The sequence below is a fragment of the Argentina anserina genome, chromosome 1, assembly GCF_933775445.1.
Source record: "Argentina anserina chromosome 1, drPotAnse1.1, whole genome shotgun sequence".
Classification (NCBI taxonomy): Eukaryota; Viridiplantae; Streptophyta; class Magnoliopsida; order Rosales; family Rosaceae; genus Argentina; species Argentina anserina.
In genome coordinates, this window is record NC_065872.1 from 9,653,420 (window position 1) to 9,725,508 (window position 72,089).

General features: G+C 37.1%; 3 long non-coding RNA genes and 1 pseudogene across 4 annotated transcripts; 3 read left to right on the forward strand and 1 right to left on the reverse strand.

The window, feature by feature from the left end:
- Nucleotides 1-4,876: 4,876 nt before the first annotated feature.
- Nucleotides 4,877-7,081, reverse strand: LOC126784019 (uncharacterized). Its single transcript, XR_007670905.1, has 3 exons — nt 6,931-7,081; nt 6,131-6,219; nt 4,877-5,330 (listed from the first exon to the last, which is right to left on the reverse strand). It is a non-coding gene; the product is annotated as an uncharacterized LOC126784019 (long non-coding RNA).
- Nucleotides 7,082-32,686: 25,605 nt separating this feature from the next.
- On the forward strand, nt 32,687-39,095 carry LOC126783962 (auxin-binding protein ABP19a-like; annotated as a pseudogene).
- A 1,895-nt stretch (nt 39,096-40,990) lies between these two features.
- LOC126784025 (uncharacterized) lies at nt 40,991-48,256 on the forward strand. Of its 2 annotated transcripts, XR_007670907.1 has the most exons (5): nt 40,991-41,270; nt 41,437-41,547; nt 46,929-46,992; nt 47,479-47,540; nt 47,964-48,256. It is a non-coding gene; the product is annotated as an uncharacterized LOC126784025 (long non-coding RNA). The 2 variants fall into 2 exon arrangements; XR_007670906.1 differs by having other exon boundaries at nt 46,929-47,540.
- An 8,829-nt stretch (nt 48,257-57,085) lies between these two features.
- On the forward strand, nt 57,086-57,883 carry LOC126784014 (uncharacterized). The gene is made up of 2 exons (XR_007670904.1): nt 57,086-57,297; nt 57,467-57,883. It is a non-coding gene; the product is annotated as an uncharacterized LOC126784014 (long non-coding RNA).
- Nucleotides 57,884-72,089: the final 14,206 nt, after the last annotated feature.

The following is a 72,089-nucleotide window of genomic DNA, read 5'->3' on the forward strand; positions in this document are numbered from 1 at the left end:
TATATGTATCGTATTTACCATTTTATACACATACACGACCCACTATATTATATACATGTCATAGTTCAATCTTTTAAGAAAATGTAAATATGAGTCGCCGCTAAGGGTAGACTCGTCATAGTGAAATTTACTCACTTTATTGCCTGAGTGCAATTTCTACAAAACCGAGAGCGATTCCCTCACTCGTTTCATCAGTCACCTATTAGCATGATAAAGCGTTTAGAAATGATACGTAAAACCTCAGGTGCCGATTCAACATGACTGATTACTGTTCATAAATTAATGTTTTATGCAATCACTATTTACAATTTACAGTTCAGAAATTATTGTTTACAAAATTACTGTTCAGAAGCCACTTCAGTCCCCGCGCGTGGCTTGCCCACGCGCCACCGAAACTCACTCCAATCTTCACTTGATCACTTCCACGGCCTAACGTCGTCTCTCCACCACCCCCATTCCTCCCACGCGCCGCCCTAGGCAGCGACACGCGCGCCAACTCCTCCTCCTCAGAACATCATCAAAACACAATACATTCAACACCAAAAATGTAGATCACATGGAGAGAGACATTTTCGTATCTAAATCGGACCCTAAAACCGCCGGGAAGTTGCCGGAGAAGCTCAAGATGCCGATGGTGGTCAAATTTGTGGAGGACGAAATGGCGGCGCGATGTGAGCCCCAAATTGTTTGCATGTGGAACCAGAGGTGAGGATCGGCTAAGGTAAGCTGGCCCCGTGCTCTGGTGTCGCCCGAGATGGAGCTTGGACGGCGGCGAAATCTGTAGAATCTTTGAATCGCCGATCGAGCTTCAAGACAGCGAGAGGCGGCGTGTCGCGTCCAAGGGTCGGAGCTGCAGTCCGTGCGGTGGCTTTGGGACCGACAGTGAGGGCCACGGTGGCCGGAGATGCGAGATTGTCGGTGGTGAATTCGGTGAGGGAGGGTTGGTTCGAGGGGAGGGAGAGAGAGCTGCCGAGAGAGAGAGAGAGAGAGAGAGAGAGAGAGAGAGAGAGAGGTTGTTTCCTTTTTTGGAAATTAGGGTTCACCAAATATTTCCTTTTATACATTTTCCAAATTCGAAAACCAACTTCTATCAATAATAACTTTCACATACGACGTCCGATTAAGGTGCGTGATGTGTCCACGAACTCATATCGACGAGCTCTACAACTTACGTGAAGGAAGTTTTCAAAGACGAGCGACGAAATGAAAGTCGACTCTCGAGCCACAGAAAATGTAATGTTTTTCAATTTAAATTTCTGAAATCGGTTTCGTTTCGTTTGACATCGACGAGAAAACGAAAAATGCGATTTTATTCAATTTCCAAGTTTAATAACCTACAAGAATTTATACGAAGCAAACCCGAAAATTCGGGGTATATATATATATATATATATATATATATATATATATATATATATATATATATATATATATATATATATATATATAGGTGTCTATTAACAATGTATAGGCGTGAAGTTTTCACGTACTTGTGGCTAATCAATCATACCATTTCCAAACGAATTGACAATCATTCATGGACTCGTAATTTTCTAATGTGAGATTCAATTCAGATAATCGATCAACAAGTAATTAGGGTAAAAATATACTCACATTGTTGGAAGAGGAACGAAACGAGAATAATAACAACGTAATGGAACAAAACGTAACCGTTTAATTATTGATAATGGGGCCTATATATGGGCATTACATAACCACAATCCTGTAGAATTCGGAGTTCTAATCTATTACAGAGATGCGAATCTATCTCTAACATGAAACCTAATAAAGCTAAAACACACACAATGGTAGAATAGTAATTCTCTTAGAACACACATTTATTTTTAATTTTCAATGTATTTATTTATATTTATCTAATATATTTTAACATACCATATCATGTAAAATAATAAATATAAAAATCAATAACATGTTTCGAAAAAAAAATATTTTCAAAAGTGTTTATCTTAAGTAATTTTATTAATTTATTTCATTATTAAATATGAATAAATATATAATAACAATATTGCCCCTCAAATGCATGACATGTGACTTAAAATTGGATAAAAAAAATTAAATTTAACATATAGGGTGCAAATTGGTAATGTTTACCAAGTTTAGGAGGTAAATTGACTCAAATGCAAGTTCATGGTGCAAATTGACAATTATGACCAAGTTTGGGGTGCAAATCAGCCTTTTTGCCTTATTTTTATGGTATTTATATTTGTTCTCAGCCAAATTTTTCCTAATTATACTCATTCTACACCTCTGACATTTGTTATTTCCCACAACCCTCCCTTCTTGACGCAGTTCACATCGTGTTCGTTATTGAACGTGAAGAGAAAGTGATATTTCCAGCGCGCCGTTTTGGTTTTATTATGTCTTCTAGTTTCTGATTCATATATATATTGTAAAATAATTTTTTTTTCTTCTTAAATAATCAAAATTTCTTAAGTAAAAATTCTTTTAATTATCTTCCCTCTATCTATTGATTTTGAAATTGTAAGTACGAGTTATTGAGGTTCAATCTAATCAATTTAAAAAGAAAAAATTTGTGCGCTTTCTAATGTCTTTTATTTTCATAATATTCTTTTATTTGCATTCACACCCATTTTTAATTTAAAAACTCATTAACATTTACAGTTTACATGATTGTAGCGGTAAAAATGTTTTTGCCTTCAACCAAACTTAAAGCCCACCCATGTCCAAATCCTGGATCCGCCACGTATGCTACTGATAAGAGTCGTCCTTCCCTAAAAGCAATATCATTAGCAACATCATGTACAAGATCCGCATGCTACTGATAAGAGTCGTCCTTCCCTAGAAGCAATATCATTAGCAACATCATGTACAAGATCATGCTTTCTGACAAATTCGTCGTCATCATGTTCTAGCAATAGAGAAAAACCTTTCAGCTTTATTACCAAAGAGAGTAATGAATTCCAAGCTTCACCCATGGTAGCAACGTCTTTAAGCAAACCCAATTGATTCAGTGTTTTAAGACATCTCACAATTAAATATGTAAAATGTCAACGTTAGTATAAAATAAGCAGGAATCGTTCAGTCCGGAGAATTGAAACGAACTCTAAACTTTAAATGTTAACAAATAAGGGGGGTTTGATATTGATTATTAACTACTAAAATAAAACATAAAGTACTATTTACATGATCGACTTCTCTTTACCAAACTAGACCAAATTCACCAATGCACCACATAATTACAAGTTTGGTTCTATCATGCATTCTAATTCATCTGATTACATACTTTTAGACACCAATACAATTAAAGTCTTAGGTGAACATCTAATAATGCAAGATTTTTATTGAAATTTAGGTTGACTTAGGGCCTTACCCTAAATTGCATGCAATTAAATTTAAGTGTTAATAACACTTAGGGTAGAAATCAAACAAGATTACATTTAAGCACCAAATCTTTGTTAGAGACATGCTTCACGGTGGTGTCACTCACCATAGGATACATGTAAATTTCCAGAATTTCCAACTTTAATTAACACAAACCGAACATACTTAGGGCATGATTCGATTTGTGTCAATATGGATGATGGAGATAGCACTCAAATACAATCTTAAGGACTAAATTCGTATGCACATATCTACAAATTATCTAAGAGTAAATAAAAGAAGAGTAGAACACAAAAATAAAAATGCAAACTTCAATAATTATAAGAACATAGATTCGGCATAGTCTCAAAAACATATCAAATACAATCTGAAAATTCTAAAACAAATACAAAACCAATACTTCCACATAAACAACAACTTACAATCTTCATAGACAAAGAATTATAGATTAACACAAATAAACGAAGTCATAAATATGACTTGCAAGAATCACATGTTGTAGGAACCTTAGTGGTACGGCTGCAAGAGGTGAAACTCGGTGAATGATGATGGTTTTGGGGTGGATGGTTTGGCTGATTTGTGAGGGAAGTTTATAGTGGTGTTTTGGTAGAGTTTTGGTCTTGAATGCTAGGGAGAAGTGATGATTTTTCTTTGTGAATGATGTGTTATTTATAGAAGAGTTTTGTCTCTTTGAATATTATAACTTTTACTTTTTCTCCTCAATTTCTTTCACTTATTTTTTTTCATTGGTGGGTGTCAGCTCCTTTGATAAATTCATTTTTTCTACTTTTTAGCTGTCTCATTCTTTCTCTCTTGCATTATCTCTTTTTACTCTCTTCATTTTCGTTTCTCCTCAATTTTTTCACTTATTTTTGTCATTTATGGGTGCAATCTCTTTTGATAAACTCCTTCTTTTTCTCTTTTTTAGGTGTCTTATTCTTTCTCTCTTACATTATCTTTTTTTATTCTCTTCCTTTTTCTTTCTCTCTTGTTCTTTCACTTATTTTTGTTATTGGTGGGTGCAATCTTCTTTGATCAATTCCTTCTACTTCCTCTTTTTAGGTGTCTCATTTTTTCTTTATTTTCCTTCTTTACTTGACTTTTCCTCTATTTTTTTCGCTCATTGTAGATACACAATCTCATCTTTTAAAATATGAAAATAATAAAAGACAAGATAATTCATATAAAAAGACCAAGTAAGTTACTAGAATAGGAGAGTAAAATTATGAAAGTTACGGAATAAGCGTTTCAATTCAAGTATGACTTTCCTAAATAGTACGTTTCCTAGTCTAAAAAGGACTCCTAATACAAATAGGATTCTCAAATTATCACAAATGTTATAGAAATGTCAATTAATGAAGACTCCTAATTTAACTAGGTTTCCTTGTTACACAAGGAATCTTACTCTAAATAGGACTCAACAATTTCTGTGTTTTTCAACCTGTTTTAGCACCAAAATGCAACTAACCATAAACTCCTAACTCGACTAAATGACTCAATACTACAACAAAAAGTGCTCATTTCACCAATCCCTTTGTAGATTTGAACAAGTCATCGAGGGAGATGGAGTTCTTCCATGCAATAACTCCACATAGCGAGAACAACGGCTTAAGCTCCTCATCATCCAATCGATCATAAGTCCATTGCAGAGCCAGGAATGCTTGTTCAGCCAATCCTTTCTTCTCAAACTTTTTTCTTGCGTTTCAGGGCATTTTTCCACTCTGGAAGAGTTCCTTTTTTCAATGCACTTGCAACTGTGACAACAAAAATTGGCAAACCGGCACATCTATTGGCTACTTCTGTTGCTACAGTTCTTATGTTGGGATCTCTAACGATTTCACTCGCCTTGCTTTCAAATAAACTCTAACTCTCTCTTTCGTCTAAGGCCGCAAGCTGAAATTCTCTATGTGTACTCATCTCTCTGGACAATAATCCTGATGTCATCAGTATTTTACAAGTTACCACATCTGGAAGACCAATAGCTTTTCAGTCGAAGGAACTCCAAAGATCATCCAAGGACAAAATAATACAAGAAAAGTAGGGTATGCCCAATTCAAAAATGTAGAGGACCTTGTCTCCCGCTACGTCAAATTCAGGACTTTGAATTTTGGTTGATTAGGTACTGTACTAATATCTACGTACTAAAACAGAACTAAGGCCAAATGTGAAACTATTGTTACATATCCATTTGGCATGGAGTGTTGTTACATGGATTGAATTATGAGCCAACGAGAGGTTTGGACTGGCGTCCTAGCTGATACTCTAGTAGGCATATAACAGAGTTTTTTTTTTTGATTGTAAAGGCATATAACAGAGTTGGGTTCTGTATTTTCATTCAACTATTTGTATTACGTAAGTAACATAACTACTTAAAGGGTTACTCTAATGGATCAAAAGTATGAACCTATGCTCCGAGTTCTGCGCTCTGCTGTGTGATATTGAGAAAATAATATAATTCTACGTGTTGAGATCATGGATTTAAATTACTCGTCATTTTTACAGGTAAATCAGATCTTAATATGCTCATTGTGTTCGCTACAAAATTCATCAGGGTGTTTGGGATATATGGAACTCCCCTGCTCTGGCATCTAGGATGGAAAGCCCTATGAACGAACATACTCAACATAGTATATTTTAGTTTGTCTTAAATCCAAGTCAGATACTTGCTATTTAGGAAACAGTGCGCAGAGCAACAGAAAAAGCTTTAAAGGGTATACAGCTTCGAAATTGTTTTACTGAGAAATAGAGGTCCATGAACTACGCATACCTCCTTTTCACTTGGTTGGCTTATTGATGCAATCAATGTAACCCACAACAAGAGTTGATGACGAACAAACTGCAAATCTCAGGACTGATCTGAATCACACAAAACTCGCACAAAATAAGTAAGCAAAATGATGCAAGTTACTCTTGAACTGGAACAGTATTAAACATATATGACCATTGAAAAATATATTTGAGATCCACTATCAAATAGACATATAAGAGAATTCTGGAAGCACATGACATATCTCAGATATCCCAACTTAGTGTTAGACTGTTAGTAAGTTACTACCTATCACTACTACACTATTAATACCAGAGCCAATTTATATAAAAGTATAAAACATAGATCAGTTTCCGTAAGAGGTCATAATTTCAACAAAATTCCTCAAAGAGCCAACTCTTACAACAAGCTGATTGACATACTTAACACAACAAAAATCAACAACAAAGTGCAGAACAACAGACCCTAGCCAAAACAAGCTTTCAAAGGGAACGTTTTGGCCACTAAGACAAACAATCAATCTCCCCCAGCATCAAGTGAACCAAAGCATAGTAGTTAAGTTCATGCACCGAAATTGGTTTCGGATCCTATATATTACGGGTAATTACATACTGGGAAGAAAATGCATGATACTTATGTTTGAAGGGCAGAATGCATGATACTTAAACCAGCTGACTTAAATCAAAAGAAGAAACTTTAGAGATTGAACCCAACTACATATCAAAATTTTCAGATTGAAATCAAATAATGTGTAGAAAAAGAGGAAGGAAACGAATTAGAAGAAAGCAGAGAGGATGTACCTTGCTAGCTATAGCTTGTGCCGGATCCACAGGTCAGGGCACATAAACTATGCGAAGAGGAAAGTGAACTCAGTGAGCGACTGCTATCTCAATTCCTTTCAGAAATGAGAAATAAGCAGAAGACTATGAAGAAGATAAGCAAAATGTGAGAGACTGCATACAAGTGTCGAGCTTTGGATGGTATATAGATCACCATATGGCATATATATGGTGAGAGAACAGACGAAGTGTGCCAAGTTTTTCTTTTCTTTTCTTTTCTTTTATCTTTTAGAAAGCAAACTATTTCTTTTATTATGGAGTGAAGAATCATCATCTTGCGCGTTCTACAGATGCTTTTCGATAATGAATCGAGTTTTATACTTTTGCAAATGAGCATTTTCCCCTGTAGGATTATCAATTATCCGCATAAGCTAGAACCGTCTTTTTCTCAAACTCTCAAAGGACCAAGCAATCCTTCCAGAGTGGAAAAAAGATTACATGACATTTGTCTTCTAATTCCATACAAGACCACACACAAAACCAAAGGTTGGACTAATTGTTTATGTCTTGTGGAATTACGTCAATGATGAGTTCCAATGTAAGCGACCTTCGGAACAACCTAAGGTGATATCTTTGCCTGATCAATATGGTGCTTTGCAACCATTCAACAAATAAATAAACAATATGGTGTTTTAAGCATGTACTAAGTGATGACGACTTGTAGAGCATTTTTATACATTATGATCGGTTTAATATCGAGTTTACCGAAGCTTCATAGATTAAGTAGACGAAGCATGCATATTGGTCCTAAAGAAGGGATTTAGTTATTGTGCATCATTTTAGTAATATAGCCCCCGATGTAAAATTGGACCAAAGAGCTAAACCTGTCGACGAAGGTTTAACATTTTGCGAATTTGTAATCAATGCGTATTGGGGAAGCATAGTGATTCTTTCGATCCTTAAATTGTTTGATAGGCATAGTATAGCTTCTAAACTGTGGGTGCCAAAAGTTAACTAATGGTGTTCGGATTCTAGCGTTCCTCAAGTTACTCGGTTTCTCCATGTCAAAGCAGTCCCTTCTCTTGATTCTTATTTCACTCATTTTGATCAGTTTCTTCCGGATCAAATTAAAGTATGTATGTGTTTAGGTCCCCTTGATGGTATCACCGTACTCTTACCACCAGAAACTTCTTTCACCATCATCACCCCCTCATGGATAAGTACCATCCACTTCGTTCTGACTCAATGGATTCAAAGAGTTGCACCACCAGTTTGTGCTATTGCGGAGGCTTACTGGTTGAGGTTGAGCCCAAGGCCACAAACAGTAATACTGCTTCAGAAAACATTACTACTATCTGTCTATATAGCATGGATACGGGAAAAATTGGGTATGTCCGTATCGTATCTGTATCGGATACGGGTACGGTCTGGATGTGTCATATACATATATTCTTGGATAAAAAAAAGTATCCTAACTATGTAATACAAAGTCAACCCAGCAGATACGGTCCGGATACGATTTAGATACATTTTAGGATACAATTGTCATTTTAACGTTGATAAAACCATGACAAATGTACAAGCCGCACATTCTCCTTCGAAAAGGAGACTGAGCCTGAGGGAGGTGAACCCAGACAAATCATCTGCAATCATCTATACCTTATCTCGTCGATCTTGGATTCCGAGCAAACCCCATACTCTCTCTGTCTCTCTCTGTCTCTCTCTCTCTCTTCCCGTCATCGGAAAAAGGTACGACTCATATCTTCAGTAGTTTGATTGAGTTTCCTTTGATTAGTGTGCTCTGCTTTGTTTTGTATTCAATCTCACTTATTTTTGCGATGTTCTGTATTTAGTTTGGCATTGATGAATTGGTTAAGAACTAGCAAGAATTACCCAATTAGGGACTTACTGATCGTATTGGGTTGTCCCCCTTTTCATTGTTTTAGACTGTTGATTTGAATCTAGTTATTTGGATTTGTTTTTGGTGATATTTTTGATCGAGTAATGACAGTTGTACGAATTTAGTTATGTGGATTTCCTCCCTCTCCTGTTTCCATTCAGATTCCATTCCTCACTACTACGTTGTTTGCAAAACCCAATTCCTTTTGTATCTTTCTCTCCTCATGTTTTCTCATCAGAAACCTCCAACTCAATCACATTGACATACAAACCTTCCTCTTGTTCTTGTTGTCTCTACAATGAAGACTTCTTGTTGGGTTCTGCTTGTTTCCTTAATAATGAGCTTCTGCACATCTGGACTTCCTCGATTGACAATTACCACCAAGCGTGAGTGTCTTTTTGATTGCCCCTCTGTTCTTGATTCCCTGCATTTGTTTTTGTTTTTGTTTTTGCTTAAAGAATTGAGTGTCAATGGCCCAAGGAGTTCCACTATTGTGTTTGGTTACAATTTGTCTGTCTGTGAACTTCCAATCTTGTTGAGTTGTCTAAAAATGTCATTTTAGGATTATGTAAGTGTATTTGTTATATTGTTCTCAATGTCTAGAGTTTAGTATGTAACAAGAAGCTTAATATGGACTTATGTTTATTGTAAAATTGATGGGATTTAGGTGTTCTAAATTTCTAATTGCTAGTTTTTAATCCAATTCTAGAATTTATTTATATATAAACATATATTAACTATTAATTTACAAAACGTATCCAAAACGCTACATATTAGAAAAAAACGTATCCCCGTATTATGCCGTACTCGTATCCGTGTCCCGTACCCGTACTCGTATCCGTGTCCCGTACCCGTACTGTGCATCATAGCTACCTGTGGAACGACTGTTCTAATGTGCAGAAAGCTCGACGATTTGGGAGGGTGCCTTGTCGATAACGTGATGGCTGCTTTCTTTGGGTCTATGCAGCGCTGCTTTTGCATCCACATCGACACTAAAGAGGACCCCGATCACGATCCCATGTACGTGCCTCTCAGTACTGCCAACAATGAAGAAGATACCGACACTGAGATCCCAATTGCTACTACTAGCTAGAATGTGAAAATATTCAATATGTTTTATGCTCGCCAGTAATCCATGACATAAAACATATACACTAAAATGCATCTATTCATCGACCTTAATTTCTGTCACAATTTAGTGAGTGCAAATTCAAGCACCAAATATGTATCTAATAATTATGAGCCGAGGACCGATCATCAGTTGAGTGCTAGTTTTGTTTTCTCTCCCAATTAATTTTTACTTCCTTTCATGATCTATAGTTTTATGTATTTATGAACCAATTGATCAGTTAAAAGACGTGATGTTTTAATTTTATTATTTATCTTTCTATTTCTTAATCATTAAATAGAGTTTTAGATTGATATATAATGAAATGACTAATACGTAATTTCACAAGGGGTTTGATAATTAAAGGCATTTAAAGACCCAAAATATTAATTAAAACCCTCAGTTTGGGTTTCTGATAAACATGGACTAGTGCAAAAAACTTCTACCCTTTAAAATTCGAATTTTTATAAGAGTGCCACTATACTAGTTGTTGCTTTTACACACGTTATATTGAGTGATTACTCCTTTTCCAGATTAAAACATCTCCCTCTCTTAGAGCAAGTAATTATTCCTCTTCCTGATCGAAACTTCTCTATCTCTTTCTCTAACCCAGCCACCATCTATGCCGTCATCTATGAGGATCACACATGATGGAAGAGTCAACCACACCTCATCGACGTCGCTATTGTCATGGTTTGTTTGTTTCACTTCTTTGTCAAACCAGAGACTGCGTCAAATTGATCAAGGCCTTAAGGTTTAGCGCACGGCTTCCGTCAACAAATTGATCAAGGTGTTTACAATTGTGATTCAAATGAAAACCAACTATGAGGCTTGGCTTTGACGATACATCTGATTCAAGTTCCTTTAATCCAACACATAAGGTTGTTTCTGGTTTTACTTTGTCTCTTATTTTATTGCTTATCTATGAACAAGGTTCTAAAAAACGCTAGGCGTTAATCGGGCGGACAGCTAAAAACCAGCGCCTAGAGGATTAATCGGGGATTAATCGGCCCAAAATTGAGGCGGCCAAGGGTCTCCGGGCGCCTAGGCGGTCCTAGGTCCTAGGCGGGGATTTTTAGAACATTGTCTATGAATATGGATATGCGTATTGATTTGATTGCTCAAGGCCTCTAGTTCAATTGGTATTGTTCTATGTGTTAATGATTATTTGAGTATCTGAAGAAAGTCACGAAACTTGTTTCATTGCATTAGAGTATTCATGGTAAAATTCATAGATCCAATGGTAGTATGATATCTGTTTGCTTTGATTTAATGTATGAACATGAAGTTATATTCTTCTGTGAATGATTCTAGAACAAGTACTATAATTGGTATGCAACTACCCTTGTAACTATGATAGCATAAGTCTTGTATTAGTAATCGTCTATGTAACTATATTGGTAACTGTGTTTCTATTAAGTAACTATTTGATAACTGTGTAACTACTACTTTTGTGTACGTGCGATATTGAGAGAAGTAACTGAGTGAAAGAAATGCCGTGAGTTTAACCAAGGCAACCATTTAGCAATTTTGGATTGGGAAAGAGAGGCCAATGTTGGAGGTAACTGCTGATGTAACCACAATAGCTTAACATGAAGAACAAGTAAGTGTCATTAAAGCAATTTTTGACGCAGCTGCCTTGGTAACTGTGCTGGCATAGCTACAAGTACAGTTATACAACCAAACATTAAAGGGAAAATAGACCAAATAATGTCTCAACTTTTCTTCATTCTAAATTTCAATATCTCAAGTTTTTAAATTTTCATATTGGTATCTCACATCTTTACCCTGAATAAACTTTGGTATCTAGAGGGCTAGAGGCGTTACTTCCGTTAAAACATCTTAACAGATAATAAATTTGAAGGGTATTCTCACCCTTTCACTCGTTATAATAAATTTTCCTTAATTTTTCTCTCCCCTCTCCCCGTCTCTCAAACTGGGAAGGATAGAAATCATGATGAATGAGAAAAAAAAATCAGATCACCTCTTCCGATATACTCCATGCCGGCTGGGCACAACTGAATATTTTGGCTATTCTTTTCCTGCCTTCAGTAAGTTCAATTTGCAGTGTCGGGCTCTTAATTCTAATTATCTCATATCTCAAGTCCGAATGAAGGAGGACACTGAACAATGATCACATGCTGAGCTAGTGCATGTGAAATCCTATTTGCAAAGACAATGAACAGATTTGAGGGAAACCATGTGTATGATTCAGTTCGTGTAGTGGGAAAACTTAATTATTAGATAGTGCTCAAAGTTGGAGGAAAATTCCATAGCAGGGCCGCAAGACAAGTTTGGGGTGTTCTTGATTGAAACTTCGATTATAACTTGGAATCGGAAGTTGAATCCTTGATTAAATATGCAGGTACTTGTTTGTATAATAATCGATAGAAAACCTTAATCCATGTTTAATCATTGTCCATAATTTCTATAATACTCTCAACACTTCTGCAATCTTGCATCCATCGCTGCAATATTGATCGTGAGAGAATGAAATTGTCAACCACGAAGAACACCCATATCGTTTGATAAATTATCCCTGCGCTCACAAATTTGTATTTTGTTTATGGAAAAGAAAAAACTGAAAAAGGGTATCTTGGTCAATTTATGTTCAAACTTGCCACATGAAAAGCTCCGTTAAGGAGTTAACAACCCCGGTACTGATATTTGATCGGAGTAAGAAGGTGAGATACCGTTTTGAAATTTTAAAAACTTGAGATACTCAAAGTTGGAATGAGAAAAAGTTGAGACACTCTTTCGTCAATTTTTCCAACATTAAAATGATAATCACATGATAGTTATAATGATAGTGAGATTGTTGATGTAACTATCTCCTATATCTTTTGAGTTGAAGTTGTTTGTGTTTTTCATTTTAGCTTTTCATACAAGCATTGAGTAACTGTGTTTGTAACCACTTTTGTAACTGTGAGTTGGCAAATTGTGTTACAATTGAGTAAATGTTTGGTAAATATGTTTGTAACTATATTGATATTAAGTAATTGTTTATGTAACTATGTTGGTGACTGTGTTTCTATAAAGTAACTATTTGGTAGCTATGAGGATATTGTTTTTGTATAGGTGCGATGTCGGGAGATACGCTAGAGAGGAGAAAATGACGTCAATATGCACAGGGCAACCATTTCACAATGATTTCCTCAAAGAAAACTCAACTTAAAGTATTGAGATCCAACAATTACATGTGTATATGTTGTAATGTTAGGTTTCGTAATGTTACTTCAAGTGACTAGTTTGCAAGTTACATGGAAGCTATATGGCAATTAATCATGTAACTGCCCATGTAACTACACAACTGGTTTAGTAACTATTTATGTAACTAGGCTGTTGTAGCATAACTTATCATGTAACTACTCAATTGACTACTAAGAATGTAATTAGTCTTGTAACTGTAAAATTATTGATCAGGTAACTAATATTTGTAGGATATTTTAGTTTTCCAATTACCCAAGCACCGCAACAATAGTGTGTCTAAACCAAGTTAATAAGCCTTGTAACTAACCAAGTAACTATATATATCTAACAATATAACTACTCAAATACTATCTATGTAACTACCTAACTATTTGGTCAAGTAACTACTCATGTAACTTATTATTCGCAAGTAACTTGTCATGTAATTGATGATATAACTAGTTCAAGTAACTATTAATGTAATTATATTACTTAAGTAACTTCTCATGCAACTACTCACATAATTGGGCAATACTTCTATACTGGTCTTGTAACTATTGAAAACTGATTATTTTCAGGGTATAACAAATCATGTAATTAGTCACTCATTGCAACAATAGTGTAGACCATTTACATAGGCATCAAATGGACCATGTCAGTTACTCAATATCAGCAAAGTTACTAACACAATTACCTATATAGTTACATAGAAAGTTATCAAGACAATTATTGAATATCAATACAGGTATCGAGACCATTATTTAATGTCAATATAGTTACCGGAGTAATAATCATGTAACTACGTAATTGATCATGACTAGTTTGAGACAGTTTCTTAATGACCATATAACTATCAGGAAAATTTCTTAATGTCAACACAATATAGTTACATAAAAAGTTACCAAGAGAATTAATGAATGTCAATACAGGTACCGAGACTGTTAGTTAATGTCAATATAGTTACTGGAGTAATAATCACGTAACTACTCAGATAACTAATCATAACTAGTTTGAGACAGTTTTGTAATGCCCATACAGTTATCAGAACAATTACTTAATTTTAATATATTATTTAAGTAACTATTATGTTACTACTCGAGTAACTGATCATGTAACTACGTAAGTAACTAATTATGTAATCGACCATGTAACTACTCAAGTAACTCACAACTGACAACGTCTGAAAGATAAGAACAACTACCGAGACTATCATATAACTATTAAAGTAACTGGTCTAGCGACTACTCAAACTAATTAAGTAACTACGTAAGTAAACAATCATGTAATCGACCATGTAACATTTTCAAGTATGGTAACCACCAAAAAACTATTCAAGTATGGTAACTACTTAAGTAACTCGCAATGTGACTAATCAAGTAGCTCACTTGATAATGTAACTAGCCACATAACTAGACTTGTAACATTATTGGTAACTGTACGTACATACAATTGTATTAGTAACAGTTTGATAGCTATGATACTAACTTTGTTGGTATTGAGTAACTGACTTGTATACTGACATTGAGTAACTATCTATGTAACTTTATTTACCTGTTAATATTCACCATTATTTTCTACTTTGCTCCACCAAATATGATCGATTTCTAATCGAGAAACAGAAATAACCACAAGTATTAAACATATACGCGAATTAGAATTGTAAATTTGTCATTGAAATCTTCAAGCTCGGTGAGTAAGAATCATTGACATTACATAGCTATCTATGTGATTGCCTCCATATACATACAAAGTTTAAGGCTTCAAATCTCGTCTAGTAACTCATTTTGACTAGGTGACAGTTACTTGGGTAATTACCTGTGCAGTTACTGATGATATCATGTAACTGTCGCGATAATTGTATAATAACTCTCTGATAGTATTGAGTAACTATATCAGTAACTACCTAAATTTCTATTTAACACTGCTATACAATCATTGAAAAAGTGGAATGTTGCTGAAAATGTAGCTATAGCAGTAAGTACCAAGCTACTGGCCATGCTGTTGGTTCTGAAGATGTAACTGTAGTGATAACTACCATGCTATTGTCATGTTGTTGGTTCTGGAAATGTCTTCAATTGCCCATAAGGTAACTAACTGATAACTGTAGGTTTGTGCCTTTAATCAGAACTTTAGTTTGAGAATAATAGGCTTTTCTACATTCACAACCTCATTGAGTACTTTTATCAAATACCTCATATGCATTATTTTTATGTGTTAAGAACAATAACAATCGAGCAAGGTCAATGTCGAACCAAAGAGCTGTGATTGAATTACAACCATCAAATCATCATACATATTCAAATTCATAAATAACAATCAAATTTGAGATAAACAAAAATTATAGACAACCTTACTTTGAACATGGCTGCAAATCAAAAGAATTTGATGGTTGATGTGTCGTTGAAGCCACGTCTCACCTATATTGTCACCGATTTTGAGGGGATAACTCTGGAGGAGTCAAGATCGATGCCATGCTTCTAATCAGTGCTTAGAGATCTAGAACTCTGAGTCGTCGTTGTCGTTGTCGACCTCCGAGTCATCGTTCTCGAAAACTTAGACCTTCACCTAACCTCCTCCTCCTTTTGTTTCATCGCAAGCAGAGCCATTGGAGTTGGTGATGGATCCATACATCACGAGGAAGGGAAATGTGCTAGTGGGGATTCCGACAAGGATGAGAGATGAGATAGGTCAGAGGATATCTCGTCGGCCAATTCAGTGACTCTGGTGGTAATGATCTGGTCTTCAGGTTCATGCTTTATGGAGAGAGAGAGAATGAAGCATGAAAAAGAAGAAGAAATGGTATAAATGTCAAATAAAAAATTACAAATTACCATATTTTATCATTTTATAAAAAGAAATGGACATTTTTATCATTAATACCCTTTAGTAAATGATCTTTTTATCAAGTGATAAACAAGGACTTTTTTTATATATTTTGACTTTAAAATAGCATTTTTCAATAATATTTTCAATTTCACAAGAGTTTTGGTTGACAATATTACTTCTCTTTGTAATAGTATAGATAACTAGTGATTTGACGTCCAATGAGTCAAGGACCAAGCAGTCTCTGAAGATACTGGAAGCGTAAAAGTTATTATTTTTAACTTTGTATGTGCCCTTATATTTTTTTAATGCACTTAATTGTTTCATCAGTTAAAAAAACAAACAAACAAACTTAGAAGCGTGAAAAGCTTACCACATCACAGCACCGAAGCACTACCATCGTTATCATTCTTGTTGTTACCGTGACCATGATTGTTGTCACCGACATCATCGTCATCATCAACAGAAGCATCCTCAACGTCTGTGCCGTACTAAATGTAACATAATTCGCCTGGGGTTTCAACGTGGAGAAAAGCTATTTTAGCCTTTTAGGCTCTTGCGAATTAAACGTTGGAGGGAACAAGAATTGCAACTTCCGGAGCAAAGTCCTCTGAGAGTCTGAGACATGGTAGATTATCGAGGTTCGACTGTTCCAACCAGCTAAAAAGATGTCATGATTTACCGCATTATCATCATCTTCCTCACACCTCATATATTATTGTATTGATTAGTTCTTTGTTTTATGTCAAGTAGTGGCTGTATTGGTGAAAGTCGACTCTAAAATCTTATTTAAAAGGCAAAGAAATTAGGCAACAAGTCGAGGCCATCTACAGCGGATCTCGATCAGTATGGTTACCGATTACGATTTGTCGGAGTGAATCACGGAGTAAATTATGTTAGATTAGGCTATATAATTATTGAATCTGTGTATGAATGTCATTAAGCAATAATCAATCTTCTTCAACTTGGTATCAGAGCCTTCGTGCTCTGTTTTTTCTGGAATTTTTCCTGTTTTTTCCGGCCGGTTACCGCCTTTGAGCTCACCCGCTGCCTTACTGGTTTTCCGGCTCCCTTCCTGCTGCCCTCCGGCGCTCCGACCTGCGCCCTCCGACGCTCCGACCTGCCTCCTCCCGTCCGACTCCCTCACTGGTCTCCCTGCTCCTCCGACGCCGGGCAAACCCGACGACCTCCTGTCCACACTCGACCCGAAGTGGTCTCAGTCGCAGCTCCTCGCCGCCCCTCGCCGCTCCTCGCCGGACGTCCTCAGTCGCCGCTCCTCGCCGAAGCGTTTCTCAGATCGGCCTCTCTGCACCGACCCGGTTACAGTTCACCCCGGCCCAGCCCAAAATCCGCCCCTGCCCAAATTTCGACCCAGCACAGCCCAGCCCAGATTAGGTGTAACCCGACCCGGCCCGCTGACCCGACCTGACCCGGTCCGGCAAGAATCAGTCGTTTTTTTCCTATCTGTACATCCTCACCGTCAGTGGTATGGCTTTCAATATTTCTCACTCTGTTAGTTCTGATACATGGATTATTGATTCTAGTGCATCTGATCATATGACTTATGAAAAATCTTATTTTACCGTATTATCCCCTCCACCCGTACCCTATGTTACCAATGCTAATGGTCGGGGGTATCTGAGGGGCCGGTTGTTTCATCTGGATCTGACATACGCAGGGGAAAAACCAGGGGGAGAGTCTCATACCGCTTTACTCTCCACTTCTGACCAGTTAAGTGAAATTTGGTTATGGCATCGTCGCTTAGGGCATCCATCTTTTAGTGTTATGAAAAAATCCATGCCTACTTTGTTTATTAGTGTGGACGGGTCTTGTTTATGTTGTGAGACATGTGTTTTGGGCAAGAGTCATCGATCTACTTATTTCCCTAGTATTTATACTAAAAGTTTTCTTCCTTTTAAATTAATTCATTATGATGTTTGGGGACCCTTTAAAGAGTCTACTGTGTCAGGAATGCGTTATTTTGTGTCATTCATTGATGATTGCACACGTCTTTCATGGATTATTCTTCTTAAAAATAAAGATAAGGTTTTTCCAGCTTTTCGTGCCTTCCATGCCTCTGTCCAAACACAATATAATGCCACCATTCGAGTTCTTCGTTCTGATAATGGGGGGAATATGTGAATCATGTCTTTCAGGAGTTCTTTAACACACACGGAATTGTTCATCAAACAACGTGTCCTTACACACCTGAGCCAAATGGGGTTTCTGAAAGAAAAAATCATCATTTACTTGATATGGCTCGATGTATTCTTTTTAGTGCCCACATGCCTAAATACCTTTAGGGTGATGCTGTCATTACTTCCGCCCACCTCATTAATCGTCTTCTATCTCGTGTTCTTCAGGGGAAAGTTCCATATGAGGTGCTTGCATCTCATGTCTCATTACCCTTTTTTCATAATCTTCATGCCCTTGTTTTCAGTTGTGTTGCTTTTGTTCATCTTCCACAACATCAGCGTTCTAAATTGGATGCCTGGGCAGTTAAATGTGTGTTTGTTGGGTACAGAGGACATCAGAAAGGGTACCGGTGCTATCATCCCCCTACCCGGAAGTACTATGTCACTATGGATGTTACCTTTTTTAAGGACATGAGTTATTTTTCCTCTTCTGATACTGCTCTTCAGGGGGAGAATTCCTATTTTGAAGAGCTGTATCATGGAGAGGGGGAGACAAGTGAGCCAGTCAATATGGTAACAGGTTCCGTTGAGATTACCAAGGTATCAGCCACCGGAGGTCGTCACTCAAGAGATTGAGGCACCAGAAGCTGACAACATAACTGCCCCTCTTGTCTCCCGTACAACTGTTTATACCCCTGACCAATGCTCTCATGGTACAGAAGATCACTCATCTGAGGTTAGTTATTCTATTAGGGATAATAGTAGACAATATGTTTTGCCAAATAGATCTACTCGGGGTCAACCAACAAAAAAATATGAACCTACCCTTCAGACTAAAGCCAAGTATCATGTGGCAAATTTTATATCTACCAAAAGATTATCTAAGTCATATGAGTCATTTGTGAATCAAATATCTACTGTATCAGTACCTAACAAAGTGCATGATGCATTGGGAGATCCAAAATTGAGGAAAGCAATGGAGGAAGAGATGGAAGCATTACAAAAGAACAATACTTGGGAACTTGTACCTCCACCATATGGCAAGAAGACTGTAGGATGTCGTTGGGTGTTTACAGTGAAGCATAATCCAGATGGGTCAGTAAGCCAGTATAAAGCACGCCTAGTAGCGAAGGGGTTCACCCAGACATATGGCATAGACTATGATGAGACATTTGCACCTGTTGCAAAGATAAACATTATTCGGGTATTGCTCTCTGTTGCTGCTAACTTGAACTGGCCACTTAGGCAGTTTAATGTTAAGAATGCATTCCTTCATGGAGAACTAACAGAGGAAGTATACATGGATCTTCCGCCTGGATATGTGGCCGCTTCTCCAAGTAACTCCGTATGCAGATTGAGAAAGTCTTTGTATGGTCTTAAACAGTCACCTCGTGCTTGGTTTGGAAGATTGTCACAATTCATGAGGAAAATTGGCTACATGCAGAGTAATTCAGACCACATTATTTCTCAAACACCAAAAAGGGAAGGTAACAACCCTAATCATATATGTTGACGATATGGTAGTTATTGGTAATGATACTATTGAAGTGGACAGATTATAAAAGCAGCTAGCCACAGAGTTTGAAATGAAGGACCTAGGTACACTCAAGTATTTCTTGAGAATTGAGATAGCCTGGGGAAGTGATGGTATCTATATGTGTCAGAGGAAGTACATCCTTGATCTACTAATGGAGATAGGTATGTTAGATTGCACTCCAATTGATACTCCTATTGAGCAGAACCATCGGTTAGCAGAGTACCCAGATCAAGTGCCCACTGACAAAACTCGTTATCAGAGGCTAGTTGGACGCCTGATTTATTTGTCACACATCAAGCGAGATGTTACGTATGCAGTAAGTGTAGTGAGTCAGTTTATGCAGAATCCGAGTGTGGATCACATGGATGCTGTTGTGAGGATTTTGAGGTACTTGAAGTCAGCTCCAGGGAGAGGAGTAATGTTTTCTAATCACAACAATATCCTTTTTGTTTCTATAGAAGAGCAACTTGCCGATATGCTCACAAAAGGAGTGTCTAAAAGGGCTTTTTATGATTCACTTAGCAAGTTGGGCATAGTTGATATGTATGCACCAACTTGAGGGGGAGTGTCGGCGTGAATCCGGCGTAAAACACGGGCCGTGATTCACGGAGTAAATTATGTTAGATTAGGCTATATAATTGTTGAATCTGTGTATGAATGTTATTAAGCAATAATCAATCTTCTTCAACTGGATTAAATAGTTATAGAATATGATAGTTTCTTCTTCTATACAAAATTTTATAGTCCTCTATATATAAGTCTTGTATAGCTAGCTAGGCCATGTTGATCGACATGAACATATAGTTTCGTGTCATCGATATGCTTCTCAGAACCGACATTTCTAAATTTGAAGAGTTGTCTGAAAAATAATTTAATAATTTAATGACGTTTGTATGAAAAGTCGTAGATATTGCTTTTGGATTTTATACTAGTAGATCATTTTTTTCCCAAGTGCACATTGTCTTCTTTCTTGTTGATTTATACTACTTCTTTTCAAATTTTATTTTTACTTGTTTGTTAATTATAACACATTTCTACACCAACCTCACGGATAGAAGTCATAAAACTTGAAGTTTGGTATTCCAATTAGTATGTGTCTACGCTAGATCGATCATCAAATCTATATTTGACAGATCTTTCATGATAATCAAATATAAAAACACTGTTCCAAATCGATAGGAAAGATTGTACTTACTGATGGTTAGAGACTTTAAGAGTAGGTTTCAAACCTACCACTCTACCAGTAGAGTTTCAATATAGATATGCATCTCTAGTTACTTGTTCTACAAGTCAAATACAATTAGATGAATTTCTCATATATTATTCTTCCCACATTAGTAAGTACAATTGACCTACGTCTCTATTCTACAATTGGTAAGTATTAAACTACAATCTTTACATTCATAATACTATATCATGACTCACGCTAACACTCTCTCTCAAGTTGGCGCATACACATCAACCATGTCCAACTTGTTAAGTGAGTCATAAAATGTCTTGTTAAATACTCTTTTTTGTGAGTATATCCGCAAGTTTCTCTTATGTAGGAACAATATGAAAGCTAATGATCTTAGGCTGCGTTTGATGCGGCTTTGGGCAGCTTCGCTTATAAGAGAAGTCGAACAAAGTGTTTGGTAACATAGAAAGTGACCAGCTTCGCTTATAATCACATATGTTTTCATAGGATAAGCAGAAGTTGGCCGAACCCTCCTTTTAGAAGCGGCTTCCGCGCTTATACAGTGTCGATGTTTAATGAAAATAGCAATGGGTACCCTCCTCAACTTCAAGAAATTACATGATCGCCCTACCCTAATAAGCCTCTCTTTTCTTCTTCGTCAACTTTCATCTTCTTCCTCAACACTCTTCGAGTCTCTGTGATAATCAAATGGGGATGTCTCCTTCGTTTTACCCAGCAGCCACCTCGATTTCAATATGGATTTTTCTTCTTCTTTGCAAAGGTTTAGGTCTCAAGGTATTACCAATAAAGAATTCGTTCAATTTCTCTTTGATAATGATTTGGTGTATTTGTAGTGGTAGTTGCTGGAAATTAAGTTTGGGTTTTGATGTTTTTGGTCAGGTTATTAATAATATATCATCTCCAATTAAGTTATTGAGGCTTGTATCAAACCTACCTGATAACTGATAAGCTTTTGGTTTCCTTCGTTTTTGAAGCCATGTATGATGGGAGGTGAACAATTTGGGTTCTTTGTGGATTGTTTAGTTGGTTTCATGTCTCCACATTTGCTATTCTTGAATCAAGTATAAGTTAGATGATCTTGCTTATTCTCCAATTAAGTTTGTTTGTTATTCTCTATCTTTGGTTCAAATTCTATCGATTTGCAGGCATCAAATTGATTTATGATGGTCTTGCTTTAGTCTTTCATATATATAGTTCTTGACAAGTCTCTCAATAGCTTAAGGTTCATCAAGAACAGGTCTTGGTAATAAGGTAATATGTGTTTCAAATGGTTGTGCATATAGTTCTTCCAGAGGTAGAATATTTGCCTATGTGCCAATCATATATAGTTTATTCAGGGCAATCTCAATAACAGATGAACTAACCAAAAGAGTGCAGCTTGAAGGGATATGCCATGTTATAGTTGAAGAAAAGTGGTAGTACAATAATAAGAAATGAGATGATTCTATTTTTTTACATATATTCAAGCATATGTATTGAAAATTGTAACCTTAAAGCTTGAATCATCCACCTTATGGTCTGACACATAAAGCTGAAAGAGGACATGGATGTTACTTTGTTATGGATGGAGATTTGAAGTTATGAACTTGTTTATGGATTGAGATTTGAAGATAATAATCTTAAATCATGTATGTTGTGGATATGATTAATGCAACTTATGAACTTTTTTTTAAACAAAAATTTAAGAACTAGAGCAAGGGAATTACATTATATTATCAAATAGTTGATAATCAAATAATTAAGACAAGGATTATTTCATGTCTAAAAAGGTCATTGGCAAATTAAAAGCACAAGTAAGTTTGTGTTTACCAAACACTTTGTCACTTCTTCTGGCAACAGCTATTTATAAAAGTCAGTTTTACTAAACACTCAGGTATTTTGCTTATCAGCCACTTATTCTCATAAACAAATAAAAACAAACTTCCCTTAAAAGCTCACCTGCACCAAACACACCCTTAGCATCTAGTTTTTCTTTTATAAAATACGATCAACTTCCACATATTTAGTACGATCATGCTGCACAGGATTTTATGAAATATCAAGAGTCGCCTTGTTGTTATAGTACTTAGGTTTAACACTCAAATATTGTAGCAAATTTTTAGCCACAACAACTATCACACTCCATGAGTCATACCTTTATATTCTGCTTCAGCACTAGAGTGACCTACCACCTTTTATTTTTTACTCTTCCATGTAACTAGTTTACCTTATACAAAGGTAAAGTACCATGATGTAGACCTTTGATCTGTAATATTTTCAGCACACTCTACATCAGGCCACAAACCTCAAGAATATTGTTGTGATTAGAAAACATTACTCATCTCCCTGGAGCTTACTCATCTCCCTGGAGCTGACTTCAAGTACCTCAAAATCCTCACAACAGCATTCATGTGATCCACACTTGGATTATGCATGAACTGACTCACTACACTTACTGCCTACACAACATTTGGTCTAATATGTGCCAAATAAATTAAGCATTCAACTAACCTCTGATAACGAGTCTTGTTGGTAGGCAGTTGATCTGGATACTTTGTTAATCAATGATTCTGCTCAATAGGAGTAGTGTTAATTGGAGTGCAATCCAACATAAATGTCTCTGCTGGTAGATCAAAGATGTACTTCCTCTGACACATATAGATTCCCTCACTTCCCCTGGCTACCTTAATGCTCAAGAACTACTTGAGTGTACCCAGATCCTCATATCAAACTTTGTGGCTAGCTGCTTCTGTAATCTATCAATCTCAACAGTATCACTATTAATTACTAACATATCATTAACATATAGAATTAGGGTTGTTACCTTCCCTTGTTGGTATTTGAGAAACATGTGTGGTTTGAATTACTCTGTTTGTAGCCAATCTTCCTCATGAATTGTGAAAACTTTTCAAATCAACCACGAGGTGATTGTTTAAGATGATACAAAGATTTTCTCAATCTGCATACAAAGTTACATAGAGAAGCAGCTACATATTCAGGCGGAAGATCCATATACACTTCCTCTGTAAGTTCTCCATGAAGAAATGCATTTTTGACATCAAACTGTCTAAGTGGCCAGTTTAAGCTAGCAATAAAAGAAAGCAATACCTGAATAATGTTCATCTTCGCAACAGGTGCAACTATCTCATCATAGTCTATGTTATATGTCTGAGTGAATCTCTTTGCTACTAAGCGTGCTTTATACCGACTCACTGACCCATCTGGATTATGCTTTACTGTAAACACCTAGCGGCATCTCACATCATTCTTGCCATGTGGTGGAGATACAAGCTCCCAAGTATTATTCTTCAGTAATATTTCCATCTCTTCCTCCATTTTAGATCTCCTAATGCATCTTGCACTTTTTTAGGTACTGATACAATAGATATTTTATTCACAAATGATTCATAGACTTAGACAATCTTTTGGTGGACATAAAATTCGCAACATGATACTTATCTTTGGCCTAAATGGTAGGTTCATATTTTTTTTATTGGCTGACCTCGAGTAGACCTATTTAGTAATACATATTGTCCACTATTAGCCTCACTAGTATTAACCCAAAAAGAATGACTACCCTCATATGAGTGATCTTTTGTACTAGGGATACATGAGTCAAGGGTATACAGAGCAGCATGGGAAGCATAAGGGGCAGTTGCGCTGTCAACTTCTGGTACCTGATTCATCTGGTGGTGCCTGTGGAGTTGATGCATCAGTGATGTCAACTGAAACTGTCACCATATCTCCTGTCGGACCTGCTCAATGATCTCAACTGAGCTTATCACCATATCTCCTATCTGACATGTCTTACCCTCTCCATGATACAACTCTTCAAAATATGAATGTTCTACCTGAAGAGCAGTAATAGAAGAAGTAAATTAACTTATGTCCTCAAAGAAAGTAACATCTATAATGACATAGTACTTCTTGGTAATGTACCATTTCTGACATCATCCATAACCAACAAACACACATTTAAGTGCCCAGACATCTAACTTTGACCTTTGACCTTTTGGAATATGTAAAAAGGCAACACAATCAAAAACACGAGTAGGGAGATTATGAAATGAAGGTAAAGGGAAGACAACGAGTCATATCAAGTAAATGACAATTTTTTCATTCCAAACCCCCATTATGCTCAAATGTGTAAGGACACATTGTTTGATGAATAATCCCATGCGTTTTAAAGAACTCTTGAAAGACACGGTTCACATATTCTCCCCCCCCCCCCCCAATTATCAGAACGAAAAATTTTATTTGCGGCAATGTACTGTGTTTGGACATTGGTATAAAACGCTTGAAAAATCGGAAAAACTTCATCCCTGGTTTTAAGCAGAACACATTAGACTATACAATTAGAAATGACACATAGTACCTCATACCCAACACAATAGTCTTTTTCGAAGGTCCCAAACATCAAAATTAATTAATTTAAAACGAACAACACTTTTATTAGAAATACTAGGAGAATAAGTAGTTCGATGATTTTTGCCCAAACATATGTTCACAACGTAAAACTGACTCATCCATATCAATAAACAAAGTAGGCATGGATATTTTTCATAATACTAAAAGATGGATGCCATAAGCGACAGTACCATAACTAAACTTCACTTAGCTTGTAAGAAGTAGAGATAAAGTGGTCCGGGACTGTGCCCCTGGTTTCTCCCCTACGTATGTCTAATCTAGATGAAACAACATGCCCTTCATATTCCCCGACCAATTAACTTCTCGGTGAGAAGATCCTAAAATATCACATACATGGGGAAAATGGTCACATAGCATTTAGGTTCAGTATTCAACTGTGGGACAGATATCAAATAATGAGATAAAGTAGGTACGTATAGCACATTTTGAAGCTCTATTGTGAGAGTAATACGAACTGACTATTTTCCTAACAAAAAGAATGTCTCACCATTAGCATTAGTAACATAGGGTACTGATGGAGAGGACAATACATTAATATAAGATTTGTCATAAGTCATATGATCTGAAGCATCAGAATTGATAATCCATGATCAGAACTAACAAATATAGAAATATTTAAAGCCATACCAATCTTACCACGACCAGCTATTGATGTTGTGTGTGTTTCTCCTCCTGTTGTATGATGATCATGTCCGACCACACCATAGATATCTGATTTTTGGACCAACTAAATAGCTGCATTCGCTTTCGGACAATAATTATGCCTCTTAGGCCTAAGATGTGGATACAACTTTCAACACGTCTCACGAGTATGGCGAGTATCATTATAATAAGAGCAAGAAGGACAAGGTTGATTCACAAAAGCTTAGTGGTGGTCCTTGCTTATGAAGTGAAACTGAATTTGATTGCTAAAGGAGTGGTGCTGGAGATCTTGCATGAATAGTAAGGCTAGAAACTTCAACTTGTGCTTGATTAAGACTTTCATGTTAAGACTCATCCTTACAGATATATGTGAAAGCTGTAGTCAGGCTAGGGGGTTCTGTCATTCTGAGTAGCTCTCATTTGACACTGTTATGCTTTGCATTAAGACCTCTCAAGAAATGGTGAACTCGCTCAAGCTCATTTTCCATTCAGTACCAAAAAATATCCTCGTGATTTTTGTTCTTGTAAGGACGTTTCATATCAATCTCAACTCAAATATTCTTCAGTTTGGTGACATACTATGCTACCGGCTGCCCATTTTGTTGCATTGTAGAAGCTGTGCACATTAACTCATGAACATGTATAAAATCAGACTTATTAGTGTATCGATCTTCCAATGTCTTCCAGATTGTCTGCGCAATATCACATTACTCAACAAGGTCTTCTATATCCTCATTCTTGCATTTGTACAAGACTGACTAGGCCTCATCATTTAGCCCGCGAACCCGAAAAGCCCGCGGAGGCCCGCAAGCCCGATGGGCTTTTACCCGGCCCGGCCCGCGAGAAAGCCCGCCAAAGCCCGCTTCCGTAGGTAGCGGGCCGGGCTTAAATTAGAGGTGTGAAACCCGGCCCGGCCCGTAAAAGCCCGCCAAATAATAAAATATTATACGTACATATTTTATTAGGTTTAGAATAAAACTATTGCATTATGAAGCAACTATATTAAGGAAACTTCTTGGGATCGATCGACACCAGTGGATATGATCGGTATATATATTTAGTGACCCTGTAAAACTTTCATCCAATTCGGAACTCGTTTGACCGTCGGAATTTCCGGTAAACCGAAAACAACACTAATATGTCATAAGGGAAGACCCATTACCAAAATGCGAACACCAAAAGTCGTTTGCATATCTGAAATCACCTAAATTTTGTCACCGATTGTGTGTGGTCGCACCAAGGAAACCAATTTGGCAAAGCCCCAGTCAAAGAGGATTTTAATATGTCAAAACGCCTTTTTCTTTGTTAACCGTAAGTACGGACGGTCAAACAATATCCAAAACGAACGAAATTTTTACGGGTTCTCTAAATATATATACCGATCACATCTACTGGTGTCGATCGACCATATTTTGAACTAGAGTTATTGATCGCCGAAGCGTCAACTAATGTATCATACCCTTTATATTAGGTTTATATTAAAACTAACGCATTATGAAGCGACTATATGAAAGAAACTTGTCGGGATCGATCGACACCAAGCGATGTGATTGGTATATATATTTAGTGACCCTGTAAAAATTTCATCCAATTCGGACTTCGTTTGACCGTCCGAATTTTTGGTAAATCGAAAACACCACTATTATGCCCTAAGGGAGGACTTATTACAAATATGTGAATGCTGAAAGCCGTTTGCATATATTAAATCACCTAATTTTTTTACCTATCGTGTGCGGTCGAACTGAATAAATCTATTTGGCAAAGCCCCGGTCAATGAGGTTTAAATATGTCAAAACGCCTCTTTTTTAGTTGACCGTTGGTACGAACGGTCAAACCATGTCCAAAACGGACGAAATTTTTACAGGTTCCCTAAATATATATACCGATCACATCTACTGGTGTCGATCTCCCATATTTTGAATTTAAGTTGTCGATCACCGAAGTGTCCACTAATGTATTATAACCTTATATTAGGTTTATAATAAAACTATCACATTATGAAGCGACTATATGAAGGAAACTTCTCGGAATCGATCGACACCATCCGATGTGATCAATATATATATTTAATGATCATTTTAAAATTTCATGCAATTCGGACCTCGTTTAACCGTCAGAATTTCCGGTAAACCAAAAACAACACTAATATGCCCTAAGGGGGGGACCAATTACCAAGATGCGAATGTGGAAATTTGTTTACATATTTAAAATCACCTAATTTTTGTTACCTATCATGCGCAGTCGAACTGAAGAAATCTATTTGGCAAGGCCCTGGTCAATGAGGTTTAAATATGTCAAAACACATCTTTTTTAGTTGACCGTTGGTACGAACGGTCAAACCACGTCCAAAACGGACGAAATTTTTACGGGTTCCCTAAATATATATACCGATCACATCTACTGGTGTCGATCGACCATATTTTGAATTTGAGTTGTCGATCGCCGAAGTGTCCACTAAAGTATTATAACCTTATATTAGGTTTATAATAAAACTATCACATTATGAAGGCACTATATGAAGAAAAATTCTCGGAATCGATCGACACCATCCGATGTGATTAATATATATATATATATATAATGATCATTTTAAAATTTCATCCAATTTGGACCTCGTTTAACCGTCGAAATTTCCGGTAAACCAAAAACAACACTAATATGCCATAAGGGGGGGGGGGACCAATTACCAAGATGCGAATGTGGAAATTTGTTTACATATTTGAAATCACCTAATTTTTGTTACCTATCGTGCGCGGTCGAACTGAAGAAATCTATTTGGCAAAGCCCCGGTCAATGAGGTTTAAATATGTCAAAACACTTCTTTTTTAGTTGACCGTTGGTACGAACGGTCAAACAATGTCTAAAACGGACGAAATTTTTACGGGTTCCCTAAATATATATACCGATCACATCTACTGGTGTCGATCGACCATATTTTGAATTTGAGTTGTCGATCGCCGAAGTGTCCACTAATGTATTATAATCTTATATTAGGTTTATAATAAAACTATCACATTATGAAGCAACTATATGAAGAAAACTTCTCGGAATCGATCGACACCATACGATGTGATCAATATATATATTTAATGATCATTTTAAAATTTCATCCAATTCAGAACTCGTTTAACCGTCGAAATTTCCGGTAAACCAAAAACAACACTAATATGCCCTAAGGGGGGACCAATTACCAAGATGCGAATGTAGAAATTTGTTTACATATTTGAAATCACTTAATTTTTGTTACCTATCATGTACGGTCGAACTGAAGAAATCTATTTGGCAAAGCCCCGGTCAATGAGGTTTAAATATGTCAAAACACTTCTTTTTTAGTTGACCGTTGGTACGAACGGTCAAACCATGTCCAAAACGGATGAAATTTTTTCGTGTTCCTTAAATATATATACCGATCACATCTACTGGTGTTGATCGACCATATTTTTAATTTGAGTTGTCCATCGCCGAAGTGTCCACTAATGTATTATAACCTTATATTAGGTTTATAATAAAACTATCACATTATGAAGCGATTATATGAAGGAAAGGTAAAATCTCCAATTGTTTCAACACCCCATTTTTCTTTAACACTTGACTTGCACCTATTTCTCTTGCTTCAAACTTTTTGTCTCCTTCAGAACTAACTTCACAACTTGTGGCCATTGAAGTGACCTTCGGTTGTTTTGTCTCAAAACGCCCTCGTCCATTCTCCTCTCGTCGTGGAGTTGATTTCTTCTGACTTGGTCGGGCAATTGGTGAATTTGACATCATATCTTTGCGAGTTCTTCTTCGGGTAACCAATATTCATCCTTCGTCATCGGCATTAGAGGCAACTTGGAGGACATGTGTGGAAGCAAGACATTCTTTAACTTCTTTGGTCTTCTTATGTACATGTGCCTCATTTGTGAAACAGAACGGTGCTTTCATCGGGTGAAAAGGGAATGGAACTGGCTCGAACGACCCGAATGTTACGGTAGTGCAATTGACTTCATCAACGTCATCAACGTCCAGCTCAATTTTTCCTTGCTTGGCGAGGTTCATTATTAAATCCTTGAGAACAAAGCATTTCTCTATAGGGTGACTAACGAGGTGATGATATTTTAAATACTTCAGATCGTTGACTCGATGCATTTCTTTTGGACGTTTGCACTCCGGAAGCTCTATTATCTTGTTTTCGAGCAGATCCTCTAACATGCCCGCCACATCAGAGTCTGGGAACAGGTACGTCTTTCGCTCTATCTCCTTTAACGTGTGTTTACTCCTATCATAGGTTTGAGGAGGTTCCACCTTATTTAACTCTTTTTTATCCCGTGTAGAGATCTTAACCGGCGCAGTATTGATGACCATTGATTCTTTGGAAGGCTTCTTCACACAACCTTGTCAAATCTGCTTCTGAAGACATTGTCTTTTCGTTGGTCGACCAGGGTTTCATTCTTATCCTTATGACTTGCCAAGCTTAACTCCATGTCGTGGGCTCGAGTAGCCAACTCTTTGAAAGAACGAGGCTTGATTCCTTGCAAGATGTATAGCAAATCAAAGTGCATGCCTTGGATGAACATTTCAACGGCTGACACCTCTGACAATCGGTCCTTGGAATCAAGGCTAAGTGAGCGCCATCTATTGATGTAGCCGATCGCGGGTTCATCATTTCGTTGCTTCGTGTTAGTTAGCTCCATCATGCTCATTGTCCGCCTTGTACTATAGAATCGATTAAAGAACTCGCGCTCCATTTGGTCCCAACTGTCAACATACTTCGGCTGTAAGTCTGTATACCACTCGAAGGCATTACCCTTCAACGAGCAAACAAACTGCTTGACAAGGTGATCACCTTCTGTCCCGGCGTTACTACAAGTCTCCACAAAGTGGGCGACGTGTTGCTTTGGGTTCCCTTTACCTTCAAATTGTTGGAAATTTGGTGGCTGATACCCCCGCGGCATCCTTAAGCTGTCAATCCTCTTAGTGTAAGGTTTGGAGTAAGTGAGGGAGTCATGAGAAGGACCTCCATATTGAGCCCGAATTGAGTTGGTGATGATGTCTTGCACTTGCTGGAGTGATAAGGAACCAAGCGATGTGTCATTGTTCTTGGACGTTTCTCCCTTTTCGTTTACTTTGCTCCTGTTAGGCGACCCCTTGGTGGAGTTCTCATCATCGTGATCTCCCAACTTGCTATAAAGCTCAGCGATTTGCACGTCCTTTTCTTCAAACGTTCGGGTGAGCTTTTCAACCATCTCCAACACATTGGAGAGTTGCTCCTCGATTGTGGATGTCCCCGTCACCAAGACATGCACATTGTCAGAAGAGGACTCATGCGTCATAGAATGGAAGTTATCGTCATCTTCTTTGGGGCTTCCATGGTATGACACCGTGCTTGATCATCATAAGAGAAAACGTCTTCCAGGATAGGGCCATCACCATGATCGGGTAGAAGAGATTGCTCATTTGACTCATTCTCCTTTGACACTTGCTTCTTCCTACTTTGAGAGGCATGCTTTGTTGCTCCCAACCTCTCTAAGGTGATGACTGGTTGACGAGGCTTACTAGGAAGTGCCATAAATGTCGTGGGTTGAGCTCTAGCCACGCTCCGTGTGACAAGGGCAATCGGTTCACTCTTTGATTTGAAGGATGTTTGTTTGGACTTCTTGACCGGCTCGGCCTTTCTGCTTGACCTCGCGGTTGTGGACTTGGATTTCTTCGTTAGGACGGCTTGGTTGTTCTTGGAAACCATTGCACCAACGGATTTGAATATTTCTTCGGAGAAGGAGATGAGAGGCCAAAAATGTCCCACTGGGCGTGCCAATTTGTAGAACAGGTATCTTAAAACAAACAAGAATGCAAACACGCGTACAAATAAAATGTAATTTATTGATAACCAAGCGTGGGGTTACAATCTTTGTGAACTCCTCTGATTCTATCTCCGTGTGTAACTTGGCTCAAGGGTGACGTGCACTAGATCTTGAAAATTTGAGTTTGATTTGGATTTGGATTTGATGAAGAACGAGCGATTTGGTAGCTTGATGATTCTTCGTGGACTTGAGTTTGGATTTGAATTTGATGAAGAACGAGCGATTTGGCCGCTTGATGATTCTTCGTGGACTTGAGTTTGGATTTGGATTTGATGAAGAACGAGCGATTTAGTAGCTTGATGATTCTTCGTGGATTTGGGAGACTTCGGGATTTCTCGAGAGTGATATTGCTCTCTTCTTCCCCAATGTCGAAAATCCCCCTCTCTTCATGTTGAAATGGGTATTTATAGTGTTAAGAATATTCTATTTTATATAATATTTTAATGACACTAAAATAATAATATTTCTTTAGTTGTATAATTCAATCAATAAGTATTTTCTGATTAATTTAAATAATCAAGATTCAAATAATTGATTTAATTATAACCGTAAAGAAATTTATTAATTTAATTAAATGCCCGATTACCATTTCGATCGTCAATGACATTTAATTTCCAATTAAAGTCGGAATCACGTAACTTTGATTACGATCATCCGTTTGTGTGCTGACGCGAATTTTATTCGGGTCCGTACTGACTTTGTTGACTTTTAGGCCACGTGTGCAATTTTGTCGGGTTCTTTGTCAATTTAATCATTTAATAAAAATGATTTACTTCATTAAATTTCTTATGTCTACTTAACATCTTCTCAATTCTCGCGTCTAGCTAAAGTTCTTTTGTAATTCATATACGTGTTCGATTATCTACCAAATTAGAAATACTCTATAGTCTCATCTGTCTGATAGGAAACCGCCCCTATTATATATTAGTCTCTCATACGATTTAGAGTTATAAATAGCAGATCACCAACTCTACCTTTACGTGCATATCATATCCATCATGATGATTTCCCCTATTTGCTTTTCTTCATATTTTCTCTTGTTCTCTCATCTTCCTACGCTGCTGTACAAGACTTCTGTGTTGCAGACTACACAGCTCCTCAAAGGCCTTGCAGGGTACTCTTGCAAGGACCCCGCAAAGGTGAATGCAGATGATTTCGTCTACTCTGGCTTAAGAATTTCTGGCAACACCTCCAATATTCACAAGTTTGGATTCGTACCTGCAGTAGTTACTCAATTTCCTGGTATCAATGGCCTCGGCGTTTCGGTGGCTCGCACCGACTTGGGTGTGGGTGGAGTTATCCCATTCCACACTCACCGTGGAGCTACAGAAATTCTAATCGTCGCGGAAGCAAGTTCGGTACTTGGAGCGTTCGTCCACTCGAATAACAAAGTTTACATGAAATCTATGAGCAAGGGTGATTGTATGGTTTTCCCTCGAGGTTTATTACATTTCGCAGTGAACCAAGGCGATACTCCGGCCCTCATGTATGCTAGCTTAATGTCACATCCCGCCAACTTAAGCCAAATTTTACCTTGAGCATTCTAGATGGATCCGGAACATGGCGGAACACTTTGGAAGATCATAGAAGATCCTACAAGGCGTTAGAAGTCTCAAGAAGCCTTGGGACATTTCCGGATATCTCTAGAATCTTGGAGAGGCTAGGTGAACTAGACCACTCAAGAATTCTCTAGAACACTCAAGGTTCTTCTTAGAGTTATGTAGAATTGTATAGAACTCTCTAGAGTCATCTACATTGTACATAGTCCTAGAAGTCTCTAGAACTAGCCAAGTAGGATGAGGAGGCCTATAAATAGCAAGGGACCCCTGTCATTTGCTCAATCAAGTAAGAAGCAAGCTATCAAGCATACTTGTAAGTTCTCTGTTGTTCAATATAAGTTCTCTTTCAAGATATTCTTCTTTGCCTTTCAATTGTTCTAGCAGGGCGTTTGCGAGTTTAAGGTTGACTTAGCATAAGGGAGTTGCTAATACCGCACGAGTTGCATAGCGAAAGAGTAAGCTCGTGACATTTGGTATCAGAGCCGAAGTTCGATCAAGAGGCTAGCTCGACACAATGGCATAGAATGGCAATCCTGTTGGTAGTGTTTCCGACAACACGCAAGAGAAGGGTCATGAAGAACTTGTCAACCCAACGGTTCCAAAGAAGGAACGAGTGAAGAACATGTTAGCTGCAATCGACTCACGACTAGTTCAAGTGGAAGAGAGCGTGAGTGGCATGGGAGCCCAGGTGGAAGACTTGGAGGTGGAGGACGCCGCAATCCACACTGCGATCAAGGGCATGATGCTCAAGCTAGAGGAGTTCTTATGGGGCGAGATAGACAAGGTTCGCGAGGAGTTCATGGGGGAACTCGCCCGGATGTGTGAAGTTCAAGAAAGGGAGCACAATAGCATGCTTGCACACATGGAGGAGATGCAGGCAGATTCTGCACGCATGGAGGCAATGCAGGCAGATCTTGCCCTATGCAAGCGCGCACTAGCTGCGGGGGCTAACACTAGCAGCAGCGTAGAGGCCAAATAGATCGAGGTGTCAAAGCCAAAGAGCTTCGGAGGCATGCGCAACAGTCGAGAGGTAGACAACTTCTTATGGGGGCTAGACCAATACTTTGGGGCCGTAGGCATCATGGAGGAGGATGCCAAGATAAAGACCGTGACTCTTTATCTCACCGACACCGCCATGTTATGGTGGAGGAGAAGGCGAGGAGAAGGCGAGGAGATGTCGAAAGAGGTATGTGCACCATCTCTACCTTTGATGACTTTGTGAAAGAACTTAAGAAGCAATTTTATCCCAAGAATGCCGAGGATGAGGCAAGAGCTCGCTTGCGAAGGCTCAAGCACACCGGGCCAATTTGTGATTATGTTAGAGAATTCACTAACTTGGTGCTTGAGATTCCTGACCTATCCGACAAGGATGCTCTCTTCAATTTCATGGATGGTCTCCAATCATGGGCCAAGACAGAGCTTAGGCGACGTGGAGTGCAAGACCTTGCTACCGCCATAGCCGTGGCCGAAGGCTTGGTTGATTTCTCAAGTCCAAGAGAGTCCACCAAGCCAAAGGAGAAGAAGAGCAACTATGCCAAAGGTGGGGGAGACAAAATCCAACGCAAGGAGGAACCCCGCCGTGAGAGCTACTCGGCAAAGTTCAAGGGACATGCGGAGCTTGGACAAGCCAAACGACAACAAGTGCTTCCTATGCGATGGTCCGCATTGGGCTAGGCATTGCCCACAAAGGAGAGCACTAAGCGCGCTCTTAGGAAGTCATCAAGGCGAGAGTGAAGCCGAGGGTGGCAACAGAGGTGCACACTTGGGGTCTTTGCAGGTGCTTAATGCAATCCGCTCTACACCCAAGGTCCAAGCCAAAGGTTTACTCTTCACGGACATCACCATAGGTGGGAAGCCAACAACGGCAATGCTCGACACAGGGGCAATCCACAACTTCATTTCCATTGAGGAGGCACGCAGGCTAGGACTAAAGGCAAGCAATGGAGGGGGCTCCATCAAGGCGGTTAACTCACATGCCCGCCCCATACAAGGAGTAGCTCGAGGAGTCAAGACAAGCGTGGGAGCTTGGTGTGGGAGCCTAGACTTCTCGATAGTACCGATGGATGACTACAAGGTAGTCTTGGGGTTGGAGTTCCATGATCAAGTCAAGGCATTCCCGGTGCCATTCGCCAATAGCTTATGCATTATGGATGGCGAGAGGTTGTGTGTGGTGCCAACAACCCGAGAATCAAAGCAAGTCATCAAGGTCTTGTCGGCATTGCAATTCAAGAAAGGCATCAAGAGGGAAGAGGAAAGCTACTTGGCCATCCTTAGTGAGTTCGATGACGAGGAGCTAAGGCCACAAGATGACATGCCCAAGGAGGTAGCTGCAGTTCTTGAGGAATTCAAGGATGTATCACCCACGGAGCTGCCCAAGAGACTACCCCCAAGGAGAGAGATCGACCATGAGATAGAATTGGAACCAGGGACCAAACCACCCGCCATGGGTGCATACCGCATGGCGCCGCCGGAGTTAGCGGAGCTAAGGAGGCAATTGAAGGAGCTTTTGGACGCGGGGTTCATTAGATCTTTGAAAGCCCCGTTCGGTGCCCCGGTGTTGTTCCAAAAGAAGAAAGACGGATCTCTACGCATGTGCATCGACTATAGGGCACTCAACAAGATCACGGTAAAGAACAAGTATCCTATTCCTCTCATTGCCGATCTCTTTGTTCAATTGGGCCATGCACGATATTTTTCCAAGTTAGACCTTCGTTCGGGGTACTACCAAGTGCGCATTGCGGAAGGAGATGAGCCAAAGACCGCATGCACACAAGGTACAGTTCTTATGAATTCTTGGTCATGCCCTTCGGTCTAACTAGTGCACCGGCAACCTTTTGCACCTTGATGAACAAGTTATTCCACCCCTACTTGGATCGGTTTGTAGTCGTCTACTTGGACGACATAGTGGTGTATAGCAAGACCATGCGGGAGCATGTGGAGCATTTGCGGGAAGTCCTTAAGGTTTTGCGGGAAACGCAGCTATACATCAAGATGGAGAAATGCTCATTCGCGAAGCCGGAGGTGTCGTTCTTGGGGCACAAGATCAAGGACGGCAAGCTTATGATGGAGGATTGCAAGGTGGATTCCATCTAAGAATGGGAGCCACCCACCAAGGTACATGACTTAAATCTTTCCTTGGGCTAGTTAACTATTATCGCCGCTTTATCAAGGGATACTCGGTGAGGGTTGTACCATTAACCGACCTTCTCAAGAAGAACAAGGCGTGGGAGTGGACAACAAAGTGTCAAGAAGCCTTTGAAGACTTGAAAAAGACAATATGCGAGGAGCCCGTACTTAGCCTACCGGATCACTCCAAGCCATACGAAGTGCACACCGATGCTTCCGACTTTGCCATCGGTGGAGTTCTCATGCAAGAGGGAATCCAATTGCTTATGAGAGTCGGAAGCTCAATGACACGGAGCGGCGCTACACCGTCCAAGAGAAGGAGATGACTGCCATCATCCATTGCCTTCGAGTGTGGCGACATTACTTGCTTAGGACCAAGTTCCTTATCATGACCGACAATGTAGCAACAAGCTATTTCCAAACTCAAAAGAAGCTGGGTCCAAAGCAAGCAAGGTGGCAAGACTTCTTGGCGGAGTTTGACTACACCATGGAGTACAAGCCCGGGAAGGCGAACGTGGTAGCGGATGCACTAAGCCGCAAGGCAGAGTTTGCAAGCATCTTTCAAGTCACTAGCCCATTGCTAAGAAAGATCAAGGAGGGACTAAGGGTAGACCCTCAAGCACAAAGTCTCATTAACTTAGTAAAGGAAGGCAAAACTCGGAGATTTTGGCTAGACGACGACCTTCTCTACACGAGAGGCCGCCGCATCTACGTACCGAAGTGGGGCAGCTTACGAAGGGAGCTAACCAAGGAATGCCATGATTCCAAATGGGCCGGGCACCCGGGTATGAAACGCACACTTGTCTTGTTAAAGTCCATGTATTATTGGCCTAGGATGCGAGACGGGGTCGAAGAGTATGTGCGGACATGTCTAGTTTGCCAACAAGACAAAGTAGTCCAGTAGCAGCCGGGGGGCTTGCTTGACCCCTTACCCATACCGGAGAGACCATGGGAGAGTGTCTCTATGGACTTCATCACTTGCCTGCCGAAGTCCGAGCAATTTGGGAGCATCATAGTGGTAGTGGACAGATTCAGCAAGTATGCAACCTTCATGGCCGCATCAGCCGACTGCACTGCGGAGGAGACAGCAAGGCTATTCCTACGCAATGTAGTCAAGCTTTGGGGAGTTCCAAAGAACATTGTCAGCGACAAACACCCGCGCTTCATGGGGAGATTTTGGATGGAGCTGTTCAAGATGTTGGGGTCAGACTTTAACTTTTCAACAAGCTTTCATCCACAAAGTGATGGTCAAACGGAGCGCGTCAATGCTCTCTTGGAGCTATACTTACGGCACTACGTGAGTGCCAATCAAAAGGATTGGGCCAAGCTTCTAGATGTGGCGCAGTTTTCCTACAACCTGCAGCAAAGTGAGGCCACCAACAAGAGTCCTTTTGAGATCGTTTTGGGACAGCAGCTTACTACCCCTCTATCCCTTGCCACTCACTATGAAGGGAAGAGTCCAGCCGCATTCAAGTTCGCCAAGTCATGGCATGAGCAAGCGGAGTTAGCTCGAGCGGCGTTGCACAAGGCTGCCAAGAGGATGAAGAAGTGGGCGGACAAGAAGAGGAGGCATGTCGAGTTCAAGGAAGGCGACCTTGTACTTGTGAAACTCTTGCCGCAGCAATTCAAGGCCTTTAGAAAGGTGCACAAGGGCTTGATCCGTAGATATGAAGGGCCGGTTAAAGTTATTAAGCGCATAGGCAAAGTTTCATACAAGCTCAACCTCCCGCCCAGGTTAAAGATACATCTGGTCTTCCACATGAGTATGTTAAAGCCCTACAATGAGGACGAGGAAGACCCATCGAGAGGAATATCGCATCGGGCACCTACGGCAGTAATCACCAACTTTGACAAGGAAGTCGATGAAGTACTCGCAGATCGGGTCATTCGACTGCGTGCCAAGTTACAAAGAGTACCTCATCAAGTGGAGAGGTCTGCCCGATACGGAAGCAAGCTGGGAGTCCGAGGATACGCTTTGGCAGTTCAAGGACAAGATCCAGCAATACAGCGAGGCGCGATGAGGGCATCGCGGGATTTGGTGGGGGAGAATGTCACATCCCGCCAACTTAAGCCAAATTTTACCTTGAGCATTCTAGATGGATCCGGAACATGGCGGAACACTTTGGAAGATCATAGAAGATCATACAAGGCGTTAGAAGTCTCAAGAAGCCTTGGGACATTTCCAGATATCTCTAGAATCTTGGAGAGGCTAGGTGAACTAGACCACTCAAGAATTCTCTAGAACACTCAAGGTTCCTCTTAGAGTTATGTAGAATTGTATAGAACTCTCTAGAGTCATCTACATTGTACATAGTCCTAGAAGTCTCTAGAACTAGCCAAGTAAGATGAGGAGGTCTATAAATAGCAAGGCACCCCTCTCATTTGCTCTATCAAGTAAGAAGCAAGCTATCAAGCATACTTGTAAGTTCTCTCTTGTTCAATATAAGTTCTCTTTTAAGATATTCTTGTTTGCCTTTCAATTGTTCTAGCAGGGCGTTTGCGAGTTTAAGGCTGACTTAGCATAAAGGAGTTGCTAAGGCCGCACGAGTTGCATAGCGAAAAGAGTAAGCTCGTGACATTACGCAGTGAAAACCCAGGTCTGGATGCGTTGGAAACTCAACTGTTTAAAAATGATTTAGCTACTGACCTGATACATAAGACTACTTTATTGGACAAATCTCAGATCAGGAAGCTGAAGCGTCTTCTTGGTGGTACTAATTGATGTCTGTTAATCGATGTAGCCAAATGCAGTAGTCATTTTTTTTACTTCATAACACATATGTACGTAGTCAATATTGCGTTGTTGATCATGTGTGTGATCGTCTTTGACGAGCTCCATGTATGCGTCAACCACCTTCCAAAAAAATAATCTTTGCACAATAATATTTTTTCAATATTTTGCGGTTCGATATTCTCAATATCAAAATCCAAGTCTCATGCATCGCTGAATTATTTTTAAAATTGAAACGTCCAACTAAATTGTATTTCAACAAGTAGAATTAAGATAACACGTCCGAAGGCCGACAATAAAAGCTATCTAATCTGACAAAATTAACTAACTATCCCTAAATAATACTAGCCAACAATTAACTATTCATACGTAGAATTAGCTAACAAATCCAAGATTCACCCACTTTTTCATGGTCATGAAGCATAAAAACTAACAGAGTTCAATTGATGTAGAAGACAAAACTAAATGTTTCATAACCACACCGTTGCAAGACTGTGATACGATTCAATTTATGTTTGATCAGCAGAAGGAGCACATTCATGCTCTCCTGAAACACCCATTGGAAGAACCACCACATGTTCTCCATCCTTCGTCACCATTTGAACCTCCATAGTCCGAGATTGAGACTTCTTCTCACTAGATGGTGATGAAGATACCACCTTGGTTTTTCTTCTTCTTTGCAGCTAGCTTCTTGTTGTATACTTTGGTCTCAGCTTTCTCTACATCCATAACCAACTCTCTAGCAGCTTTAGGTCGATTTGTGCTTCCTTTTCGACAACCTGGTTTGTGTTTAGCTTTAGGAGAAACCTAAAGCTTCCTATTCTTATGTTTCACCACAATCGACATGTTCTCCTCAACAGAAACAACATTAGATTGCATATACCTCTTCCATAGACGGCGCAACTCAGTACTAGCAAGACGCTTAAAATGGTTCATCGGGGGAGGTACCGGCGCCACCGAAGTAAAATCTATGGCCCCCACCGCATCCAAATGATTTGAGAATCCCGAAAGGGCTTGGGGTCCACCACCTTGTTCACCATCGAAGGCAAAAAATCCTTCAGCACTGGACCTAAAGGAAGAGACAAGTCCAACACGTTAGCTATAGGTTCACTCACAACCAACTCATCAGAAACTCCTGTCTCCATGTCATTCGAGGCCACCACACCAGAACCGGTGCCAAACCTACCTCCTAAATACTAGTCACTGTCGTACCTAGCTTCGTCGGAAAGGACCCTGAACCCAAGGAGAGACCGGCCAAATCTAGCGACCCAACCCTGCAATAGCTCAGTGCGTTCATGAATCAAGAACTCATCACACCCAGAGGCTGCATGTTGAAACAACCCACATGCTTTGCAAAAGCACTTAATCTTTTCGAAGACGAGAGTTAATTCTGGCTTCAACGAACCTGAAGCCTCAAATTAATTTAGGGTATCAACAAAAACAAGCTAGCGTCAAATTTGTAAATGAGAACATCATTTGCCTTTCTAATGAAGTTATTTCATCGACCAAACAAATATACATGAAACCCAGATTAATTACTATATGGTCTGCTAACTCATTTGAATTCGGAAACAACATATGCGAAGACCCACAAAATGTACTGGATTAGATCTGCACGAGTGAATATATAACGCAATACCTTGTACGTTTATACGCAAAGCATTGAGCTAAATTTATTTAGCCGCGGGTATCACTACAAAAAAATAGGAGCAAAAGCTACATTTAATCGTGGGAAGGTTTGTAATTCGTGAGTCCATGTGAATGAACAGTTTATTGTTTGAATTGCATGTGTAGTATCCCACATATATTGTGATTCGTGGGAGATAAATTATCAAATATTATCACCTACATGGTTTATTCATGGAAAACCCAGCCATTTGGTTTACTTTCGCTCAAATAATTAATTAAGTTAACTATCCCTTGTAAACTAATATTGTTTTCCCTTTTGTTTTCTTGGGGTTATTCCCAATCGACATCATTTCTTCTTCTTCTTCGACCTTTATGCAAGATTGTCTCAAATTTCAATCAAGAATTAGATTGGTGAGGTTATCCGATAAAAGGGAGATTACGGATCTTTATTTAGTTTTCTGAGTTTTGGGAATGAAAAAGATGTGATTTTCCCCAAAGGAGGAGGTTGCAGATGCTCGATCAGATTAGCCTAGTCGGGTAAGCTTTCCCCAAATCCAATAGGTACGATGTCTGAGTTATAGAGATTACTGTAAGTTTATGCTTTGAATTTAAAATTTTGGGTTGGAAGCCCTTGTCGTATACAACCCTTATGCCATTTTCAGTTTCTAATCTTCGCTGTTGTTGGTGTTTGAATCTATACCAGCATTAATCAAAGTACAACCAGTTCCAAGCCAGAGAAGATAGCCCTGAAGTTCCATTGCAAAATTAGATGAGGAAGTGCAGCTCGCACTTTTCGCACTATGCTCACTCTAAGGTAAGCTCGAACCCATTTATGGAGTTAAGTAGATAATTTCTGATGTAGATTAAGGTTGGGTTGTTGATGACCCTATCAAATTAAGGTCTGGAATTTCAATTTTGATATTAAGTTAATCAGGGTTTGTTTCAAATATGAGCGCACCAGTGGCCAATCCACATAGATGAGCTTCATGTTTAGTAAACAGAACGATATAATTCTCTTAGACATAGTTTATTTGACTTATGGTTTCCCAAATGTCCAAAATCCATGTTGTGCATCTATGTTTGGATCTAAAAAGCAGCAGGCTTGAAGACCCCTGGGTCTGGAAGGCACATTATAATAAGGTAATACGGTGGTATACTATATGTATATGCATATTGGAACTCCTTTTTACAACCTATGCATTCGGTTATCGTTTCCAATTGGATAATCCGTCCCCTTGACCCAAGCAAGCCCACAGATAAGCACATCCATGATCAATGCCTCTTAGAGACAGGCGCTCACATTTTGTTTTCTCTTTAATTTGTTTTACTCACTAAGGATGTAAAGTGACGTTATACTAGTTCATTAGTATTTGATTTTCAATAGACTAGTGATGATTAGAAAAGATTTTTGGGGGTTAGCCAAAATCTTTTAGCGCACATCAGTGGTGCTTGTAGGAGTCGGTGGAAATCCTTAGCTGTTTTGTTTTACTGTTATTTGATTGGGTTTTTACGGCTATGATCCTAAGCTATATTTTATTTTCAGAGAACTAAGAGAAACAAGTTGCAATTTGAATACCTTGACTGAGTATTAATTCAATCAAGGTATGGATGCTTCCCATTTCAAATTCAGTTCCTATATATATATTGGTAGGAGCAATCTAAATGAATCAGAAGCCTATGCAGGTTTAAGTATTGTCCTTAGCTCGAACGGTTGCAATTTCAATATGTGATATGATCTTGATTCCTAAGTAGCACGGACACGAACACGAGTGTCTGAATTAAACACGATTTGATACGTAGACACAACATATAGAAATATTTTTAGACACGGATACGTGGTTAACACGTTAATTAAATATTATTTTTAATAAATAATAATTTATAAATTTAAAAGTATTTAGATGTATATATATATATATATATATATGTCAAAGTGTGCATTAAAATGATGAAAACATAACATGTTAGAATGACTAAGGACTTGATAAGTACCTTGGATAATAATAAAGCGTTAATTAAAATGTCTATAATAAACCCTGTAAAACATCATTGTTAGTATAGAATAAACCGTTATTGTTCTTTCCAGGGAATTCAAAGGAATTCTAAACTTTTAGTGTTAACAAATAATAAGGGGTTTGAGATTGATTATTAACTACTAAAATAAAAACTAAATTACTATTTACTTAATCGACTTCTCCTTAATAAACTTAAACTAAATTTACCATTACACCACATAATTACAAGTTCAAACCTATCATGAATTCTAATTCGACCAATTACATATTTTTTAGACACCAATACAATTAGAGCCTTAGGAGATCATCTAATCATGCAAGATTTTAATTAACATTTAGATTGACTTAGGGCGTAATCTAAATTTGGATGCATTCGAATTCAATAACACTTAGAGTAGAAATCAAACAAGGTTACATTTAAGCATCAAATATTTGTTCGAGATATGTTTCATGTATGGCGTCACCCATCATGGTTTCACATGTAAATTTCCATAATTTTTACCACTTTTAATCAACACAAACCGAAACTACTTAGGGCATGATTCGATTTGTGTCAATATGTTTGATGAATCTAGCACTCAAACACAATCTTAGGGACTGCATCCATGCACTAAATTCATATGTAAATATCTGAAAATTATCTAAAGTATGAGAAAGATGATTAGAACACAACAATAGAAATACAAACTCATTAATTATAGGAAACCATCAATTCGAGAAAAATCCAAAAATCCAATAAAACATTCTGAAAATTTCAATTTTTAATACAAAACAATAATCATACACAAACATCATACTACAATCTTCATAGACAAAGTATTGTAACAAAAAATCAAAAACGGTTAAACCCGTTGGGATGAGTTGCGAGAATCACACGTTGTAGGAACCTTGGAGGTGTGTCTCCAATGGTGATTTCAGTGGAGTTGAAATTTGTATATGGGGGAGAATGACTTGCTGTTTTAGTGAATGATGTTTGAGGTAGTATTTTGGTGGAGTTTTGGCTCTTGATTGCAAAGGAGAAGTGATCTTATTTGAGAGATGAAGCCATGTATATATATAGAGGAAATAATTAGGGTAATTGCATCTTTCCTCATATTATAATGTCATGTTTTAATCCCTTAAATCATGGTAAGTTTTATCCTCTAAATCATGTCAGTTTTAATCCCTTAAATCATGACATGTTTTATTCCCTACAACATGCCATGTTTTATTCCCTAAATCATGTCATGTTTTATTTCATACAACATGTCATGTTTTATGCCTTTAATGATCATTTTTTATTTAATTATTCCATCTCTTTTTCTTTAATTATCTCTTCAATCCAATCTGAAAATAAGAAAATAAAATCATAAGTAAGAGATAATTAGTTTCAAAACCTAACAATGATTCCTAGTCAAACTAGGACTCTAGACCAATTATGCGTTTTAAACTCATGTAAGCACAAAAAATGCATCTAATACCGCTCAAGACTCTTACTACGACTCAATAACTTAATAGTACAACAATAAGGACTAAGAAAAGTACAAATTGAGGTAAAAACATGTTAAGAACGTCGCACAAAGTACTCCTATCAGATAACCAAGGTTTGAATCGCAACTCAAACATTGTTATTTTTAACAAAAGTTGAATCTGTTGGAATGGTTGTGGAGTTATGGTTGTGGAGTTGTTGGGTGCCTTGGATGACTAAGGTTCGAATCTCACCATAAGCACTTTCACTTTTATCATGGGTTGGTGGGTGTCTGCGTGTCCGGACCGAGTTGGGGCATGTCCAATTCAGATATTCGTGTGTCCGGGCCGTGTCTATTCCGATACTCGTGTCCAGGGGTATTCGAACGTGTCTGTGTCCATGTCGGACACGCGATACGGTAGTTGAGGGACGTGTCCGTGCTACCTAGCTTGATTCATGAGTAAGCATATCTTGTAAAATATTCAATTTTTGGAACTACATTGATTGAATATTAATGTCTATATTATTTTAGTTCTTATGTTGTTAAAGCAACAATTTTGGAAACTTTATGATAGGACTAGTTTTATTGAATGTCTGAGATTCTAAGAGTGAGGATACTATCTTTTTATAGCATATGCTCATCTTTTGAACTTAGGCTTTACATTCGCAGGAATATAGCATTGAAAAGGGATTGCTATCAATTAGTTATATATGTGGTGTCTAGTTAAGGTATGCAATTTTAAGCAAGTGTTAATATGTCATTTGCAATGGATAAATTATTTATATTGTTCTTAATAAAACATTTACTCATTATTTCAGTCATTGATGTCATAATGATGACCATTTTATTCTTACAAGATTTCACTAGGCCAAAAAGGCCTTTATACCACACCTTTCAGACAACATAAGTGAATATGTGTTGTCTCTAAATTTAGACAATTCAAATTTCTTGAAAATTTTCAAGAAATCTGAATTTTTAGAAAAGTGGGAACATCGTACAACATATAAATATTGTGTTGACTCAATTATATTAGTTAAAATTTTTGAAAACCTTCATACAACACATGTTCTATATGTTGTCTGAGTTTTCAGAGACTGATAAAAAAACAGATAGAGTGGGACAAACAATTTTGTTTCGCTCCATTTCGAAAATTTCACGACCGTAAATTAAGTTCAGTTCCCTCCTCTAAGCCTCTTAACACTTGAACATATTTTCTCAACCCGCACAAAATTTCAGCCACTACATGTCCCTCACTGAGATTCAAATTCTCCAACTTTGACAAGGTCTTCCTCTTCCAGCTCGTCACTGCCTCGCCAAACCCAGGGTCGACGACCTTCAGCCCCACCTGCTCTCTCCGACGCCCTCCGAGTTCTTTCAGTCTTGCTTGTTTCTCTTCACAACCTCAGCTTCAATCTATTCCTCAATTTCACTACCTTAGTTCTCGATTAGCTTACAAGGTAAATAGCAATTCTCAATTTCATTGGGTTTTCACTCGATTTTAATTTTAGGGATCGATTTTTAGAACAAAACGCTGTTAAACTCATTCCTTGTTGTTTTATTACTTTTTCACTGTGATTTAGTGTGGATTGTGCTAATGTGGTTGAGATCATAATTATTACAATTGCGATGTGTGTCGCTTCTACTCGTCAGACTCTGCCCCCACGAGCTCTTCCAATTGACGGTAACCAAGTCCTTCATCTCTATTTGATTCGTACTTCTCAATCCCGATGGGAATTGGATCAGCGAATTCGGTATAATATTAACCTTTTAATTGAATTCAGAAAATGGATATGGGACCGTGCTTGAAGGTTCACTCTCTGCAACTCAGAGAAGATTATCCTTCGTTTTATTAATGATTAATAGCCTCAGTTATGATTGAAATTTGAATTACAGTAAATTTGGAATACTAGTGGTGCCTTTACCTGTTTCCATAGAAACAAAGAAGCTAGGAAACAAGGGACTGATAACTATGACAGAGACCTGGAGGATGTTATAGATAGGCTCATTGTTGAATGTGATAGCTAAATCTCTAGAGCCCTTAAGCGCCTCGATCGAGGATGATGATGCAAGGGCTGCTATTACTATTTCGATTTCTGAAGTTACTTAGGTGATTAATCATTTCATTCCTAGGCTCTTAATTATTAATTTTTCATTTCATTTGAGAAAGTGGCTGATTACATGAAAGCTAGATCATCTCTGAAACTGAATCGAGGCTCGCAGCCAACCACTGAACTGAGCTCATTTGACTCTAGGTTTGAAGATTGATTTACTTTTTCTTACACATAGATCCAAGAATTTTCAATTTTTTTATGGCAGATGGTTAGTTTCTTGTCCCTTTTGTTTTAGAAAAAAAGAAAAAGAAAAAGTGAAAGAAGCTGATGAGTTTGGTAAGAAACAAGATAATGGGTTTGGAAAAGAACTATGCATTCTGTAAATAGTGCAAAATGGTTTTTGTTTAGGTTTTTAAATTTTTATGGGAGAGCATAAGATAAGGGCTTTTTTGTTTGCAGTGGGAGATGATGATGATGATGATGATGATGAGAAAATTGATACTTTGGTGTATTTTGGTCCTTGTTCTTCCTCTTTCTATCAGGGGTTTCATTCTACAAGAATGGCTTATTATGTTTTGATCAATTTTATGGAAAAGAATAAATCAAAAGGGGTTTATTTAAAAAAGAAAAGAAAAAGGAAGGTGGCTTATTACCTGTGTTCTGGTTATGCTGCAATTGCAGGCTCTGGAGATAATCAAGTTATCAAAGCAGATTAAAGAGAAGTTTGAAGAGGTTGATAGATTGGGTATTTCTATTCTTTCTGGATTTATTGTGTTGCTTCTATGTCTGTTATGAGTACAATTTCTTCTTTATTATTATTATGTGCTACGATTTCATATTGTGATTCAACCAATATGTAACATTATGTCCCCTTAACACACACTAGATTGGTATCTCTACCATGACTAGTCTGTGTACGTTTCCAAGGTGGGCTAACTAATCATGCACCAGAAACTACATCGTTGTTCATAGTTGTTGAAATTGAATTAAGTAAACTATAAATGTATGATTTGGTTATGTTACATGGTATTATCATACGTACTTGATTTGTTCTGCTATTTTTTTATAAGGTAACTCTCACTATTGTATCACATGTTAATAGCCAAATCAAAGGGAGTCCATGATACCTTTTGTCTTATAGGTCCATATATGCACATTTTTAACTTTTTCTCATTCTTTTGAGTTTTGTTTATGGGGTTGATATATTCTTATAATTGAAAATATGTTTTAGTTCATACAGTTCTCTCGACCATTGCCCTAGGAACGTGATAAACTAACCTCCTTGCAGCAGTTGTAAGTTCTTTGCTTCAGTGAATATTCATCTTTATTTTACTTAGAATGACAATATAGATATATTAACTATATATCGTCACTTCAAGTACATAGACAATAGTGGAGTGACTGGACCATTTTACATTACTTCTTTCCTACTTTGTAATACTGAAGTATACAAGTAACATTTTTCTAAGATTGTCGTGGACTAATATGCGTTTCAGCTGGGCTTCTCATGATATTCTATTCACTAGAAAATTCTCACAGTTCATGGAAATTCTTAGAGAACTCATGGACTTATATATATATATATATATATATATATATATATATATATATATATATATATATATATATATATATATATATCCCTCACATTAATGTATTACAACTTAGAGACTTTTTTCTTGTAATTTAATAGCGCTAAATGTTCTTGTTTTACAGGAGACATGAAGGCACATTGCTTGAAGGACCAATTTGTTGCCATGAAGGTTGATTTAAAGAACACATAGCATGTAGCAACAACTAACTAAGAGAGCATGTTTGAATATATTGCCTTAACAATTACATGAATGGAGTAGCCATTTCTATTGTGAACCTTGTAAGTAGGATGTTTTGTTATGGTTTGATCAAGGTTCTACAAAGCGCTAGGCGGTATGTAAGCGGATAGCCACCTCCTAGCGCCTAGACGGTTAGGCGGCCTCCTAGGCGGTTTTGAATTATTAAATATTTATTTATTTTTATACATATATTTAAACTATTTTAATGATTAAAAATATATAATGATGTTTAATATTAATGTTAAAAATACTTAAAATAGTCTAAATTCACATAACTTAAGTAGAAAGTCTATAAAAATATTTGAAGAAAAGATAAATAATGAAATAAATGCAATAATACTAAATCTCAATTTATTTCTCTCCAAATTATTTCCTAACTCATTCAGTATCGGACTCAAACTTAATATTCATATTTATTTTTTTTCCTCTTCTTCTGTTGATGAGATTCAGTTTTCAGAAATAGATAAAGAGTGCGAGCTGCGGCCTCTTTTAGTTTTTTTTTAATTTCACATGATGGTTGACCGACTATGACGGAATAGAGCTAATTAGACCGCCTAGGATTGAATAGGGCCGGCTAGACCGCCTAGGACTGAATAGAGCTAATTAGACCGCCTAGGATTGAATAGGGTCGCCTAAGACCACTCAGAACCGCCTAAGACCGCTTAGGTGGCCGCCAAATTCACAAAACGTCACAGATGGCCGCCGAGACAAAAAGCGTGGCGGTGGGTGACCTCCTAGTGCCTAGGTGCCGCCTAGACTGTTTTTTAGAATATTGGGTTTGATAAGGCAAATATGGATTCATTGTACAATTGATTAAGATATAATGACAATTGGATTTTGTTAGCTTTCTAAATTATGTAGTTTAATGGTTTGGAGGCTGCTATATATAAGCATATTGCAGATTTAAATGTGATTGTATTAACATGAGAGGAACAACAAGAACAAAATTAGATTATGATGTTTCAATCTCATTCAGACAGCACAAAACTGTTGTAGAAAATTAATTCAGACAACATAAACTAAATGTTGGTGTTGTGTTACTAGCCTATTTAGACAACATTTATATGCCGTTAGTTAAAGTTCAGAGAATAAATTTCTCAAGATAGTAAAATTTGGTTTCATTGAGACAGTAGAATAATCAATGAAATTCAGATTAATGACATTTTTTCAGTGCTATGTATGTGTCATTTACACAGTAGATAGTTAATTTTTGTCTCAGTTTGGATGAATTTGGTCTAACTCAGACGACATTTGACCAAAAAAAATATGTTGTTTGAGAATAGTTTATAAAGTGGTTTAGAACTGCTATCTGAGGTGCTATCACATAGCACCAATGTACTCAGCACATATGTTCTCATCAATCAACAGTTGTAAACTATTGTCTGAAACCTTTTTTGGTCTAGTGGAATTTGTGCTTATTGAATGCTTGCGGTCCTGCTTCGATCCTGTATGTAAGCACCATATGTTGCCAGGTTTGTCTCTCTTACATCTTACTGGTTATGGTTGAGTATGTATCTTTTAATTACTATAGATGGTAATGGTTAAACTTGTTTCTACTACTTTGTATTTGTATATACACACACATTGTATTATTATTTTGGTTTTTCTTTATTGTTCTCATGTCGGTGTTTTGAACTCTTCTTCCAAGTGTTCCCAATTTGGATTCTTATTTGACATTGATGCTCAATCTCAATCATTTGACATTGCTGAATATGATGCACTACCAGGAATATATCAAATCATTCAAATGTGCCTTGAAATGCATGCTAATTTTCAGTAAGGAATCTTAAACTAATTGATGCATAATTTATATATTTTGACATTGCTTCCTTAACTATTATTTCTTATCATTTTTATGGCCCTTAACTTAGAATTATATATTGATTAGGTGGGAGTTATCTATTAGTTGAATGTAAAAGCATTTGTCGCTTCATATTGATTTGTGTTTATACAGCAGCTAAATAGTTTTTCCTTGTAAATCTGTAGATATATATTTTGGATGGATGACTTCGTTCATGCAGTTTGGATTCAGAAAACATTACTAAAGTAGATGCTTGAAATCAAAGACATGACATCACAATTAGTGTGCCAAAAGTTTCATTATTATTTCATCTCTTTAATTAGGGGTGAAGAATATTGCGATTGTGATAATATGATGTAAGTTTTGTTAGGACGGCATTCTATATTATCTAAATGTAAAATGACTATTACGTACACTAATTTTCTAAATTACATAATCATTAATTATATGTATATAAATATATTTAAATTTTCATTAAATATTGATTTTTTCTACCCGAATCTAAAAATATTTCTTTAACCTAATAAAAAATTCAATTTTTTGTTCACTAATTATACATAATTTTTTATTCAAATCATAAATCATTACTATTAACATAATAAAATCTTTATAATACCTTTTGTGAACATCAGAAAAATAAAATTAACACTAAAATCAATATTATTTTCATTACTCAAAGTTGATAATCTACAAATTTTTTTCTACAACTCAAAGTTGTTAAACTATGAATTGTTTTTATATTTATATTAGATAAACATTGAAACTTATTTTTTGTAAATAAAAATAAATATTTGAAAAATAAATATATGAATTAGATTACTAGAATCATAATTGGAAACTTTATTATTCCTTTTATATTGATGTTAATTGAAAGATTTTCTTTAAAAACTTTGTTTTTTAATTTGATATGTCATATAAGGTAATAAGGACACGCTTGGAAAAAGAAGTGGGTGAAATAAATAAATTTAATATTAAATTTAAATATGGGGTAAAATGAGTAGAGATATTGAACAAATTAGATCGTGGGGTGATAATAACCACACCCTAATTTTATTAGTGGAAATTAAGGAATTATAAAATGATGTTTTTTTATAAATTTATTATTCATATGAGCCACATTTTACCTAAAACGTGTGATAGCAACAGATTTTTCTAGTTGTGGGGTCCATTGAATAGTCCCACGGTATTTGTGGCTTTATATGGCAAATACAACATGGCCCGCCTCTTTAAAATGTTGCTACAACGTGGCCCGCCTATATGGCGACAATTATATGTAGGTAATGGGGTCAATCTCCACGAATGATGGATGTGGATTTTGTCATTATTTTTTGTAGTGTATCAGTCTACAATGTATGTACTGCATGGAAACATTTGTTTCATTATTTATATTTTTTCCAATATTTTTATGGAATTTCTACTTACGTTATTGTGAATTTAGACTATTTTAAGTATTTTTAAAATTAATATTAAATATTATTATTTATTTTAATCATTAAAATAATTTAAATATATGTATAAAAATAAATAAATATTTAATAATTCGAAACAGCATAGGCGCCGCCTAACTGTCTAGGCACTTGGAGGGAAACATGCATCACTACTACACAAACATATCCTCAAACGCCATCAAAAGTCTACCATGGCTTTTTTGGCGCCATCCTTAAACACTGTAGAAACCAGTGTCGTGCTTTAAGAATTACTTTTCATGGCTTTTGAAAGTCATGGAAAAAACTTTTGATGTCGTTTGATAAATGCCATGTAATGTTTTTGATGGCGTTTGACAAATGCCATCAAATTTCTGTTTTTCATGGCGTTTTAAAACACTATAGAATTCGTTTAAAAAAACGCCATAGAATTACTTTTTATCAAACACCATGGAAGAAATTCCATAGCGTTTGGCAACCATCGTCAAATTCATAACCATAGCATTTAAAAATGCCATACAAGCTACAAATTATAAACTAGCTTGCATATCCAAATCATCCATACTACTATATCATGGTTATAACTACATTACATCTTCAAATATCATTATCTAAAGTATTGCTAGCTGGGCATATTGAACATTGAAACCATGCCAGTAAACTCTCCAGCCTTCAATTCCAAGCTCCAAAAACTAGCAAACATGTCTAGTTGCCACGACTTGCAAACATGTCCAGCCTCTCTTTTTCTTTCCATTGTCAGTCACAATATCAGTATTTTCAGTGGGTGCAATCTGACACTTTGCTCAAGGAGAGAATTCAACTCAACTCCTTTTCAGCCACTCCTACCTCTCTTTCTCCCAATAGTCAGTCTAAATAGAAATGAAATATTTTATTAGGTCAATGGGTGCAACTAATGAAAATAGTAAATAAAATAAGCAAGATTAAGAGCAAATAATGAAAACTCTTTCCTCAGACATATCTCTAAAGAGTCCACACGAAGTCTTTACGTACGTGTCAAGTTCCGTAGGATGGCTATTAATACGAACAAAATATTATCAAAGATAAGAAAACTAATATATATATATATATATATTATATTCATTGACCAAAAAGATATATTATTACATTTAGAAACTGAAAATAACTAAGACAAACAGATAATAAAATAGAACTTTTCATATATTCAACCAAATGATTACACTTTCGATATATACAAGGCAAAATCATTTCATTTCAAACCAGTCCATAGCACATAAGGTTTCACAAATCAACATCAAGTGTTGAAACATCTTGTCCCAAAGTTGATGTAAAAACAGACTCATCAAAAAGCTCAAAATCATGAAAGCCTCTTGGATGAGCTTTCAGCACTATATAGCAACTAGAGGTCTCAGATTCTCCAGCATAAAACACTTGTCTTGCATGAGATGCTAAAATGAGTGGATCATTTATATCTAAACCATCATGAAGATTAACTAAGATGAACCCATCCTCTTTCTTAACACCTCTTACAATGTTCGTCCAATCACACTGAAACACAGCCACACGAAAAGTGTAGAAATCTAATACTAAAATATCTCTTATAACACCATAATAATTCAAACTAGAATCTGCTGCTTTAATATGGACACCATAATCTGCAATAGACACTTTAGCATCTGCAATGTGATATCGTTTTCCATCAATTATGAAACCAGTATGCGACATTGCATAAAATCTAGGCCCTTCTACAAGCAACTTCAAGGTATCCGAAAAAACACCATTAACACTTTCATTCTTAATATGTACATTATTAAAATAAATGCAAACAATCACTTTCATGTCTAATATGATTAGTCTGTTATCACCAAAGAAATAAAAGAACATAATTGACAAAATAATATTATCAACTAACTCAAAAGTTGCTCTATAACCAAATGATGAATGTCTCTAAATGAGTTTTCTCTAGCAAATCATTCTCAACAAGTAAATAAAGATTTGAGGCAATTAATTCATCTTTATGAACCCTGATAAAAAGGTGAGGGTTAGTCCATAGTTCTATAACATTTTATATACCATCAAATAACTTATTAATCATATACTTATTGTATATATGGTACTACTTCTTCACTATTAAGCAAGACAAAAAGATGAACAGCTTTGTATCATCTTGAACTCCTTCATTTATGTTCCTTTTAGAACTAATTGCCATAACTTTTTCATGTACTGACCACAAAACCTTAAACATTCATCAGCTAGATAGTTTTTAGCTATAGATCCTTGAGGTTTAGCTTTGTTTTTGACATAGTCCTTAAGTACCTTCATATATCTAGAACAAGATAAAGCAAAAAAAAAATTCAAGAAATCTTGTACATAAGAGTTATGTATGCACCTAAAAATCAGGTTTAGCTAATTAATTTATTTACCTCTGAAAATGGTACATCCACCTAAAATACACTTGATCACATAGCTTAAGCTCTTGTCCAATGTGAATAGTGAGATGAATCATAATGTCAAAGAAAGATGGAGGGAAGTATATCTCTAACATGCACAAAGTCAATACGATCTCATCTTTCAACACTTCTAACCTTTTTTTATCAAGTACTCTTTGACACAACTCATTGAATAATGAGGATAAACGCCATATCGCTTTTCTTAAGCCTTCAGGTAATTACCCTCTTGATGCAACAAACAACATCTGTTGCATTAAAACGTGATGGTCATGAGACTTTAGACCGAGTAATTTGGACTTATCTAACTTGACACAATTACTAATATTACTGCAATATCCATCAGGATACCTTTGAACATACAATTTACCATAAAACTTAGGTTTCTCAACCTTTGTTAATGTGTAAGGAGCTTACGGTAATTCTAATATTGCACGTTTTTCTTCCAAAGACACCTCATCATCAATCAGCTTTAGTAACTCAAGATTTCAATGAGACTCATTACCAATTATAGATCTGCTATTGACATCTAATATGGTTGATACCACAGCTTCTATGCGCATTACATCCAACATTTCACGTACATGCAACACCTAAAATGAACCAAACATACACTTTGGTCATGCAAAGAAAATGTAAATACATAACCAGCAAACATAATTAAAAACATACTTACCTCCCAATATGGTAACTCAGACAAGACCGACTTCTTTTTTAAGATTTTAGAAGGATCTCCTTTCTTAAATTTCATCTTTGGGCCTTCCTTGTTCTTGCCAAAATTAATTTTGAACCCACGTAAGAAATGAACAACAACTAGTCCAGAAAAGATCTTTGGTCGTCTTTTTTTTTTCCTTTGTTCCATAAAACCACTTATGCCTAGAACGACGAGAGTGATTTCGGTCAAGAAATCTCTGATGGCCCATATATACAGTCTTGTTTGCAAGTGGCAACCCGTTAGAACTTGTCTTCGGACCACATAAAGGACATCCAAACTCCCATTTAATTGAATTACCATATGCCGGAAGGTCGTTTATTGTCCACAACAACATAACTTTTAGGTTGAACGTGCTCCTATTATAAGCATCATACATCTGCTTACCAGTGTGCCACAACTTATTCAAGTCATCTATCAAGGGTTCCAAATACACGTCTATGTCATTTCCAGGTTGTTTAGGGCCAGAAATGAGTAAAGATAACATCGAGTTTTTAGCTGACATATAAATGTTGGGTGGCAGATTGTAGATGACTAAAATCATTGGCCAAATGTTGTATGTGGAACTAAGATTCTTGAAACGATTAAACCCATCAGTGGATAACCCAAAACGCATATTTCGTGGTTAAGAAGCAAAATCAGGCCACTTGTTATCAACTGTTCGCCACTAAATCGAGTCAACTGGATGCTGCATCATGCCATCCTGACTCTTATAAGTAGAGTGCTAAGTTAATTGCTCGGCAATAGTAGGAGAAAGAAACATCCTTTGAATCTTAAAAATAATGGGGAAATAACGCAGCACTTTTGCAGGCACTCTAACATTTATCGCTTTGGTCATAGGATTCATCTTCCACCTCGAAACATTGCACTTGGGGCAGATCTGTCTTTCAACATTATCTTTTGTGTATAAAGATACAGTTATAGACACAAGCATGAATCTTTTTATACTCTAAATGAAATTCTTTCAAGAATTTTTTTATTTGGTACAAAGACTCAGGAAATGTATTGATTTCTGGTAGCATGCCTTTAATTTCTTGCAACAACTCATCAAAAGCCAAATCAACGAGACAATTCACAGCTTTGAACTTATAAAGTATTAGAATGGCTGTTAGTTTGGTGTGCTTGTTACACCCTGGAAATAGAGGAACTTCAGCTGCCTCCACTTTCTTTCTATATTCATCATCTTTGCTTAAAGGCTCTGAACTACTTTAACCTCTATCAAAAATAGGTAACCTACTATCCTTAAACATATAATGAACTTCTGGAAGTTCAAAATCAATATCATTATCCTCATCAACTAAGTTTTCACAATCTACAAATGGTATAAATGGACCAGCATCTTCACCGTGTGTACACCAAATAGTGTAGATGTGAGCCCCGGAAATATTAACGAGCTAAAAGTGAGATCGCTCTGTAATTATTTTACGATCTCGGTAATTATTAAAATAATAGCTCGAGAATGTTTTTCAGACTTTTAAAATAAGTGAATCTCATGGATTAAGAGTCGTATGCGTTACAACGAATACTTCAAAAAGATTGGGAATTTATGGGTTCTAGAGTTATTTTATATAATTTCCTAGGAATTGGAAATATAAATAATTTATTTGAAAAATGTGGAATTAGTTATGGTGCAATCTTGGGCGTAGAAATTGATCAATTGATCTCAGGATTCTCAGCCCTTGGATTATTAAATGAGTTGTGGATATGTAAATAAGGGTGAGATAAAGGGGGGTGTATTCCATCTAGATTTCAAATGATTTTGTTTGAATTCTTATAATTCGTGGAGTTTTACTGAATTGCAGAATCCATGTATTATTTAAACTCTGTATGGATTTAAGAAGAATTTATTGTATTGTGTTTGGAGGATTTTAATAGATTTTATGATGGTATGTTGGCAAAATTTACTAGTTACTTACATCCTTATTAATTTTATACATACATGTTAAGCAATAACAAACATCCCTATGTATTATTAGGGATTAATATCTCATTTTTACATAATTCTAAAGTCACATGAGTTTGATTAAATTCTATAAACTTCTATAAGCATCGATAAAACAAAGGTACAAGATTAATATTACAAAGGTACAACTATCTTGAATGAGGATCAAAGATATAATAACAATTTTATAAACTTTCACCCAATTAACATTCAATAGTATTCTAAAATCTGAAATTTGATTGTTATATAATTGATTTTTTTAGCAAAACAACTATTAGTACAATTATAAAAACAACCATCAGTATTTTTTGCCTACAAGAATTATACATAAGAAAAACCCAGAAAATTGATTTGAACAATTAAAATAAAACACATGATTAAGAACATAAAATTTTTCGATCTTATTGAGAGAGAGAGAGAGAATACATTAAAATCTCATGTCTAGATGCTTGATTTCTAACAAGCATGATATAGTGTAAAAATACTTCAAAATCCAACAAAATCAACTAATAAATGAAATCATTCAAAATCAATCTATTTTTGAATAACACCAGAATTTTTGAAATCTTAATTGAATACCTTGAAATTTTAATGAATTGTTTAAAATCTTAATTGAATACTACAAGATTTCAAAAGATTCTTAAAATACAAGAAAATCCTATTGAATTCTAGTTGAATAGACCGCCAAAAATCCATTCTGAAGCATTTTTCACCAAACAGAACGAGTCTTTTGACTCGGCCTCCTCCCTTCGCGACTCAACAACGGCGCGCCAACCCGACGATCTTCCTCCGCCGTCGTCGCCGATCTGACCAATGCAGAACCTCCGTCTGGAACTCCTCGGCGTCGGCTGCATCTTCACAGCTCCAGTTTTTCCGATCAGCTGCAGTGGAAGGAGAAATCACAGTGAACGGTGTCGAGCTTCAAGGTGGCACCTGCGTTTCTAGCCACCAATTCGATATCTTTTGGTACAAATCTTCATCTCCTCGTCGTGCTAAGCAATTTTTTATAATTGGTTTTGGGATTTGATCGAGTTTTGACAATTCCAATTTCTGGGCTCATGTTCATCATTGTTCTTCGACAGAATCGGCCTCCCTGGCTTCTCTTGGCTCGATTCTTGTCTTCTTGGCGTTTGTGATTGATGAAGGAGAAGTCAGCAGCGAGTTCTTGCCTATCTGTGTTCATTGAGGAAACTTCTGCTAATTTGGATTCAAATAAACGTGAAGCCGGTTTGAAGGAACTGAGGACTGCCAGTTTGGAGATATCAATTCTTTGTTGAGGCTAAATTGTAGAAAGGAGCAATTCTGCCTTTCAAGGTAAATTGCAGCCTTGAATTCCAGTGAATTTAATTGTATGGCTGCTGTGATTATTGTTCTTGTATTGGGAATTCCCTATGTACTGTGAAGTTTGGTTGTGTCTCTGTAATTGGATTTAGTACCATATTATGAATTAGTTCAGTTCCTCGAATTGATTGAACTGAAACTATGAGTTGATTTCAGTTTCTCATTGAACAGTGAACTGTGAGTTGGAATATTGATTTTTGTCAAGTTCATTTGGTATAATTATGGTGAGCTGAAGGTGCACGTTCTTAGTCTTATAGTGGGTTCTTTACTTGTGTGTTTTGCTTAATAACAAAGGGAGTGGAGGGGATGAAGTAATTAGGTTGGTATGTGTGGTGGAAGAATTAATATAAGAATATATATTCAGCCAATATTGTTGCTGTGTGGAAATATGGGCATGAGATGGAGATATGATTTCATCTTGGAACCATGCTAGTAGTGTAATGGGTGGCCTTAGCAATTGAGTGCACCTATTACAATCTTTTATACTAAAGAAAGAAATCTGCACAGATGGATCTTGTATATATAGATGCATTCGGTATTGAATTCTTGAGTCCTTATGCTCTGGGTAGAATTGAAATGGGTGTCCATAGTAATTTTATTTAATTACTATGTGACCAAGTTTGATGATAAAAATGATTATGAGTACTGATCGATATTGTATTATCGAATGGTATTCGTTGAAAGCGTGTTTCGCTTTGTTTTGGTAAATGATGGTCAATTCTCGAATCAGACGATTTATTAGTTGTCGTAATTATATATGACTGTTATGTCGGACTAGGGACTCCAGTTACCAGGTGAGCGAAAGTGGAAAGCTTATGACTCGCAGAGTACGCGAGGGAAAGCATTGGAATCCAGGTAGGGATTCAGTATTTTCCAGGGGCTCACATTAGTCTTCTATTTTATCTTGTTTTTCAACTGAAAAAGAAATACCACTGGAAATTTTTCCAAGTTCATCTTCTCCTTTCTCAGTTCATATTTCAACATGATATCAGAGCAGACTTCTGATTAGGACCTGCTTTTGCACTCCATTCTCATTCTTTATTACATTATCTTCTTGTTGTTTCACTCTAGTAAGCCATGACTGGAGGTGATGTCGTTGACAAGGATTATGCTTCAGGTTTTGCACCATATGCAGCTAGAGTAAATGATTCTAATACCAACCTTCGATTTACTACAACTCTTCTTAATGAGTTCAACTACTTATCTTGGTCAAGAGACATCAAGCATGCTCTTGGAGAAAAAAGACTGTTTGGCTTCATTGATGGCTCAGTCACAATTCCCTCCACCACAGCTGTTGAGTATAATATGGTTCGCTCATGATCACATTTTAGTGGCTTGGATATTAAATTCCATGAAACCAAAGATGCGTGAGATCTTTGGTTATGCTGATTTTTCTCTGCAACTATATAAAGAAGTCAAAGACCTCTATGGTGAATTAAACAATGCTACACGTATCTTTAAGCTCAAGAAAGAGATGGTTCAACTGCCTCAAGGTAATTCTAATTTTGTTCAATATCTTGGTAGTTTGAAAACTTTGTGGAATGTGCTAAATCAGTATCATCCATTTACTACTGATAGAAAGATTTTACTAAAGAGGGCTGAAGAGGATCAAAATTTCTTGTTACATGCAAATTTAAGTTATGAATATGATGATGTGAAGAATCACTTGCTTATGTCATTCGAGCTTCCCTCTCTACAAACAATGTGTTGTACTATACAAAGAAAATAGACAAGAAGGAAGGTGATGAGAGCTGATGTATGAGTGGTTGAACAAGGTAATGAAGTAAGGGCCTTTGTTAGTTCAAGCTCAAATGCTAGATCATACAAGGGAAGAAAGTGAAGGTAAGGTAACGTTGTGATTCTTGCTCAAAAACCAGACCGAACGCGTTCGACTAGATCTTAAATGTACTCATTGCATTTCCATTTGTAGATTTGGTATAGGTCATGAGGAGAAAACTTGTTGGATTTTGCATCTTGAGTTAAAGCCAAAATTCAATAATTAATCCAAGGGTCAGAAGGGAAAGAAGGTGAATCCAACTGCTAGAGCCAATGTGGCTGAGGGAGATTGCTCAGAAGCTATGATGAACTTCACTACAACTCCCATTACTCTCATAAATGAGTTTGCAACTTTCTTACAGCTGAAGCAAGATAATGCTAATCTTGAGGATGCTACAGCAATGCTAGACAAATGAAGAAGGTAACACAAAGAAATAGTTTGAATATGAATGATGTATTGAACTTCTATTTTTTACAACTGAATCATATGAACAACTACAAGGGATACAACTATATATAAACTAGCAAAGTAAATAGCACTAAGAAAAGAAACTACACTAAGTAAGTACTAGCTAAGAAAAGATAGCACTAACAATAGCACTAAGAAAAGAAACTGCTGCACTAAGTAAGCACTAAGAAAAGATAGCACTAACAATAACACTAACAATAGCACTAAGTAGACAGCACTAACAATACTCCCCCTCAAGCTGGATCGAGAGAATCTTTCGAACTAAGCTTGAACAATAGACGATGGAACTGAGCAGTAGGCAACACTTTGGTGAACACATCGGCCAGTTGATCAGAAGAACGCACAAACGAAGTGGTCAGAATTTTGTTTTGGACTTGATTTCGAATGAAATGACAATCCACTTCGATGTGCTTGGTACGTTCATGAAAGACAGGATTCGCAGCTATGTGCATTGTTGCTTGATTGTCACAGTGTAAAGTGATAGGATTCTTGCACTTGACACCAAGATCTTGAAGAAGAGCCTTTAGCCATATCAATTCACATGCAGTAGAGGTCATTGCCCTATACTCAGCTTCTGCACTTGATCTTGCCACCACTGACTATTTTTTACTCTTTCATGTGACTAAGTTTCCACCTACAAATGTGCAGAAACCAGTTGTAGCCTTTCGATCCGAGTCAAAAAAAACATTCCAAGACAAAATGACCATTATTTTCATAAACACTCCCTTAGTCATTGTGCCCTTGAGATACCTCAGAATTCGTTTGACCAAATGCATGTGTGTAGATGTAGGAGCATGCATGAACTGACTCACCAAGCTAACATCATATGAAATATATGGTCGTGTAATTGTGAGGTATATGAGTTTACCAACCAATCTTTGATATTCTAGGATATGAGGGAGACGATCACCTGATGCTTCAATATCAAATTTGCTTGGAAGAGGGGTAGGAGTTGAACTGCTATCCTTCATGTTAGCTTCTTCCAGTAGCTCAACAATATATTTCCTCTGATTGAGAAACAAGCCAAAGGGTGACTGATCCATTTCAATTCCTAAAAAGTACCTCAGTGCACCAAGATCTTTAATGGCAAACTTGGTATGCAAGGTACCTTTAAGAGACTGAATTTCTTCATTGTTGTCACCAGTGATAATTAAATCATCCACATAGACGAGAACAATGAGTCTTCCAAAAGTACAAGTTCTGATAAACATAGATGAATCAGCCATGCTCTTTTTAAAACCACATTCAAGAAGCACAGAGCTGAGCTTAGAATACCAAGCTCTTGAGGATTGTTTAAGACCATATATAGCCTTATGCAATTTGCACACAACCCCAGCTTCATTGGCTTGAGGATGCCCTGGAGGCAAGCACATATACACATCTTCTTCTAATTCTCCATGCAGAAATGCATTCTTAACATCCATTTGAAACAAGGACCAACCAGAATTGACAGCCACAAATAACAATACATGAACAGTGTTCAATTTAGCAACTGGTGCAAATGTTTCCTTATAATCAACTCCAAACGTTTGAGTAAAACCACGAGCTACTAACCTTGCCTTGTGTCTCTCAATTCTACCATCTGAATGAAACTTGATTTTGTAGATCCATCTGGCTCCAACTACCTTGTGGCCTTTTGGCAATTGAACAATGCTCCAAGTATTATTTTCATGGACTGCTCGAAGTTCATCTTACATAGCCTTTCTCCACACTGGTGACTGATTGGCCTCTTCAAATGATCTAGGCTCAGTGGTGTCACACAAACTGTTAAGAAAAACTGAATGGAGAGCTGACACATTGTCTAGAGTAGCAATATTACCAAGAGTATGTAGAGAAGTGGGAGTTTCAAAACCAAATCTCACATTTGGTTTCCTAGTTCGACTAGGATACCTTCTTTCTGGTGGATCTGCAACATTGTTCTCGACATCAGGCTCAGTGACTGCAACTGGATCAGGTTCAACATCTTCAGGTTAATTAACTATAACATCCTCGATGACCTCATCAACATCATCAACAGCTGAAGAGGGTTGATCAATGCAGTGATCATCATTTGGAGCTACAGTGTGAGGGCATGAACCTCACTATATATAACTGGCTGAGGAGCTGCAGATTGAAATAGCTCCCCCTGAAGATCATTATCTTTAGCATGATAGAATGGTAGTGTTTCATCAAATCTCACATCTCTGGAGACAAACAACTTCCTTGATTGAGAATCATAACACCTGTATCCCTTCTGTGATGAGGAGTAACCAAGAAAAACACACTTGATGGCTCTTAGATCTAGCTTGTCTTGATTCTTGGCATGAGTGTGAACATAACACACACAACCAACGACTTTGAGATGATCAATGATTATTTTTCTTCCTTTGAGAACCTCAAATGGTGATTGGAAGTTAAGAACTCGACTAGGAAGTCGATTAATGAGATATGCAGCTGTGTAAATTGCTTGAGACCAATATTTCTTAGGAACATGAGCATGAAGCATAAGAGCTCTAGTCTTCTCCAACAAATCTCGATTTTTTCTTTCTGAAAACCATTTTGTTGAGGTGTACCTACACAACTTGTTTGATGGAGAATGCCTTATGAACTTAAGTAATTTTGCATGACTTTGGATGTGTATTCAGTCCCATTGTCGGATCTTAATATGCAAATATTTGAAAAAAATGAGTTTTGACCAGATTATGAAAGTCTTGGAAAGATTGAAACACTTCACTCTTTGATTTTAGGAGATACAAAAACGTAGTTCTTGTAAAATCATCAATAAAAGTTACATAAAATCGATAGCCATCAAAACACTCTACTCTTGCAGGTCCCCAAACATCCGTGTGAACTAACTCAAAAGCTCGAGATGTTTTTGAACTAGAACTAGGAAAAGGCAATCTGGTAGATTTGGACTTATGACAAGTCTCACATTCATGAGTGATTTTACAACAATTAGGAAACAAAAATGACATGACATTTGATGAAGGGTGAGCTAATCTCATGTGCCACAGATTTAGAAGAGGAATGGGGCTTGTATCTGTAGCAAGACTTTGATGAAAACTTGAAGAAGCTGAAATGTAGTAAAGGCCATTTAGGAAAAACCATTCACCAATCTTCTGTTTTGAAATACGATCCTGAAACACAACACTATTAGTTGAGGAAAAAACATGGCAATCAAGAACATGAGTGATTTTTCCAACTGAAAGTAGTTTGAATGGGAATGAGGGAACAAACATGACATATGAGTATTTATGATTAGAGAAAAGCTTAAGTCTACCATTTCTTAAGATTGGAACTTTCTTTCCATTTGCAACTGACACATGTGAGGGAGATTTGAAAGTGTAAAAATCTTCTAAATGGGATGCATCATTAGACATATGATATGATGCACCAGAATCCACAATCCAAAAGTCATTATTCTTGCACAAATCTAAGGCAGTGGAAATTGCACAAATGATACCTGGAATCTCCTCTTGCCCTGCAATATTTGAATCAGCAAGATAGCCTGCAAACTTGCCAAGCATGGCAGTAGCCCCCTCACTATCACAGTTGTCTTGTCTCTGTTGAAAAAAACTGCAAACTCATTGATGAGATTGATGGGATTTGTAGTGAAGTTGTTGAGATCTTATGAGTTAGAAGAGCTGCAACTTGCTTAATTAGCCTTAGGAGTATAGACAGGTCTAAACTGTCCCCTCGAGCTTTCATGAAACTTGTTCTTCAACTCAGGATGAAGAATCTAGCAAGTTTCCTTCACATGACCTACTCCAGTCCTTCCAATCTTCTCACGGTATGTGCATTTGAGATCTGGGCGTCTGCCTCAATATGGTCTGTTGTTGCTAGCAAAAGCTCTAGCATCAGCAGCCCTCTCCTCTCTTTCAACAACAACAACTTCAGCATTTGTCATCACCTTCCTTCTTGTCTCTTCTCTTTGAATGGTGGTTCTCACATTCAGAAGAGTAGGCAGCTCTAGTGACATGAGAAGATGACTCTTGATATCCTCATATTCAGCTCCAAGGCTAGCAAGAAGCTCAAATATTTTATCTTCCTCTTGTCTCTTCAAAAGTATAGCTCTCTCAGTGGTAAAGGGCATGTAGATCTCAAGCTCATTCCATTTTTCAGTTAATTTGCCAATATGTTCAGTGAAGGTTAGATTACCTTGTCGAAGATCAGCCAGCTCCTTCTTGATTTGGAACACTCTAGCACTGTTGTTTAGATCTCCATACATGCCCTTGATTGCATTCCACATGTCAAGAGCACTTTCTGAGTATTGAAAGATTGATTGCAGCCTTGGTTCCACGGAGTTGATGATCCATGACCTGACCAGTTGATCTTGAGAAAGCCAAGCATCATACTAAACATCAGAAGTAAGAGGCTTCTTTGCTTCCTCGTTAATGTAATTTGTCCTCTGCCTTCCTCCTATAGCCAAAGTCATGGCATTGGCCCATTCAATGTAATTGAACTCATTGAGCAAGGTGGAGGTGAGACGAGATGATGTGTTGGAGTCAATGACATCTTTGGAATCAGATGAAGAGTTTCCTGCAAGCTTATCCCCTCTGGCCATGATGAAATGATAATGAAGATGAAATGAAAATCAGAAATAGAAGCAGGTCCTATGAGGATCACTGCTCTGATACCATGAAGAAGGTAACATAAAGAAATAGTTTGAATATGAATGATGTATTGAACTTCTATTTTTTACAACTGAATTGTGTGAACAGCTACAAGGGAAACAACTATATATAGACTAGCAAAGCAAACAACATTAAGAAAACAAACTGCACTAAGTAGGCACTAGCTAAGAAAATATAGCACTAATAATAGCACTAACAAAAGAAACTGTTGCACTAAGTAAGCATTAAGAAAAGATAGCGCTAACAATAACACTAACAGTAGCACTAAGTAGACAGCACTAACAATAACAAATTTGCTAGTTATTTAGCAGATGGAAAGTTAGCATCTAGAGATGAAATTCCATGTATCATTGGTGCCATCTTTACTACCCTTGACCTTTGTAAAATTTAGGGGTGGGCGTAGGTCGGGTCGAGTCGGGTTTGGACCCAACTCGTTTTCGACCCGCATAGCTTGGTTTATAAAATTGAACCACCGACAACTGATTTCTCAAAGTACAGAGCCGACTATATTGGTGGCTGAATTTTTGGCTCGGTGCAGTTTGGTTTCGGTGTTTAGATAGGTGTTCGCTTGTTTTGTAAATTTTAATTGAGAAAATATTAAAAATCGCAATATCAGCAATGCTCTTCCTAGTTCTGCTCTTCACATACCACTATTGCAACATCATCTTCATCAAGAATTTCCTGATTGTCATCTCATGATATCATCCCCTTTAGATCTATAATTTAGAGGATATAGAAAACCTTAAACTCAATATGAAATTCAACAATCAAACTATCACACAACCCAAATCGAATAACATGAGGAGACAATAACTTGCATCAAGTATTTTTTAAGAGTATGGCCTAATTTGGTGTTGGTGTGTGTTTAACTTTTCTAAGTAACATTCAGAGAGAGAGAGAGAGTGCGGCTACGAGGGTTGGGAAGAAAAGGCTAGGGTTGAAGGTTTATATGAGAGGTTGGGATTGAGTGTGATAAGGTTTATTATTCACAAAAGTCATCCAATAAGAAATAGACAACACATTAAAAAATACCCTATTTTTTATATTCGGGCGGGTCAGTTTCTGTCGGTCGGGTTAAAAGCCTAACCCGCTTTCGACCCATTTTAAAACAAACCGGTTCGGGTTTCACCCTTTTCTCTACTATTTTATTTCGGTTCAGTGACCGAACCTTATTTTAGCAGGGTGGGTCGGCCGGTTTTGGGCTGCAGGTCGGTTTATGCCCAGCCCTGGTAAAAGTCATGATAGTTGATTCAAGTTCTTCTGATCATATAGAATATGATACATCGTGCTTAAATAATTTTTGCTCTTTTGAAAAACCCTCTTTTGCTAAGTAGCACGGACACAGACACGAGTGTCCGTATTGGACACGATTCGATATGTAGACACGGCATATAGAAATTTTTTCGGACACGGACACGTGGTGGACACGTTAATTAAATATTATTTTTAATATATATATATATATATTCAAAAAAAATATTTTATAAATTTGAAAGTATTTAGAATTTTAGATGTATATATATGTCAAAGTGTGCATTAAAATAATGAAAACATAACTTGTTAGAATGGCTGAGGACTTGATAAGTACCTTGGATAATCAAGGTTCGAATCCCACTACAAGCATTCTTATTTTTATCACGAGTTTCTCTCCTTATATATATTAAAGTGTGCATAAATATAACAAAAACTGAATCTGTTGGAATGGTTGAGGAGTTGTTGAGTGCCTTGGATGACCAAGGTTCGATTCTCACCATAAGCACTTTCACTTTTATTATGAGTTGGTGCGTGTCCGATTCGGATACTCGCGTGTCCGGGCTGTGTCCAAAATCAGTTCGCGTGTCCGAGCGCGTTTTGGGGCGTGTCCTGCATGTCCGTGTGTGTGTCCGTGTCGGACACGCGATACGCCACTACAATGGCGTGTCCGTGCAACCTAGCTCTTTTGTGTCAGTTGCTAATGGGAATAGAGTGCCTATCTTAGGAAAGGGAAATATGAATTTATTGTTTTATCATAAACAATCAAGTGTCATCCTTCCCTTTCAAAGTCTTATATGTTGGGAGATTAACTCACCGGTTGAATTGTTTGGTTTTATTCTTTCCATCCAATGTAATCTTTCAAGATCAATTGACAATGAAGAAGATTGGTGAGGGGTTTTACCTGAATGAATTATACTATATTTCAACTTCTTCAACTTTTACAAAGAGTTTTCTTGCTTAATCGAAGTCATCTACTCGACAACAGCTATGACACATGCGTTTAGCTCATCCATCAACTCATGTTTTGTCCCATTTATTTCCTAATCTATGTAAACTTGTTTCAGATTGTGAAACTTGTCACAAATCTAAGTCTACTAGATTAGGTTTTCCAAACTCTATGTCTAGAGCTTATTCACTCTGATGTATGGAGACCTACAACAATGAAATCTTTTGATGGTCATAAATATTATGTTACTTTCATTGATGATTTTTCTAGAACTACATTTGTTTATCTTCTTAAGCATAAAAATGAGGTCAAGAAGAGCTTTGAGAATTTTCATAATTTGGTTAAGAACCATTTTTCCTCAAATATATGCATTTTGAGATCAGACAATGGCACATAATATACCTCAAATAAATGTTATGCATAATTATCTCAGTGAGCATGGCATTTTTTTTATCAAACAAGATGTGTTTATACACCTCAGAAAAATGGTTTTTCTGAAAGGAAAAATAGGGATCTTTTGGAAAAAAAAACTCAAGGGTCTAATGTAATAGCTATAATGAGTCAAGCCAATGTTCCCAAGAGATTTTGGTCTAATGTTATTCAAACAACTTGATACATTATCAATAGATTACCCTCAAGGGTTCTTGGTTTTAAATTTCCTTACTCAATGTTGAAGGACAGAGATGTTAGCATTGATCATCTCAGAATTTTTGGTTGTGTTTGTGTTTGTCCATGTGCAACCTGATCCTAGAGACAAGCTTGATCCCAAAGCTTTAAGTATGCTTTTATGGGATATTCATCATCTCAAAAGGGATATAAGTGCTATGATCCAATTTCCAGAAAAAATATTGTGTCTTGAGATGTGAGATTTGATGAATTTAATTTGTTTTTTTCAAAGCCATGAGAATGATTTGTTGCACGGGGAGCTATTTGATATGCATATGTACGTACTTGCAGAGGGCATGCAGATATGCCTGCAAAAGGACTTGTATGGCTTGTAGAAACTGCAGAAAATCCTGCAGTAGTGCAAATTCTTCCACAACATGGTTCTTCTTCTTCTGAAAGGTGCACAAGTCACTTAGATGGTGAATCTAATGCCAATAATGATGAATTAGATCATGATAATCAAGAGGTTCAAGAGATACCAGCTCCTAAAAGAAATCCTAGTCGTACTAGGAATCTTCTTGCAAAACTGCAAGGTTTTGAAGTTTATAAACCTAAGCATCGTTTTGGTAATTTGGTTACTCCAAACAGTGCTTCATCTTCATATTGTGCATTTATCAGTAAAAGCATCATGTCAGAGCCTCAAAGCTTTGCTGAAGCTAATGATTTTGCAGTATGGAGGCAAGTAATGGAAGAAGAACTCAAAGCCTTAGATGAAAATCAAACATGGAGTAGTGTACTTGCACCAAAAGGACAAAAAAATGTTTGTGCCAGATGGGTATACAAAACCAAGTTTCAATATAATGGTGAAGTTGAGAGGTATAAGGCAAGATTAGTGGCGCATCGTTTTACTCAGACCTTTGGAGTTGACTATAAGGAGACATTTGCTCATGTAGCCAAGATGAACACTGTTAGGGTTCTCTTTTCAGAGGCTATTAATTCTGGATGGTCTCAATATCAGATGGATATGAAGAATGTTTTTCTTCATAGAAAGCTCGAGGAAGATGTGTACATGAAGCTTCCACTTGGTCATCCTCGAGAGTATGAGTTAGGTCTTGTTTGTAAATTGCACAAAGCCATCTATGGTCTTAAACAATCTCCTAGAGTTTGGTACTTTAGGCTCAGTTATGTTTTGTTCAAGTGTGGTTTTAAATGTGGAGCTGGTGATTATTCCTTATTTATTCAAAATGGAAAGGCTGGAAGACTAATTGTGTTGGTTTATGTAGATAATCTTATTATTATTGATAAAAGTGAAGATGAGATTCAAGCTCTCAAGACTAATTGGTCATCTCAAATATATACTTTATTGGCATTGAAATGGATCATACTTCTTCAGGTATTTTCTTGAACCAAAGAAAGTACATCATTGACATGTTAGCTTGATGTAACTATGGAAGTCAAATTGCTATTTGGACCAAAATGTGCCTATAATGGTCACACATGCACATGGATTCTTATAAGTTTACTTACGTAGTTACCTTAATAAAATATATGAGCTAGCTTCACAAATTCATATATAATTAAGGTCCCCATGCCATTACTATGGCTTCATGTAAACCAACAAAAAACCCCCTTCCAAGTCAGCATAAGCTTGATGCAGAAAGTGAACCATTTCATAATATTACCAATTATTAAAGGCTAGTAGGTAGACTTAGCTATCTCACTATTACTAGGCATGACATTACATATGCACTGAATTTACTAAGTCAGCACATGCATTCTCCAACTATGCATCACTATAATATAGTTAAGCGATTGCTGAGATATCTAAAGGGGTCTATCACTAGAGGCATTGTGATGCACAAGCATGATCATTTCAAGTTGGAGGGCTTCACTCATTCAGATTGGGCAAGCAATGTGGTTGATCGAAAGTCCACTACTGGCTATTGCACAATTGTTGGTGGAAATCTAGTTACATAGAAAAGTAAAAAACAATCAGTTATAGCTCGTTCGAGTGCAAAGGCTGAATATAACTAGGGCTATGGCATCAGCTGTTTGTGAGCTCATATGGCTTAAAATTTTCATGGTGACTTAGGTATTCAGTGTTCCTTTCCTATTACTCTTCATTGTGACAATCAGGCTGCAATATCGTGTATTTCATGAACGCACCAAACATATTGAAGTTGACTTCCACTTTATTCGTGATCAAGTTCAATCTGGTGTCATCATCACCGATTATGTGAGATCTTGTGATCAATTAACATATGTGTTCACTAAAATTTTGCCTCTGCGCAATTTGATTGTTTGTTGGTCAAGCTTGGTTGTTACTTCTCTCTAGCATGTGCTTGAGGGGGAGTATTAAAGTGCGGGGTGTTTTCTCGCGAAGTTTGGTGTTCGCGAGGTTTGCAGGGCTCACTGGTAGGTGTCATTTTGTACCTATAGTGTCGTTTCCAATTAAAGGAAGGATGGTCGTTTCCTTATGTTCATGTCATTGATGTTCTTCGAACTGCATTTAATGCTTGACCATGGTTGCAGATTTGCTCTCCGCAAATCTCGATTCATTGTCCCTCAATTCTTTCTTTTCTCCTTTTTTCCTGGTTCTGTAATTAATGTTTAGATTTAGTCTCTGTCTTTTTACTGTTTTAGTATGTTAGAGTTGTAGCTTGTTAGCTTTCCTTTTTCTTAATATATTAGTCTTCTATTGTATCTTGTTTTTCAACTGAAAAAGAAATGCCACTGGAAAAAATTTCATGTTCATCTTCTCCATTCTCAGTTCATATTTTAACACACGTCTACGATCCGATGGTGAACCCTCGTCTGGAGTTGAAAGGGTGTTTTTGGAGTATGCGGATGTTATTGGTTCTACAAAAGCCTTCACATGGATGAATGGCCGGAAATTTGGTGGGATTCCATTAGTGGCAGTATTCTATCTGGAGCACAAGTTTGAGTAGGGTGACTATAACGCTAGGTGTTAGCCCCTTGGCATTTATTTTGGATTATCAAGATTGTTCGAATTATTTGTTTCTTCCTAGCTAGTTATGCTATAGTGAGTTATGAGATCTTTGTACTCTAGTGTATAGCTAAGATATATGAAGATGTAGTACTTTTGCAAAATTACCAATGAATTTTCATCTTAATTTAATTAGGATAAAATACTAGTCACTCCTTACAGTTTTATAAACTCGACAGTTTACTTGTTTAAGTTTTAATTTCAACTGATTACTCCTTATAAATTTCAAATTCGAGCAATCTGGTCATTCCGTCATCCTTTCATCCAATTTGGGTGTTAAGTCCATCTAATTTATGTTTACCCAAAAAACAACTTAACACTTAAATTAGATGAAAAGATGACGAAATGACCAGATTGCTCGAATTTAGAAAATATAAAAAGTGATCAGTCGAAATTGAAACTTAAAGAAGCAAACTGTCGAGTTTGTGATAGTTTGAGGAGTGACTAGTATTTTGTTCATTTAATTATAACAAGTAAGCCAAGCATGCAATGCCTAATTGCCTATTTTTCTTGTCTGTAGTTTCTGAAAGCAATCGAGTACAGAGTCTTGATGACTTGATGCAGAGATGTTGATGTAAGCTAGCTTCAAATACATAAAGTTACTGGGGAGTTTTATTGATACGATTACATTCATATCATTGATGTGGAGCACGTATACTAACATGTATACGTATTGAGCGACCAAAAACCTTGTAGTGCATGCAAGCATCACATAAATACTGATGTATGAAAATTTCATCTTAAGACGTCGGTCAGTCATTCAAACAATTTCATGATCAGGAAGTCACATATAAAGAGACATTTGATATGAAGATAAAAAAAGGGGGGCAAAGCAAAAGCTAGAATAGTGAAAAGATTATCTGAACACCAAATATTTCCATGCAGATCAACCTTTCAAATCTAAGCTCAAGCAAAGCGTCTCCATCTGTATACGCATCACAGCAGCTACCTAGTTTAAGCTAGGATATGCATAGAGCTAGCTAAGGTTTTCCATTCCCAGAAAAATTAGAGTATGTGGTCCTCAATCACCCCACTTTGATCGATAGATCAGCTGATGTTTGATATATATATTAATGGACGTCAATATTTTAAGGTAAGAGAGTCCATAAGATTCCTTGGACAACACAAAGTATGCCCTCCCATTAGGGCGCTCTATTTAGAAAAGCAAAAAAGCAAAAGCAGTCTTAAAATTCAAAAATTTCTCAATATTTATGGCATATTTTCCGATATCTTCATTAAAAATAACGATATATTTTAGAATAAATATCTTATTTTTTTTTGTATATGTGATATTTCTCCGATAACATAAAATATATCTGATATTTTCTAATATTTACGATATATCTAATATATCTTCGATATTTTAGAGAAATAACTGAAAAACGTTATTTACAATTTGTTATCTCAACTTAAGAATGTCGCGCACTCTCAGAGATGAGTTTTTAATTAATTAATCACATCGAGTCTCGAGAAATATCAAAAAGAAGACTAGAAGAGTAGTCCCTCAATCGGCCAATTTTTAATTTTTCGTAAAAGAAATATGGATGAGGAGTGAAGGTTAAAGTCTTAACTCTTAAGAGTCAAGTTATATCAGTGACAAGTGCTCTCATTGACCTCGATGATGAAAATGTTAACTTCCTCCACATGTCGTAAACTAAGCAACTGATTTTGGAATTGATGTAAATAAGGTATT